This window comes from Pinus tabuliformis, chromosome X (assembly GCF_031772625.1).
Source record: "Pinus tabuliformis cultivar Carrire ecotype Pingquan chromosome X, CPIR1, whole genome shotgun sequence".
Classification (NCBI taxonomy): domain Eukaryota; kingdom Viridiplantae; phylum Streptophyta; class Pinopsida; order Pinales; family Pinaceae; genus Pinus; species Pinus tabuliformis.
Window position 1 is genome coordinate 1,730,078,642 of NC_142308.1, and position 72,089 is coordinate 1,730,150,730.

The 72,089-nt window shown below is 39.4% G+C and overlaps 1 protein-coding gene across 1 annotated transcript; it reads right to left on the reverse strand.

The window, feature by feature from the left end:
- Positions 1-12,312: 12,312 nt before the first annotated feature.
- On the reverse strand, positions 12,313-36,119 carry LOC149146695 (phospholipase A1-Igamma1, chloroplastic-like). The gene is made up of 5 exons (XM_089452838.1): positions 35,967-36,119; positions 31,171-31,243; positions 30,994-31,075; positions 13,024-13,076; positions 12,313-12,869 (listed from the first exon to the last, which is right to left on the reverse strand). The coding sequence occupies exons 1-5, from the start codon at positions 36,117-36,119 to the stop codon at positions 12,313-12,315; spliced, it is 918 nt and encodes a 305-aa protein (XP_089308964.1).
- Positions 36,120-72,089: the final 35,970 nt, after the last annotated feature.

The window sequence follows — 72,089 nt, forward strand, 5'->3', positions numbered from 1 at the left end:
ATCTTCTATTCCAATATGGAATAACAACCATCAGATTTATTTCAATTTTCACTATTTGATCCATTAGATCAGCAATTCATTGTTATGAAGTGTTTAGTATAACTTTCAATATGATATTATGGAAATTGATCGCAACTTTTTCATCGCTATTGGAACTATCAGATCGACTGGTTTGTCACAAAATGACCTCTATTTTACATTATAACGTAGGATTTTAGTTATATACACAGTTCATTGCTAAGATTGTAAAAGATGGATTATTGGAAACAGTGAGCCAAAGCAATAAGTCATCTTTGAAGAGATTTCTCACCTTTGGACTGTTGAAGACTGATATGTTTGCTGAGGGTTCTTGTGGAAGAGTATTGAAATTACTTACGGTTATATGAATCTTTTGGTAGATCTGACGAGAAGACAAGGGTTTCTAGTATTTTTGGTTTCTTTGTAAAGGGTGTCCAGTTTCTTCTCTTCAAGTTGTGATCCTAGGTCTGAAGCTTCACCAATAGCACTAATAGCTAAAGACCTTGACACATGACAGAAACCTTGTGTGACAAATCCTTAACGATTTGTTGATGTTGTAAGAGTAACACTGATTGCATGACATTGACTTATGCGTGACTGTAACAATGATAGCAATGAGAATCCTATTAATTGGTTGTATATTGCATATTCATCACCCTCATTTCTATCTAATTCTATCTTTGTAAGCGTGGCTATTTGCATACACAGTTCATTTCTAAGATTGTGAAAGATGGATTGTTGGAAAAAGTGAGTCAAAGCAATAAGTCATCTCTGAAGAGATTTCTCACCTTTGGATTGTTGAAGACTGATATGTTTGCTGAGGATTCTTGTGGAAGAGTATTGAAATTACTTACGATTATATGAATCTTTTGGTAGATCTGACGAGAAGACAAGGGTTTCTGGTATTTTTGGTTTCTTCATAGAGGGTGTCGTTGGGTTTCAATTTACAAGGTTATTTTCCCTGGAAAAATGCTAGTAGCACGGATCTGTAGTGGTTCTCCATATTACTCAATTATCACAATGATTTTCCTCTGAAATTCTCTTTGGTGAATATGAATTTTTAGTGTTAGATTTTGCTGGTGATAAATCTAACAACACTGATGGTTGCATGTGTTTGATTTGTAATTTCTGAAATCTAATCATCTTTGCCAAAATCTGAGGAACGAGGTTTTTTTCAAGGTCCTTCTACCACGAATCCTTCATCAGAGAATATATTGGTAAGTCTCAAAGATGTCGACTTGAACAACGTTTCATGAAGGACAACATAAGACCGATATTCCAATTCATTCATTTCATTATCCCCACTGATTCATCAGATGATAAAATGAGAAAATATGAACATCTTTTAACAAATATAACACATCAATTGGAAGACTATATCCAGGAATACTCCAGGAATACTGAAACCATGATCAAAGACACAAAAGAATGATCAAACAGAACACATGCCAACTTATAAGACAAAACACATCATAGACTCTTTAGCTCATGATGTTGAAGGCAGATGGAAATCAGTGCAGAAGGCCACCCCAAATGGTCATGATCGAAGCCAAGAAGCAGAAAAACTCATTCATAGATACAATGATAACGTGCACGCGAGGAGCTATGACAGTCCAATAATCTGACAGGTTCAAAGCATGGGAAAATCAACCCTAAGGAAGCCACAAATAACTTCACAATAAAATATAAAATATAAAATCCTGCATGTCGCCTTCTTCATTACCAAGAATTGACTAGCATACATCGATAATCAACAAATTACAAGGACTCACCATGCAATGTAAAGTAGTCCACAACTAAAGGATCAATGGAAACAAATTAGCTACCTGTATGCCTTTCATCAAGTTTCCTTCAACAGGCATCATTCCAGGCAGAGATGTTCAAGGCCAAGTAGCCGTCGCTGGTCCAAAATACCTGCTGAACAAATCCTTGTTTCAGCTCAGAAAATGATTGCCTATTACAAGAAAAAACAAAACAACATGATCAACATAACAGGGTAGAGAGATGTTCATACACAAGAGTAGATAAGGCTCCAGGCCACCCTGCTACAACCATGGATATGGGTGAAGGTCCAACAACTCCATTGGTGGAGCAATTGACAGCACATGAAGCTGAAACGACAAGAGATGGAACATCTGATGGAACCCGACAGTTAGAATTATGATGATGTATACTCGTATGAAAACGTGACCATGACAAATGGAAGAGGTTTTTTAGATGGAAAACAAGCAAGAAAACAAAATCCATAAATTGGATTTTTAGATTAATCTCTTGTCACTAAAAGCAAGTTCACTAACCAGGTTTCTCTTGTTTCTGCATTCTTGAATCAGTCTCGGTGATTACCTCCTGCTTCTGTGGCAATAATTTGCTTGAATCATTATCGTTTCCTCGTATACTGTCTACCTGAATTTCTTCCTTAATGTTTTCCACCTTTATATGTCTTTCAACAACACTTCCCTCTATGAGGTCTCCCTTACAAGAGCTCTTCTCCCCTTCTTTGTAATCTGAACTATCTTCCCTTTTCTCTTGATCTCTTACTTTATCTACTGATATAGATTTGCCTTCAAATGCACTGCTGACTCCCATCTGTTACAATCACAAAGAAGAATTTACATGAAATACTTCACCAATGACATGCATTCTTACCTAAGTGGCTGCAATAAAATTTTATACACTAATATAATTCATCCTTGTTATAGTCAATTTATTTCAAAAAACTACTACACAACATGGGATGCAGAAAGTGAAGCACTCTTACAGTTCCTTTTGCTAGCAATTCAGTAGTGGCTCTGTTTGCCGCAACAAAGGTACTGTGAATATCTGAAATGTTAGCTTCTTTCTCTGGAGGTACCTGAACAAAAACCATCATATAGTTATTTAGACCACCTCCCTATCTATCGGGAATATCAGAAATTAAAAGTTGATTGAATTGACAAAAAACATACCATCAGGTCTATCTCCATTTTCTCTAAAGAAGTAGTCTTAGCATCCACGATTGAAGGAGAGCTATCCAGACAGAAATCCAACAAAGCAGCTTAAGGAACTGGAGGAAAAAAAAAAATCCTAACTATAGGAAATTGCATGCATGTGCATCTGTGTTCTGAAAGACTTACATCACTGGAGATGCAAATTTCCCTATTGAATTTTGAGATGCTACTTTCCTATCTGTTTCTTTATGTTGAATTTTTTTCTTTTTAGGTGATTTTATTTTATATGTAATCTTTAATCTTTGATTGAAAGTAAATATTTTGAAATTTATCATTGATGTCTTATTTTCTTACAATCAAATACTTTCATTTTTTGGAAAGCAAATATTTTAGAATTTCTCATTGATGCTTTATTTTCTTACAATCAAATACTTTCATTTCCTTCTAAAGCTACTTTAGAATTCATCGTCATTGGATGCTCTATTGTAGTGGACTATCATCCCCATTCAACTTTCAACTACACTAATAATCTAAGAAAGTTTCATCTATCCTGCTTTTAATATCTGTAGCCAGGTAATGGAGGATCTATCAGATTTCTTGCTAATTATCATCACTCCATCCTCAATGGATATTTCACTCTGTCCTACAACATTTTAACCCTTAATATCCCTAATATCCATACCCAGGCAATGGAGGATCCATCAGATTTCGGGCTAATTATCATGACTCCATGCCTAATGGATATTTCACTCTGTCCTACAACATTTTAAATGGATCCATCAGATTTCTTGCTAATTATCATTACTCGATGCCCAATGGATATTTCACTTTGTCTTACAACATTTTAATTCTTATCGTACATAATATCTAGCCATTATACTAATTAAATAGCGAGTTATTGAGGTGACACAGGGTGACTGAGTTATGAGAGATAACTCTCTCTAAGCTGGAAAGGTCCACTTCCAATCTAAAAACTAATTCAATGTTACCTTGGGTTTTCCTTTACATAGCCCGGTAAAATTCCCATTGATAACATGTACTTTAAACCATTAATAATAAATTATACTAATTACCACAATTAAATGATGTACTTTAAACCATTAATGTAAATGTAAGTACAAATTCTATTAATTACCACCATTAAAATGACCTAATAACAGATAGTGGGAATATTGGGTGGAACCCACTTGTTATAATTCTATTAACTCCACCCATTTAAAAATTCAATCACCATTATTGATATTCATTGTTAGATTCACTGGAATGTAACTTATGGTTAAAAACTCTGCAAGTTACAACCTAATATGAATATTCACCATCAATCTCAACTCACTCTGACCCTTCAATATATCAAAAGTGTAAGTTGACTTTAAGTTCTATGTATGTTACGATATGGTATGAATATAGAACTTCAATCATGGGTCATGAGAGCTGTCAGATCCAGTGAAAGTGTAACTTGCTTTTAAACTTTACTTAATTTCTGATTTCTTATGGAATTTGGATATTTCTTCACCTTTCACCATTGGATTATTAGATCAAGAGCTTTGGGTTAATGTGCTCACATCTTCTATTCCAATATGGAATAACAACCATTAGATTTATTTCAATTTTCACTATTTGATCCATTAGATTAGCAATTCATTGTTATGAAGTGGTTAGTATAACTTTCGATATGATGTTATGGAAATTGATCGACACTTTTTCATCACTATTGGAACTATCAGATCGACTGGTTTGTCATAAAATGACCTCTATTTTACATTATAACATATGATTTTAGTTATATACACAGTTCATTTCTAAGATTGTAAAAGATGGATTATTGGAAACAGTGAGCCAAAGAAATAAGTCATCTCTGAAGAGATTTCTCACCTTTGAATAAGGCTCCAGGCCACCCTACTACAACCATGGATATGGGTGAAGGTCCAACAGCTCCATTGGTGGAGCAACTGACAGCACATGAAGCTGAAACCGCGAGAGATGGAACATCTGATGGAACCCGGCAGTTAGAAATATGATGATGTATATTAGTATGAAAACATGACCATGACTAATGGAAGAGGTTTTTTAGATGGAAAACAAGCAAGAAAACAAAATCCATAAATTGAATTTTCAGATTAATCTCTTGTCACTAAAAGATCAAGTTCACTAACCAGGTTTCTCTTGTTTCTGCATTCTTGAATCAGTCTTGGTGATTACCTCCTGCTTTTGTGGCAATAATTTGCTTGAATCATTATCGTTTCCTCGTATACTTTTTACGTGATTTTCTTCCTTAATGTTTTCCACCTTTATATGTCTTTCAACAACACTTCCCTCTATGAGGAGACCTTACAAGAGCTCTTCTCCCCTTCTTTGTACTCTGAACCATCTTCCCTTTTCTCCTGATCTCTTACTTTATCTACTGATATAGATTTGCCTTCAAATGCACTGTTGACTCCCATCTGTTACAATCACAAAGAAGAATTTACACGAAATACTTCATCAATGACATGCATTCTTACTTAAGTGTCTGCAATAAACTTTTATACACTAATATACTTCATCCTTGTTATAGGCAATTTATCCCATATTTCAAAAAACTACTACGCAACGTTGGATGCAGAAAGTGAAGCACTCTTAAAGTTCCTTCTGCTGGAAATTCAGTAGTGGCTCTGTCTGCCGCAACAATGGTACTGTCAATATCTGAAATGTTAGCTTCTTTCTCTGGAGGCACATGAACAAAAATCCATCATATAGTTATTTAGACCTCCTCCCTATCTATCGGGAAAATCAGAAATTAAAATTTGATTGAATTGAAAATAAAACATACCATCAGGTCTATCTCCATTTTCTCTAAAGAAGTAGTCTTAGCATCCACAATTGGAGGAGAGCTGTCTAGACAGAAATCCAACAAAGAAGCTTAAGGAACTGGAGGAAAAAAAATAAAATAAAATCCTAACTATAGGAAATTGCATGCATGTGCATCTATGACCAACTCACAGGCCCTCCGCATAGTAAAAATATGGCCTAACATTGACAAATGCTAGCTCCCATATATAGAAACAAAGCAAAACAACTAAAGAAATATCTAAAAACTTGCATAACAAAACCACCACACCATAATGCAAATCAACCAAAAGAAAGTAAGCCAAATTCACAAAATTAAGGAAGAAATATTAACAGCTGATAATAAGAGCACATCAACCACTTTAACTTGGGTACAATACCATGTTAGCAATGATTATCTAATCACACTAAATATCCATTAAAAGATTGAAAATATATTTATATAATGTTACATCATACGTAACCCATTAAGAAGTTGAAAAGATATTAGTGTAATAGATTAGTTAATACCTTTAACGTCATATTATTTTTATATTAATTTATTTATGAGTAAGGAAAATAAAAGTATAAAATTATTATTATAATCCTAATATATATATATATATATATATATATATATATATATATATATATATATATATATATATATATATATATATATTAGATTTATATTAATTATCAATATAAATATAATATTAGTTTTATGTTTTTTATTTTATTAGTTTTATTTTGATTAAGAAAAATATTAAATATAACAACATTTTTTCATACTAGGATGTTTATATGTGAGTTAAGTATATTTCTCAACCTCAAATATAAAATATTCACATATTTAACTCTTACACATCTCACATTTAAAAAATCTAATACCTACAAATCTACTCCATACTAAATTAAATAATTAAATTAAATTAAATGATATATATTAAAAAAATAACATTTAATTTTTTTTTTTGGGTTATAATCAAATATATATTATATATTAAATAAAATCACATTAAAAATCCACATTCACATAAATTTTAAATTTTAAAAATCCATATTCACATATAATATAATATTGGGATGTTCCATATTAATAATGTAATTATTAATTAAATTTATTTTAATTAAATTAAGAATAATATAATTAGTTTTAAATTAGATTAAAATATTCATATTTTTCATACCTTTAAATTTAATAAACCAAAGATATTTCAAAGAAAATAATCCTTTTATAGTCTATAAATTCAAAGTTAAGGTTCATTTAAGAAACATGTTTTTGATACAAACCACAAAATACAACCATTTTATTTATCTCATCGTCAACCAACCAAACATCCTTGGCACTTACATGTTCAGGGTAGCGGGCCTATATTCCTTGCAAATTCAATGCTATCACCTGAAATTTCTGCTAATCCATACTGGTGAGTGAACCCGATGTCCAGCAAGTTTCTTGAGGGAAAGGGCACACCATTAAGAAAATTGTCTTTGATATGAAATATGCGATTCAAATTCCCAAATAAGCGAATGAATTTTTGAGAATATCTATTACAAATGGAATAAACAAACTAAACAAAATATGAAGTAATTGATTACTTGAGTGGGAGGGAGAATTGTGGATAACGTTTAGCAAAGAAATCCTCCATTTCTTGCAGAGTGAGAGGTGGAGAAGAACATATATATCGACCTCTCCGAGAGGGATGCTCCATCAAGAATATGTGAGCATTACAAGCATCCTCAGTGTGGACTAATAAAATGGAACCCATGATATCAAGAAGCTCCGTTAACCATTCAAAATATTCAGCGTTGCCTGAGAGATGTGAACATTAATATAAGAACAGAAAAAATGGGCATTTTTCTGTTAATGGCAGATCTCAAAATTATGCTCTTACCCATTGGATACTGAGAATCAAAATTTTCAACATTGATACAGAGATGCGACTTTAATATAAGATTAGATGAAATGAACATTTTTATATTGATTTCAGATTTCATGTATCTTATTGATATGAAACAAAACTATGCTTATACCCATGAGATACAGAGAATCCATAATCAACCTAAACTCAAAGAAATAAAACAATCCATAAGAGAAACACCAAGCCATGAAAATTTACAAAAATAAGATCAAATATCTAATGAACGCATACCATACGTGTGACGAATGGCAACGCTTGCTCAATGCTGGCTGGAAGTGTGGGTGTAAGAAAAGGTCTTGCAACTATAGCTGGAGCTATCGTCACTACTTCAATACCATGATCCTCTGGGCCATATTGAAGAGTTGCTTGCTCTGCTAATGTTTTTACTACATAATACATCTTAAAATCAAGTGATTCGTTACTCCTTATTGTTTTGACAAGATAAAAATGTAAATTACATTTTTCTAAATATCAAGAGATTTGCATTTCAAAGTAATTTCAAAATAATGGTTGAGAAGCTCATTTTACAATCGAGTCAAAATAATGATTGTGTTGGGTAAGAGATTGTGTTAAGAAGCTCATTTTACAGTGGAATATGAAAATTATTTGGGATTTCATCACTTCTTAAAACCGGTCTACATTTATCTAATTCTAAATCTATTATGAGCATATAACTTTACAACTCATAAATTTGATCCTCTGCACCCTAACCCTAATAAATCCAGATTGATTAGATTTATCTAATTCTAAATCTATTATGAGCATGCAAATTTACAACTCATAAATTTGATCTTTTGGACCCTAAATCTAGATTGATTATATTTGAAGTTAAAATAAACTTACAGATCTTTTAATACAAATCTTTGAAGTGAGTAGTAACAGCGAACTTACCCAGAAAATAGGCTTTTCATGTCTCATGATATCGATTGGGGTCCAGCAAGATTCATCGAGGCGGTCCCTCAATTTTCCATCATCATTAAGTGGCGAGGCTGTAGTTATGGATGATGTGTAAATTACATGCCTCACAGACTTTGCCTGACTGCAAGTCCTTAAAATATCAAGAGTACCATTCACCTCAGCTTCGATAACATTCGTCTGTGTCTGAAGAAAAAGTACATTAAAAGGGAAAATTTATATCCAAAAAAGGGGTCAAAATCCAGTAATAAATTCGTTGTTTCCGGAAGTTTTGCATTCGGGTGGTTGTTAAAAAATACCTGTGCTTCAATGGCGAAATCCATTGTAGTTGCCAAATGAAAAACGTACTCACAACCCTCAATGGCAGCATGGAAGCTTCCCTCTTGGTGAAGGTCGGCTTTGAAGAGTTTGAGCCTCTCTTTTTCTCCCTGCAAGCACAAAATATGGCGAGTTTTGCTATCGTTGCCTGCATCATGTGAAAGACGGTTGACAGTTCGTATGGACCGTCGCGCCTGGCATTGCTCAATTCAAATCAATGGTTAATGATTACCCGATCGTCTAACAACCAAATCGAATGGCACATATTTTGACACGACAACAGTTTGGAGAGTTCATTTCAGAGGGAAACGCCTGTAAATATGTAAAGAAATAAATATGCTAGGCAATAAATATGTAAAGTAAAACTGAAAATAGAGCCGCGTGACGAGACACATCAAAAGGATGGATGGGAGGCTGAATTTTTATAAACAATTCATACTCCAATTTTTATTCTGTGTAAATATAGACACAGTGTGAAACAATTATCCACAATTATTTTCTCTAAATATCTGAATGGCAAAGGAAAAAAATATCACCTAGAAATTCCAAACTTATTATAGATTGATTAATGGAACATTCGAAATAAGAAACTACACCTTGTTATCAATATATCAAAATATGATTTCAAATCTCATGCATTTCTCACATTCATAGAATCAAAGGATCCATGAATTGTGTAAGAACAAATCTAAATGCCATAGTTTAACTAGCTGAGGAATTGTCTGGATTGTTATGGAAATTTAGGTTATATTTAGAAAATATGTGGTAAAGATTTTTGTAAATCCAAGTTATAGTTGTTAAATTTCAAAATTTTAAGTGTCCTAGATGTTTTTGATGGTGCTAAATCTATTTCTACTATCAAAAATTGTTAAGTTATGGTATGTTCTATGCTTATAACAGTTTACTTCTTTTTTTTATTATATTCCACCGATTAGCAATCACATGTACATAAAATAAAGTGCAGATAGAACATTAAACGATCGACAGAAAACAAGCCAAGACAAGAGACACAAGATGTGGCGGCTAGCCAGGGAAAAACCCCACAATGTGTGGGGAAACCCTTTGATCAAATCTTCTTTTATCTTCAATAATTCAGCAGAGAGAAATAGTACAATAAATCTGATTCATATCAGCAGTAGAAAACCCTAGATCATTAGCATCAGCATTAGCGGCTTCTTTATCAAACTAGGGCAGACCATATCTCACAAACCGACAGTCGGATTGACTTCATTCCACCACCAAAAGTTTCGGCTTCCAGAGGAGGTTCAGATGAACCTACAGCGCAGTTCAGATGAGGAGATCTTCTAGGCCACACGAGTCAATCTTTAGTTCTGCAGTTGCAGCTTCAGTTTCAGTAGTTTCCGGCTTCAAACTAGGGCAGTCGATATCTTGCAAAATGTTCGTCGGATTGACTTCATTCCACCACCAAAAGTTGCGGCTTTCAAAGGAGGTTCAGATGAACCTACAACGCAGTTCCAAAGAGAAGATATTCTAGGCCATGCAAGTCAATCTTTACCTCTGCAGTTGCAGCTTCAAATTCAACAACTTCCAGCTTCACATGTGTGAGAGAGAGAGACCCATTTCAGCGCAGTAGTGAAGAGACTCATATCTGCGCAGTAGAGAGAGAGAGAGAAGTGATGAGATGAGTGAGTCCAAATGAGGAAAAGTCCTCTTATATTTATACACAACGTTGGTGGGTGAATAGATGCGACTGTTGGGCTTCTGAGCCTACATGAGTTGTAGGTCGACTTGATAATAATTCCATAGTCAAAATAAATTCATATCTCCATGAATACTTATCGGAATTGGATGATCTTTATATCAATCCTACACCTCCTGATGAGAGGAATCTAATAAAAATATTATTAGCCATGAATAAGATGACCCATATGAAGTTTTGCCCTGGTTGCCAATTTTAACAAAAATAAAATTCAAACACTGCATCTACAAGATTTTTTGAAATTATTTTGCCCAGATTCTGACCACTTTTGGCCATCCAAACAATTCCTCCGTATCCAATTCAAATGGACAAAGGCACAACAAGGCTATTTAAACAAAAGGATCAACAATACTTGGAACAATGTAATAAAATCAGTTTTTCTTCAAAGAATTTAATAAAGTCAGTTTTTCTTCAAAGCAATTTACATGCTTTTTCTTTGATTGCGGATTATCAGGAGGACAATCTTATTTTCTCTATATTATAAACTTTGTGACTGGTTTTTATATGTTCAATAGAACTGATAAATTATATATCTTTCATACACACAACTATGAACCTTTATAAGAGTTTTTATACCATATTATTATTTTGACATATCTTAGCTGGTACTACGGCCATATATACAACATAAACATGTTTTTAAGGTGGTAGGGTACTAATAACTCGGCAAAAATGATTGCATCTGGGGTTTTTTATACTTGTTTCAGTGGCTCAACATCAAAGATATTTAGGTATTTGGGGATGTCATACGGGATGAAACGTATTAATCCATAAAATTTACCTTTCAGCACATCTCATTTGCACATATTTTCCTGAAACGAAAACCATATTACAGATATGCTTTACACACATTGCAAAACCATATTACAGATATGCTTTCCAAAAAAGGTGTGATTGAAACACGTGGAGTCATCTCCTAAGCTTCATATATACAAGACAGCAGGGTATACTCCGGCAGCTTTCATATTTTCTAAATTTTTCAAAATTTAGATTTTGAATATTCGAAAGTTAATATGCTGCGGCATTCATATTTTCTAAATTTTTCTTTGAATATTTGAGAGTTAATATGCTCTTTAGTAGCACTGTTCATGTTTGTAACAGCTATATTTTCTTTTGAAAGACCATATTGACAGACTGTAAATGATTGGAATTTGTTTCGCTTTTTAGTTCCAACATGCCTTGTTAGTCAGAGTCTCGAAAAATGTATTCCTAAAAACTAAGATGCTCTTTTTATATATAAAAAATAGCGAAAATGCATTACTTTCACACATTGATCTGTACACATTCACTATATTGGAACCTCGAAACCCAGAGACTCTTGCACTAGTATGTGGTTAGGAGATGGGATATCCTCAACTTCTCATTCAGGTTGCACCCATCTTCCATACGAGTTGTAGACGAGGCCCTTGTTCTCCAATTGATACCAGTTCCCCGCCACCATTAACTCCGGCCTCAGCATGTCGGAAGCCTTGTTCACCAACGCCACGTCTCGTTTAGCATCGCCTGATCGGAATGGGGCGCACCAGCTCTCGTACCCATCCAACAAATGAAGATATCCCTCCAGGTTGTGATAATCTGCAGGGTCGAGATTTGGTTTCAGAGAAGGCGAACGTCCATGATCCAACTTGATTTCCACTCCAACGTGAGCGTATGTCCAGGGGAAACGGACAAGCAACGGCTTCATCAGTCACTCGTATTTTTCCATCCCTTCGTTGAAGATGATCCCGGGCATCTTGGGAACCATGTCCTGTTCACTCGCCATGTGCAGAACCTTAACCCCCATAGCCTCCAATCTGTCTTTGAAAGCCCAGTTTCCCACTCTCGGAGCTCCGAAAGAGAACACAGTCACAGGGACGTTCCTGTCGGGATCGGTTTTCAGCGAATTGAGGCCCTTCGCTGCGACCTCGTAAGCGTTGAGTAGAGTGAGGGCACCGCCAAGGCTATGGCCGGTCATGGTGATACTCACGTCTTCTCCTTTCTGCGTATACACATCCACCAGGCGACCGAGCTCCTTCATTGCCTGCTCAGACGCGCTAAGCTTGTTGTATCCCGTGTTGTGGTCCTTTGAGGTATATATGCTCAGAAACCCTCGCTCCACCTTCATTGATGAATTCTCGTGCAGGCTGCCTACCTCTCCCAAGGGATGGAGAATATCTTGAAAATCCTCCATCCACTCGAGCTGCGTCACAGTCCCCCTCCACACCACCACGATGTCTCCCCTGCCCAAGCGGCTCACCTTCTCATCTGTGCTCACCACAACGTATCCAATCTAGTTGGAGTCCCTGCTCCATGTATTGTCGTCCATGGAAGATCGGCGGCCGAACCATTTAGGGAGGTGAATCTCCAACATGGCGTAGAGATACTTGGTGATGTTGTAACCCGTGTTGTCCAGCCCCACCTTGTGGAACATCTTGTTGAAAGACGGTTGACGGTTCGTATGGAGCGTCGCACCTGGCATTGCTCAATTCAAATCAACGGTTAATGATTACCCGATCGTCTAACAACCAAATCGAATGGCACATATTTTGACACGACAACAATTTGGAGAGTTCATTTCAGAGAGAAACACCTTACGGGGTAAATATTCTATAAAATTTAAATAATTATATTTCAATTAATATTTTTAATAATAATAATTAAATTAAAATTATAAAAACTTTTTAAAACCAAATATCTCTATTACATTACATTATTTATAAATATTGTGAAAATTTTATAAATATCGTCTTTTAAATTTTTTAGCTTTTTTTTTTTTATATTTAATTATAATATTATCTAAATTTTTAGATAAGGAATGAAAATCTTCGATTTCAAAGAGCTTTAACATGCTTAATTTCATGGAAAATAGATTCTCCTATAATTTGGCTGAAATATATTTATTATTTTCTAAATAAAATTTAAATTAAGATTCCTTGATTCATGTTTATGGTCCAGCATCTTAATCTAGAGGAGAATTACACAAAATTTAAACATTATAGAATAAAAAATTAGAAATTACACAAAATTTAAACATTATAGAATAAAAAATTAGAAAGAAGAAAAATAATTATAACTAAAATAAATTAAAATTAAATTAAAAATAAAAATAAAAAAAGAGTTTAAATAAAGAATTAGAGGAGATTTAAAATCAAATAAAAATAAATTAAATTAAATATTGCTTTAGTATAGAATTTTTGTATTTTAAAAATATTTTTAAAAACAGATTCTTTTATAAATGGAATTTATTTTAAAAAATTGAAGTTTTTATATTAAATTTTTTGGATTATAAATAAGAACATAAAAGGAAAAATGTCTAAAAAACATATTGAATTTTTTGAAATTAATATATAACATATATCATTTAATTTAGAACAAATTTAATAATCTAATTTAGGAAATGTATTATAGTAAATGACTTTTTTAATATTAGATAAGTCATTTAAATTAAGCAAACTATTTGATGTTAATGAACTAAATCAATATAAGAAAACCAAACTCACTTAAGAAAAAACCACTGAATTTTCTTGAAAACCATATAGAAAAGAGAAGACATGATAAAAAATATCAATTCACTAATTTATTACTAAGTTGTTCCATCCAACTTTAATAAATAATAATTAAACAAATAAGATATTAATATAATAACAAGGGAGAGGTGAACATATTATATAAACAATAATGTAATCATTTCAATTAAAGAGCCTAGGAAGGGGTTAATCATCCTGTATATAAATAAAACATGTGATGGGTGTGTGATTCTATTATTATATATTAAAAAACAAATAATGTTATCAGAAATCAAAGATTCACATTGAGGATGATACAATTTTGTACTTTAAAGCTCCTCGCCAAAATATAGGAGTAAGGCTGACTTCTTTTTAATGTTTTCATCAACTAAGGTACAACCATTTTCGACTTGATTACTTGTTAAGATTATGTTTGGGATCGAATTCTCCATCTCCAAAATAATAATTTTCTAATTTTTTTTTTACAAATAATAGTATAATATGGAGAAATTTCATAAAATAATTATTTTACTTTTTGAGTTTTTACACTTTACCACTAAAATCTCTTTTAACCCTTAAAATTCATGAAATAATTTAATTCTAATAAAAAGTAAACCAAACTATGCTTTCATAAATTAATACATTATAAATTAATTTAACCTTTACAAATTAATAATCACCCAACACCACATGCATAAGATTTGATTTTTCTGGTACCTACACATACTATGTTGTCTTTCATATATTCTCCATGTTCTATTCGAAAATTCCATTCCAATTCAATTAATTGATCAATTAAATTTAATTATTCAAATAAAAATTTCATAAACATAATGCAAAAGTTCTTTTAATACTTATTAAAATTAATCTTTCGTACTTGAAATAAACATTTCATTAAAATAGGGCTAAAGGCAGTATCGGCCGTATTACAAATATAAAATGACATTCTAATGTTTTAGTTTGAATCTGGTTTTCTTTGTGTAATGCTAAATATCTTTTGGTTTTTAAAGCATACATTGTTAAAAATAAAATCTATACTCGGCTTACATTTTTCAAAAAACAATATTGCACCGGTGAAAAAAAAAACCCTATACTAGAGTAAACATTACATATCTAGAAACCATTATCAATAAAATATGAATAAATTTGATTCACGTATGGATTAATTATAATAATTAAATTCTTATATTCTTATAAGAGAATATTTCTCTTCCAAAAGGAATGTACGGTACACCATTCTCGTGATCCTCTACGCTCAGGTACCCACGTGGAATGTATGAATGTATTATTTATGTCTGTTGAGATTTTCTGTTTTAAATAAAATAGACAAAAATCTTAGTGTGTGACAACAATAGAAATTTGTTGCTAGATTAGCTCCAGGTTGTTGGGAGAGAAGTAATGCATCTTTGATGTGAGAGGCAGTTAGATTCTCCTTGCTATAAAATAGGTATCCATACGGATAGTTTGGGGTGAGAGTTTGTGAGGATTTGATTAATTATGTAATCTCCTGTTTGATTAATAAAGATTGTCGATGCCTATGTTTGGTGGACGTAGCCCAGAATGGTTGGGTGAACCACGTTAAACCCTGTGTCTCTTTTATGATGTGATCTGCTGTTGTTTGTCTTTGGTTTAGCTGTATGCTCCAACAATTGGTATCAGAGCATGTTGGAGGTGCATATCAGGGTGATTGATGCCATGAGAAGCTGTATACCTGCGGGTGAATGCGTGAGGGTGCTGGCGGTGCCTGTACATTGCTGTGTAGAGGTTTTCATGTTATGTGACAGCGCAGGAGCGCACTGCTGTTGGTGCTTTGAGCATTAACCAAAACGTGCCTGGGATTACATTTTATTGTTTTTTCTTAAATTGCGCTGGCTGAATGTATATAAAAAACCACGTGATATATATATATATATAAATTTGTTGTGTATATGATTTTACCTGTTGTGCATCTTGGCTCCAACAAATGGTATTAACATTAATCATTTGATCGTTAAGTATTGAATCAGACTCACGTTATCACACAAGTGTCAAACATCTGATCCGAAATGATGTGATATCTATGGCATGGGCTTTATACATGGATGCCATGTATGAGAAGGATGCATGAAACGATGTTGTGACATAGAGGATAGAGCTGGCTCGGCGGGCCATTGATTGATCAGAGGGCCGAATGATTCCAGGTTCCAAGGAATAAATTTATGCCATGCGTTCATTTCAGTGGGTAGTGATCTAATAAATGGAACTTCGAATTTTGCTTGAAGTATATTGAAAATTTATTTTTTAGCCTGGTGTGGAAGCATTAAACAGTGGAGTAACTCGCTGCAATAGCGTGAATTAAACACCACGTGGAGCCTGCGTGGATATCTTAAGCATTGTTGCGTGGGATACATATATTTAAACACCGCGTTGTGGATAAATATATAAGCTGCGATTTATATGTATGTCATATATAACCCCGCGAGTGCAGAACAGCGTGTGCTGCGAATTGGCGTGGGATTTGTTAATAACAGTCACGCCAACCATTTGAAATGGCGCGGATCCTATCCAATTAAGTGCGCCAATGCGCTAATTTGCTACTCAGCGCCTATTTTCAAGGTATACTCGCGCCATTTTGTCAACACTTACAGCGTTTTTTAAAAGGCGCGGTTCTTGTGGTCATCAACAAGCGCCATTTGTTTTTTAAATTGAAATCTGAGATTTAAACAGCAAAGCAAAGGGGGTTGTTTTTTTTTTAAAGGCGAAGGTAAACTGAGGCATAGGCATTTATTGAGATTCAATTTTTTTTTAAAATTGAAATTGGAGATTCTTTGTTTTAGACGAGATGGCGAAAACTCAGAGTGCCCGATTTGAAATCGAGAAATTTAACGGCAAAAATAATTTCGAGATCTGGAAGGTAAAGATGCATGATCTCCTGGTACAACAGGGCGTGGCAAAGGCGTTGTTGGGCAGATCCAAACTGCCTTACCCCGTGACAGATGATGAGTGGAATGAATTGGATGGAAGAGCCTTGAGCGGAATTCGGTTGTGTTTGGCTGATGATGTTTTATTTAACATCGTGTCAGAGAAGACTGCAGCTGGTTTGTGGACGAAGTTGGAGAAGCTGTATATGACGAAATCCTTGACAAATCGGATTCTCCTGAAGCGGCAGCTATACAGTCTGCGAATGAAGGAAGGTACTTCCATTATTGACCATTTGAATGTTTTTAATACTTTAATGGTGCAATTAGAAAGCATAGAAGTAAAAATTGAAGCCGAGGATAAAGCCATAACTTTATTGTGCTTGTTGCCTGAGTCGTGGGATCATTTTGTCACGTCTATAAGTCTTCGTTCATCCGAAACCATTGAATTTGATGATGTCGTCAGAGCTTTGTTGTCCGAGGAGACCAGGAAGCGGTTGAATGCTGACACCTCTACATCAGAGGCAATGATGGGTAGAGGTCGTTCTAGAGAAAGATGCTCTGGTAAGCGCAGCGATTCGCGTTCAAAGTCCAAGGGGAAGAAGAGTAAAGTCAAGTGCTGGTTCTGCGGCAAATCAGGGCATTTGAAGAAGGATTGCTGGAAGCGACAACAAACTTCTAAAGAAGCTTCATCGACAGAAAAGAAGGAAGCGAACACGATTGATACAGGTTCAGCATCTGGTTCAGGTACGAGTGACGAAGTCTTGTCAGTTAATTTGTCAAATCATGATCAACATTGGTTGCTAGATTCCGGTGCATCAAACCACATGTGTATTCATAGAGACTAGTTTAAGACATATAGATCAGTGAATGATGGAGTCGTGTACATGGGTAATGATGTCACATCTACTATTGTGGGAATAGGGAGTATACAGATGCAAATGTTTGATGGGACAACCAAAATGTTAACTGATGTAAGACATGTACCAGATTTAAGAAAAAATCTAATTTCACTGGGGGCACTTGATACAAATGGATATAAAACTGTCATTCAAGGTGGAGTAATGAAACTTTACAAAGGTATTTTACTAGTAATGAAAGCTAAGAAAGTAGGAAATATGTTTCAGTTAGAAGGAAGAACAGGGTCAGTTCATATGTCTACCGTGTCTGAACATGACAGTAGTTCCATTCGCCTATGGCATCAGAGGTTGGGCCATATGAGCGAAAGAGGGTTAAAGATTTTGGCTGATCGCAAGTTACTTCCTAATCTAAGATCTGGAAAGTTAGATTTCTGTAAACATTGTCTGTTTGGCTAACAAAGTAAACAAAAGTTTAAGACAGGCAAACATACTAGTAAAGGAATACTTGATTATATCCATTCAGATGTTTGGGGTCCAGCACCTACAACCTCGTATGGTGGCTCGTCGTATTTTGTGTCATTTATTGATGACTTTTCTAGGAAAGTATGGGTCTACATGTTGAAAAGGAAGTCTGACGTGTTTTCAGTTTTCAAGCAGTTTAGAGCATTGGTAGAAAACAGCACTGGTAGAACAATAAAATGTTTAAGAACTGACAATGGTGGTGAGTTTACTTCCAAGGAGTTTGACAGCTATTGCAAGGATGCAGGGATCGAGAGACATAAGACCACGGTTTATACTCCTCAACAGAATGGAGTTGCTGAACGCATGAACAGGACTCTTCTAGAGAGAGCAAGGAGTATGCTGAGTAACGCCGGGTTGCAAAAGGAGTTGTGGACGGAAGTGGTGGCAACAACTTGTGATAAACCGATCTCCATCAACAACGATAGGCTGCAAGATTCCGCAAGAGGTATGGAAAGGACACCCTTGTGATTATTCTAAACTCAGAGTGTTGGTTGTGATGCATATGCTCTAGTGCCTAAACATCAGTGAACTAAATTAGATCCGAAATCGAAAAGGTATGTCTTTGTTGGGTATGGTGATGGAACAAAGGGATTTAGATTGTGGGATCCTACTACCCGCAAAATCATCATCAACAGAGATGTAAAGTTTGATGAATCCTCTCTTGTACAGTTAGATGTAGATAATAAATTGAAACAGGATGATGTATCTGATTTCCAGCACATTCAGTTTGACAACACTTCTAATGATAGTCATGATGACCATAGTTCAGATTCTAGTCATGAACAGGTCTCAGATGGCGATCCTGAAGAAGTTCCTACAGATGATAGACAACCAATTGTGGAAGCACCACAAACATCCTTAAGGAGGTCTACAAGGATCAAACGTCCTCCGAGAAGGTATGATGATTATGTTACTTAAGTTGCTTTGACCGCTAACGATGATGAACCTTTGTGTTATCAGGAAGTTGTAGAAGGTTCAAAAAGTGACAAATGGAAAGCAACCATGAAGGAAGAAATGATGGCCTTAAGTAAGAATGGCACATGGGATCTGGTTGAACTTCCGAAAGGCAGGAAAACTGTGGGATGTAAATGGGTTTTCAAGGTGAAACGGGGTGTGAATGATTCAGAGGACAGATACAAAGCAAGGCTGGTTGCAAAAGGATTTTCTCAGAAAGCTGGCATAGACTTTCATGAGATATTTTCACTAGTTGTTAAAATTGTTTCAATTAGAATTGTGTTAGCATTAGTTGCTTTGCTTGATTTAGAATTACAGCAACTAGATGTTAAGACTGCGTTTTTACATGGTGATTTAGATGAGGAAATTTATATGGAACAACCGGAATGGTTTGTTCAGCATCGCAATAAGAAATTTGTCTGAAGGCTCAAGAAGTCATTATATGGCCTGAAGCAGTCACCTCGGCAGTGGTATAAGAAGTTTGATTCTTTCGTGTTGAGTCAGAAATTTGTAAGAAGTGAATATGATCATTGTGTTTACTTTATGCAGTTAAGTAATGGCATGTTCATTATCTTAGTGTTGTATGTTGACGATATGCTTTTAGCAAGCAAAAGCATTGAAGAAATCAACAGGTTGAAGACTCAGATGGCAAGGACGTTTGATATGAAAGATCTAGGAGCAGCAAGACAGATTTGGGGCATGGAGATTTTCAGAGACAGGGGCAATGTTAAGCTGTGGCTATCAAAACAGAAGTATGTTCAGAAAATACTTTTGAGGTTTGGTATGAACAATGTGAAGCCTATGTCAATCCCTTTAGCTTCCCATTTCAAGCTTTCTTCGAGTTTATGTCCTAATTCAGATGAAGAAAAGGAATTTATGTCTCGAATTCCATATGCTAATGTAGTAGGATGTTTGATGTATGCGATGGTGTGTATGCGACCAGATATTTCACATGCAGTTGGGGTTGTCAGCAGGTATATGGCAAATCCGGGTAAAGAACACTAGTCAGCAGTGAAATGGGTGCTTCGGTATTTGAGAGGCACAAGTAGTTATTGTATTACTTACAATAAGAGTAGTGAATCTGTTTGCGGATATGTTGATTCTAATTTTGCAGGTGATTTGGATAAGAGAAGGTCAGCTTCAGGGTATGTCTTTACTCTTGCAGGTGGAGCTATTAGCTGGATGTCAAAGCTACAAAACATTGTTGCTTTATCCACTACTGAAGTAGAATACATTGCTACTTCACATGCTTGCAAAGAGGCGGTGTGGTTGAAAGGTTTGCTTGGTGAGTTTGGTAGGTTACAGGACAACATCAGGTTGCTTTGTGATAGTCAAAGTGCAATACATTTGGCTAAGAATCCGGCCTATCATAGTAAATCAAAGCATATTCCAATTAAGTACCATTTTGTAAGACAGGTTATCGCTGAAAGGGGAGTCTCTCTTGAAAAGGTGCATACAAAGGAAAACTGTGCAGACATGTTCACGAAACCAGTTTTGTTAGAGAAGCTACGTTGGTGTTTGGCTTCTCTTGGCTTGCAGAAAAGATAAAATAATAAACAAACAGGGCATCAAGCTAATTGTTGTCAAGGTGGAGATTGTTGAGATTTTCTGTTTTAAATAAAATAGGCAAAAATCCCAGTGTGTGACAACAAGAGAAATTTGTTGCTAAATTAGCTCCAGGTTGTTGGGAGAGAATTAATGCATCCTAAATTTGATGTGAGAGGTAGTTAGATTCTCCTTGCTATAAAATAGGTATCCATACGGATAGTTTGGGGTGAGAGTTTGTGAGGATTTCATTAATTATGTAATCTCCTGTTTGATTAATAAAGATTGTCGATGCCTATGTTTGGTGGACGTTGTTATAGACATTTTTGTGCCTTACAACATTGAGCATGAAATGTCCATAATCTAAGGTATCCAAAGTCCCTAAACATGTTGTTCCTACCCCTAGAGGAACAAGGCTAACAAACCACAACAATTCACAGAAGTTCTCCACCAGAAACTGCTAAAAAACAAGTCAATTCAGGATCAATTCAGTGGCTCCACTAGCTGTCTGCGCTGAAATGCAAAGTCAACACTGGCTACCTGCACTGCAACGCAGGTAGAAGCACTATCAGGGTGCGCTGAGCGGGAATTGACAAATGGCAAGTTCATTCCAAGAGGTGTCAAGACCTAGGAAGCTTCCAGAATCTTCCTCAATGACACTTGCCTCAGTGAATTCGACTAGTGATGAGTAAGAGGTTCCCAATCTCCAAGTGGAAGCAAGAACCTCCAAGTGGAATCAAGAACTGACAGAGGGAGAGGACACTAGTCAGATCTCAAGCTGACTCATCCTCTCTCCAAACATCTATATATGGATCTCTCCTCCATGAGATCTAGAGGCTGGAATTTTTTTATTGCAAAGAATTGTTGTTGGTTTGAGACTGGAATTATTGGGTGCTTAATGCTTTGAGGGAAGGTGAAGATAGGAATTTCATTCGCTGGGAAGGAGATGCTGGATTGGAGCCCTCTGGGTTGTATCTCTTCTTGAACCTTGTTATTCATCAATAAAGCTATCTTGGTTTCTCCTATATGCTGATGTGTCTTTGATGTATGATTGCATTAGTGTATTTAGTTTATTTCTAATCCTGAACTAGTTATGAATATGAATCTATGTCTTTGTGTAGTGTTCTCTTCTTGTGATATTGCAGAAACCTCTTGAAGCTGGGCGAGCGAGAAGGCAAGTAGCTGGGAACTCCCAAAGAGAAGAGGAACGAGATCGAGGAACAAACAGAAGATACCGGTTAGTCCATCCATCTCTCTTCATTCTTAATTCATAAAGGAAGAATACTAGAATACCTGTCTCTGTTTGTTGCTAAGGCACTGTCACACCTTAGGTGGATAGGATCGTCCTGCATAGGTATTTTTCCCCACAACAAATTGGCGACTCCGCTAGGGAGATCTGTTTAGTCATTTTATTTGTGTTTCCATCATTGTTTGTTTCATAGACTCAACAACAACAATCGAACTGCATCTGCTATTCTCAGATGAAAAGTAGACAACTACTGCTTTGATCCAATCACTGGATTTGTCTATGATCTGAACAATGGATTCACAAATGATTTGATGATCCTTTGTGATAGATCTTAGCCCTTCCTCAAAGCATCCCTTTGATTGTACCTTGCTTGTTTCTTTGATTTGGCCTGAAACTGTAGATTAAATAGCAAACTGTGACCCAGAACCCAGTGAGAAACTCTCGTTTCTCCTTCAGCGCAGACCATGTGAATAGGTTCTGCATTTCAACGCAGGTCCCGTGAAGGCTACCTGCGCTAAATGTCAAAACCCCTGTGTTGAGGGTGCGCTGATCCAGTTAGGCCTTGTGCAGCTGCGGTTCTCTGCTCTGTTTTGCCCTGTTTTGATCTCTGATTTTTGTAGCCTGTAACCAACATAGGTACCTGTCTGATAACTCCTTTTCTCTGCTTGAATTCCACCTCCTTTTGTACAAAAAGATTGTGAGTGTTTTTATGTGTTTGTGGCGTCATTTACAGTTTTCCTTTGCAAGAGTGAAATAGTCATCCTGTAGCCCTTGATTCAGATCTGTCGATTGTGATCTTAGGAGAGAGTTCATTGGCTGTTTATAGTTGATTATACATTTACTTTTGCTTTTGGTTTGAGTTTGTCTCTTTTAAGTGTCGAAACAAGTGTTCATTTCGAAAATCGTTAAGTGTTGTAATCTCTTCTACCCTTTCTGATTTCGAAAAAGTAAACTTGTTTGTATTTGTCATTTAAAAGCAAATTCAAAGTTGTGAAAAAAGCTTTCTTTTTAGGCATCAATATTAAGAGAGCGGAAAACAAACACCTACATTGTGCATTTGCATCTTGATAGTTTGCATGCTTGATTTAGGAAAAGTGCATTAGAGTGTGCTGATTGCTCTTTGAGAAAAGATGGTGTCTTTCTTTTCCCTTTGTAGCTAGGATTTTCATAGTTGAAAAGATATAAAGCTTGCTTATCATCTTTAGACTGCATTTAGGAATTGTATCATACATCTCGTGGTGAACCTCAAAAGGAAAAATTCTAAAAAGATCAACCTAAAATAAATTGAATGAACTTAACAACGCTTTGTAACATAACGCACAACATAGAGGTCTAGGCTAGAGACGTGTTCCGGCGTCGTAAAGCCTGGTGACTGTCGATCTCGTTGATGGTGGGTGATTCCTCCTAAGAGACAATAGCGCCAGTACGGATTGTGCTCCCACGTACCGTCGCATATATATTGGGAGACCCCTATAGGCATAAAACCTTTATCCTTAGGAAGCCGTGTCGGCCGCCCTACTGATCGCAATGCACTGAACACAGCATTCAGGAAGATCGACCGCCCGTACCTTAAAAAGTATTCTGCGGTTTTGCGAAAAGTTTGGCACACCCTCTACGTAGAACTCCAGAGCAGTTCCTTTTGAACTTTTTCAGACTCTATAACGGAAAAAGTCCATCCGAGCATTTGTCACTTCGGGCTCGTTAAAACATCGAAGGAGACTAGAGTCATCTTTAGCTTTTTCTCGACTCTTTAAAATTGAAAAAGCAAGTTGTGTCTAAGCGTCGTTAAAATTTATTTTAAACGGAATAATCATCACCATTCCCTCGTTGGTCTTTGAAGTTAGTCTTTTTTCATCGCAAGTTCTTGTAGAATCGCTAGAAAATCTTTTGGATAGACTAAATATGTCTGAACAACCGTCGACATCTAGGACTGTGTCATCCGACACAGCAGTAGCAGAACCTCCTGCTGCTACTCCAACGATGTTCAATGGTATACCATCTGTCCCGGCAAGTTATCAACAACAAGCCGGAGTCCCATCAGGGACTGCTTCGACAACATGGTTAGTTCCTATTTCTTCATCCGGATTATCATCTGGTATTTCTTACGTTGAAACTCAAAAAATTGATCCAATGTGTCTTCAAAGGCCAATCTACCCTTTAAGTACTAGATTTCCGCCATATGGAGGGCAGTATGCCTTTTCATTGTTCCCTCCCGGAGAACAACCATATGGGAGTTTACAACAAAGTTCAGGTCAAACTGGAATTACATCCAGCGGTTGGGTACCAATACTGCCTCAGCAACCAAGGGTTGTATATTCAATGCAACCAGTCCACCCTGTGTCAAATATTCCCACTATACCTGCTATGGTGAATGTGTCGCAAGTACAAGCGCTACCTGTTGTATGTCAACCCCAACAGCCTCAGGTTGCAATACAACAGCCTCTTGTCTCAACGACTCAATCACAACCTCAGGTTAGTGCCTCCTTATCTGGAGCGACTCAGGCTCAAACAAGTACTATGACTCCTCATCTTGGTCAATCATCCAGTATTGGACAACAGCAAATGGTCCAACAACCAGGGCTGGTTCAATCAGAACAACCGCCATTCCAGCAATCATATCAAGGACCTGAGCAACAAGTCTTTGTAAGTAATGGGCAACCATATTATAGTGGTTATGCCCATCAACCTTGTCAAAGTTGCCAGCATTATGCCAGTATACAAAGACCCACTGCTCAGGCAATTCCATCGTATCCTGGGTATGCTTCGCCTAACCTGAATCAACAGTTGCCCTTTGTAGCAACTCTAGAATTACCAGATCTAAACTGGCTGACGAATGATCCAATTGCTTATGCCCCTTGGTGGCCAGCGATTCCGCATAAACTTCCGTCAGATATTCCTAAATTTAATGGAAATCCAGGTGAAGATCCATCGAATCACGTGATGACATTTCATCTATGGTGTTCATCAAACACCCTAAACGATGATTCGATAAGTCTTCGCCTTTTTCAGAGGACGTTAACGGGTCCAGCGGCAAAATGGTATATTGAGTTGCCTAGAGCTTCGTTCGACAACTTCAGTACCTTAGCCACGACTTTCTTAACCCATTTTCAATTACCGATAAGGTATGAAACGGGAACGGAACTCCTAACCAACTTCAAAAAGACAACGACCACTCACATATCTGATCATATATATGAGTGGCGACGTCGTCGTAGGATGGTGAAAACGTACGTTCCCAATCAGCTATTAGCTGAATGGTTTATCAAATCCATACTTCCTACAATCACGGAAGATGTGGCAAAAGGGGGAGTCGTAACAGAAGAGCAAGTCATCGCTCGTGCTCAATATCTGGACTTGGTCTATACTCAGTCTGGCACGCTCTACGACAAAATACCTGACGCCCCTAGACCGGAATTCTCAATTCCTCCTCCTCCTAAATCAAACAATGACTCTCACGCCGGTGATGGCGTGATTGGCAAAACAGATACGAAATCGACAAAGGCTACATCTAAAAAGGCCTGTAAGATTTCTAGTCAAAATGCAAATGAGGAACTTCTTGCCCCGGAAGTAAATGTCATGTCGACCGACAAGGGCAAACAACTAAAGCAACCAGGGGGCAAGAAGAAAAAGAAAGGGAGGAAAAGGAAACCCCCTGCGAGGTGTCATATATACGATGAGGATCATTGGACGAGAGATTGTCCACATATAGCTGAAGTTAAGAAACTCTTTAAGAGTTCAAAAACCCCAGCGGTATTGATTGATCCGTTTCCAAGCCCGGGAACCAAACTGGTTGCTAATCAAAATGCTTCCCGATCCCAAGTGCTTATGTTGTCTGTCTCAAGGCAGCAAAATGATGCTTTGACAAGGAATAAAGATTACGGGAATCCACGGCTGTCGAATAACAAGGCTAATGAACAACCTAGTAGTTCGACGACAACTTTAACCAAAGTTGTGCCACCCATCATTCCTGAACCAATGATAAAGTCGCCAAAGGGAGTAGTACACAAATCGACATTTAATCCTCGTGCCAAAGTAGCACAGAATTATAATATAGTAGAGGACCTGGCCCAATCGTCGTCCGCTATGTCGACACTTGAGGTACCGCAAAATTGCCCCTCCCAAGAGCAAGTTTTATTATCAACAATAGGTGGGATTGGCCCAATGGATTCCAATCTTGTGGCCTTTGATCATAAAGAATATGACCCTCAGTTACCAGCTCAACTAGCTTTCCTTATTCAAGTGAAAGCCCTCAACAAAAATGTTCATCGAACATTTATTGATGAGGGGGCATCTACATGTCTTATGTCGATGAGTTGCTGGAAAAATTTAGGCTCACCACCCTTGTCGAAATCGTCAACGACGTTAAAAGCATTTGATGGACGATCATACACTCCATACGGGATTTTAAGTAACTTGCAAGTTGAACTGGGGGGCAAAACAGTAGAAGTTGATGTTGAAGTAATCGATGGAAACCTCGATTACAACATCCTACTGGGAAGGCCCTGGATATATGCCATGGCCGCAGTTGTGTCGACCTACTTCAGGAAGATTGCATTTCCCTTTCAAGGAGGAATTACAGTCATCGACCAACAAACTTTCCTCCCCGACAGCTCACAAGTTACGGGAAGCACTCCAACGATCCATGGAAGCAATCATTCGCTTCAAAACATTGGAGTAGGTCTCCTAAAAGACCCTGCCTTAATGGGTACTTTTTCCCTACCGCCTGCGAGTAATCTGGCGGAAGTAGCCACAGTGGAAAACTACAATATGAAATCTTCTATATCTAATGGATTCGGAGGATTCCTAAACATTTTGTCAGCATGGATCATCGCCCTAATAGAAATACTGTAAATACAATGGGCTCCGAGGACGGTTCTTATCTCGTGTCAACCTCGTTAAAAAATGAAACAAGGAGTCATGAGGATAGTTCTTTTACTGTGTCAACCTCATTAAAAAATGAAACAAATCCCCTTTCCGAGTCTCAAAGGTAAACCTTCATTCCAACCACCGAGTTGAATGCAATGAAGCTTGGGGGGCATGCACCTCGATTTGCGTTATTATGCTGGGGGCATGCAAACTTATCATCGAGCAGTTTTAGCACACAGTTCATGCTCGTTAAAAAATAAATGCAAGATTCGAGTAGTTTTAGCACACAGTTCATGCTCGTTAAAAAATAAACACAAGATCCGAGCAGTTTTAGCACATAGTTCATGCTCGTTAAAAAATAAACATAAGATTGAGCAGTGTTTTTCCGCGTTTAAGCTCGTTAAAAAATGAACTATCTTCCGGTAAATAACCACCGTGAATGTAACATTATCAGCCATTAAAGCCTTGGTCGTGTTTGCGCCGTCACCTCCACTTTTCCATTGGCTGATCGTTCACCTCCATATGATTGTTTACCCATTTTGAGGAACAGCTGCGAAGAGTGATTTCACTAGCCATCCTTATGACACTGCCGTGATTGGAAAATTCCAACCCGCACCAGGAATCAGCTGCTAACCCGTTTTATCACTCGTTCCTCAAAAGACGAGTCTTCTTTAAGCTCTTTTCATCTGACTCGTAAAATATGAAAAGATTTCCGAGTTTTGGCCTTCCAGCTCGTTAAAGTGACCGGAAGTGCTACCCCTCCTCTAGATTTTAATCTTTTTGGACCTGAGGGATTATTGCAAAAAAAGATCGAGCGCTGAAAACTCATCCCTTCTGTATTGTTTTATACTTTTTCAGACTTAAGGGATTAGATGACGAAAAAAGACTTTCGGAGTTGACTTTACGTACCTTTTCAGACTCTCTAAAAATGAAAAGGACCGAGTTATCTTTGTCGTTAGACTCGTTAAATGCATGAAATAGCGACAAACTTGTCTTTAGACGAGAACGAGTTTCATTATCGCTAGGCTCGTTAAAACATAGCGATGGGCTTGCCCGAAGGGCAAGTTATAGAACAAGCATATGTTATCCTCCTCAAGCTTGACAAAAATAAAGAGGTACTGGTCAGCAATGACTGGGGAAAAATTGGGAGAAACTCAAGAAAACTTTGATGGTAGCAAGTCGCTCTTGAACATGACACTTTTCCTCCGTACCACAATCGGGTTGGGTTGTTTCATTCACCGGTCACATCACCATGGTCTCGCCATACCATCCATATTTGGGGTAATGCTACCGATCCATCGCATAAGTGTCGCCATATGTTCAAGAGAAGTCGTTCAGAGAAGTCAACCGTGTCCCATCCACTACCGTACATTATCCTTCATCCTTTCATGGCTGCCACCCTGAATCATATGTCACAGATCGTTTTCACCTCCATCAAAATCATTAGCTCCGTTCCATGTCATTGATGTGGGATTCATTAAGGCCCTCCTTTGACGGATCGCTTCTTGTCGACATTAGCTCATTATCCAAGAAGTTGATCTAGGAACAACCCCTTCAGTACTTTGAAGCTTGCATGCCTCAATGGCAAGTTTCTCACTTCCGGCGACAGGTATACATCAATGACCTTCGACCGAAAGATTTTGCGTGGTGTTCGACGCCAAGTCCTTTATTCACACCACGTGAATTGTACTGCAGTACCTTGAGGGTCATTATCATTATCGGTGATTCCTCTCGCGCTTGTTAACGGTTTACCTCATTGACCGGTAATCAAGCGATGTCTTTCCATGTTCGACTTCAGAACATTTCTCACATGGATCGACTTGTACTTAGAGTGAAGATCGAACGAGTTTGAAGACCCCGGATCTAGTTTCATCCATCCGGGCTGCGATATATATTCAGAAAAGATAAAGACATTGACATGTACATCATTGCAGCAGATAATCATCCTACCCAAAGGATGATAATTTCATCAAAATTATCAGTCTACCATCAGACGATTGTCTGTTCTATGTACAGAAAAATGAATTTATAAAGCTGATAATGGGAATGCCCACCTCAGCTAGATCATGAAAGCAGTATGAAAAATAATGTATTGTATTGTATCTTATTACAGGTCTCCTCCCAGCATTGGATGAACTTCGGATCCTCCTGATAAAGCATTTCACCCGATAAACGGCCTCATACTTTAGGGGGCAACTGTTATAGACATTTTTGTGCCTTACAGCATTGAGCATGAAATGTCCATAATCTAAGGGATCCAAAGTCCCTAAACATGTTGTTCCTACCCCTAAACGAACAAGGCTAACAAACCACAGCAATTCACAGAAGTTCTCCACCAGAAACTGCTCAAAAACAAGTCAATTCAGGATCAATTCAGTGGCTCCACTAGCTGTCTGCGCTGAAATGCAAAGTCAACACTGGCTACCTGCACTGCAACGCAGGTAGAAGCACTACCAGGGTGCGCTGAGCGGGAATTGACAAATGGCAAGTTCATTCCAAGAGGTGTCAAGACCCAGGAAGCTTCCAGAATCTTCCTCAATGACACTTGCCTCAGTGAATTCGACTAGTGATGAGTAAGAGGTTCCCAATCTCCAAGTGGAAGCAAGAACCTCCCAGTGGATTCAAGAACTGACAGAGGGAGAGGACACTAGTCAGATCTCAAGCTGACTCATCCTCTCTCCAAACATCTATATATGGATCTCTCCTCCATGAGATCTAGAGGCTGGAATTTTGTTATTGCAAAGAATTGCTGTTGGTTTGAGACTGGAATTATTGGGTGCTTAATGCTTTGAGGGAAGGTGAAGATAGGAATTTCATTTGCTGGGAAGGAGATGCTGGATTGGAGCCCTCTGGGTTGTATCTCTTCCTGAACCTTGTTATTCATCAATAAAGCTATCTTGGTTTCTCCTATATGCTGATGTGTCTTTGATGTATGATTGCATTAGTGTATTTAGTTTATTTCTAATCCTGAACTAGTTATGAATATGAATCTATGTCTCTATGTAGTGTTCTCTTCTTGTGATCTTGCAGAAACCTCTTGAAGTTGGGCGAGCGAGAAGGCAAGTAGCTGGGAACTCCCAAAGAGAAGAGGAACCGGATCGAGGGACAAACGGAAGACACCGGTTAGTCCATCCATCTCTCTTCATTCTTAATTCATAAAGGAAGAATACTAGAATAGTTGTCTCTGTTTGTTGCTAAGGCACTGTCACACCTTAGGTGGATAGGATCGTCCTGCATAGGCATTTTTCCCCACAACAGGCGTAGCCCAGAATGGTTGGGTGAACCACGTTAAACCCTGTGTCTCTTTTATGATGTGATCTGCTATTTTTTGTCTTTGGTTTAGCTGTATGCTCCAACAATGTCAAAATCTTCGTGGTGTATAAAATAGTTTTCTAAAAAACCGACAAAATCATTTTTCTATTCGTTTATTTAGCAGTATTCTCCACGAAGAGAAAAGGTCAATTGGTGAGGAGGGGGGCACATGGCCTTCCAAATTGTTCATGTACTTTGTGTATTTACTTGATTTTAGGTGATTAATGGGTGAGGAAGGGGCACATGGCCTTCAAAATTGTGCATGCACTTGATGTGTATTTACTTGATTTTAAGTAAATATGTAGTTAACATAGGGTTAATGAGATATTTGTAATCGGACAAATAAGATCTCTGTAATCATCAGATAAATAAAGTGTATGTGCACTGAGGTCACTGTAGTTAAGAAAATTCTCACGTCTAAAAATGAGAACATATTACGGGAGGTCGTCAGGGGCAAGAGGCCAAATGAAGATCAACTTGCAAAATCTAGTCATACATAAACCCATACATAAGCTTAAATGGCAAGATACACAATATTCACAAAACCCTACCATAAGCTTTTTCGAACCCTACCTTCCATAAACCATGTCGAATAGTGCAACAAGAACTAAAATCCCCAACAACAAGTTCAAACTGTTGAAAAATGCAGAGTTTGGCTAGTAGGATTTAAAATCCTACCATAGAGTCACAAAAGCCACCACCATGGCTAAACATTGCCCAAACCTTGTCATGCAGCTTCTGCGATAGCCAGAAAGATTACCTGCAACACAAACACATAAAAATTACCATTTTGGCACAAATCCAAGAGAAATTACAACAAAATCCCAACAAAACTCCACGAAGCTTTCCACTTACCAGAATGGACCTCAAACCCTGCATGTCCGCCATCAAACTTGAACCGAGATAATGGATCAAAACTAAGCAACACCTGGAAACCCTTACTTGAAATCTTAAACAATCAATAATTAACTGATATCCCTTTTAATAATTTTAATAACTCCTCTCTCATTAAAAAATTAATAAAATATAAAAATCAAAACAACAATGAAACATTAACTCACAACCTCCTTAAAAGAAAAAAGAAAAAAAGAAAAAAATAAATTATAGGTAATTAATTAAATAAATTAATAAATTAATTAAACTAATTAACTAATTAATTAAACAATTTAATTAATTAATTAAACAAATTAATTATTTAACTAAACATATTAATAATTAATAAACTAATTAATTAATTAAAAATATATATATAAAATAATAATAATAATAAATAAATAAATAAATCTGGATATTAACAAACTAAATGGATAATGGCCGACCTAATTTCTTAGATCACTTCTTTCATAACATATATATAACGTAAAATATAGCTCATGGATACATCATTAATATCTTCAGAATATCTATTGACGCATCCCCTGATGATGGACTCACTTAGTAGTCCAAAACGTCGGGTTCACAAAACTCTATAACTGGTCATTCCTCCTCTATCAATAAATCGAATCTCCCACGGGCTCCTTCACAAACAAAATGCCGCACAATCGAAACAACAACAACCGTATTGGTAAGCCCCCCACGAACCAGAACGAACAACCTCAAGCACATTGGTTAACCTCCCTCGAACCAGGTAAAGAAACCACAGCCGCAACCCTAAGTGACCCATGAACTTATCCAAACAACAATGCCTGATGAGCAATGCAAATATGATAGTATAGGTGAACCAGTACTTGAGCCTAGAGGAGCCATAGTTGGGGGAGATTGGTATAGGTTTTAAGCATGTACAAAAATTATCTGCAAACAAATTCTTAAAATAAAAAATATATAATGGTAAGAACATAAAACAAATATACAGAGATTTTCCCCTAGATCCCAAAACGGAGACTACCAATTTGATATTTTGTTCGCTTATTGGGGCCTGACCCAGGTTCAGAGTTGATTTAGCCAAACAAATCTAGGTACTACTGGCCCTTTCGGCAACAGTCCGCGGAGCACGGATTGAGGTCTCATCCGAAGTAGTATGAGAGGGTGCTAGGACCAAGTTTCCGCATCCTGGAGATGTATGATGAGTTCAAGTGGTCCGCAGTTCAACCCTATGTGCATGTCGCTACACGCACTTTCCCGTACCTTGCAACCTGAGATGCTGCCTTTGTGCAGCCCTACTCGGGGCCGAATGCTGTTATTACCCAAGTCCTTACTAGTATTCCAATTTTAGTTGAGTATTTTAGCTTATTTGTGTGCTTTAAGTTAAACTTAACAACATAAATCATTCATATAGGTGCGCGCAGTAAATATACAGTGTATTTGCAATTTATATCAAACATGCATTAACCCAAGAACAAATACACAGATTGATATCAAACTTCTCTTTATTAATCCCTTCTTTGGTTACAGACTCGACTCCGCCCTGCTCACCTAGTTGCAGAGCCTTCTCCTACTCTACTACCCAAAGACACACTTCACTTAGTCACTTAGACTCTTGCTCTTCTAATCTTTATTACTTCCCTATATTTTACACTTAGAGCCTCGCTCTATTTATGCCAAATCATGATCCGCAGACCATGGGTAGGCCGACATTACATTACAAAACTAGGGCGCAGAACCCTGTGACTCTATCATACTCTTCGCACCCCGCTTCCGCAATTCATAGAACTTTACAACAAAATTCGGTCAAAACTTGGGCTTTGAGCCCCAAAACATGCCTTAGGAGGATTTCATGCCCAACAGGCACCCAACACAAACATCGTGACTCGCCCTCGAGTCACTTTGTAGGGGCAATGATCTTGGCACGGAGTCCCTCCAACTTTTCTCGAACTGCGCAGAGGTCAGCAACACACTGAGCTGCTACTTGTTGGATCTAATGTATACGTTGTTCCGAGACCTCTATGTCTGGGGTGCTTCTCTGAATCAATGTGTGCATCCCCTGTATGTTTGCGAGCTTGCCTTCGATGTCTGCCATAATGGTGAAGGCCTCGTCGATCCAAGGCTGGATGCGTGCTTTGAGAACTGCCTCCTTATGTCACGTCGCAACCACCTGATCCTTCAGTGCTTTAGCCTACTACATCCTCACAAGCTACCGAGTGAAGACCACTGTGTGTGCAGTTCATTGGACACTGTCATATTGTTGTTGGAGTTCTTGCGCCTCTGTCTCTAAGCACTGGATGTTGGGGTCCTCCTGTAAAGTTGTGAGGACCTCAACTGATTCTTCCAACATGTTGGTGCAGTCTCGCACTGCACCTCCGATTTCCTCCAATCTCGCTGTGATAGCACTAGCGCGATGTTCTCTGACTTCTTGGGGAGTGGATGGCTGCGCCTATAATCATAGCTCGGCAATCTGAAGATTCAGCTCCAACTCAACCTTTGTCGATTCTTCCTTGGCCTTGTGGGCTCTGGCTACTAAACTATGAATCCACACCTCTACTGGTAGATCTGCTGGGACGGCCAGCTCCGGGACGTTGCGGCAAGCATCACCTATCACCTGCACCAACTGTTGATTTTGTGACACCAATTCATCACACTGCAAGCTGAGTTGTTTCATGTTTATCTTCTACTCACTTAGGACTTGGAGCGCGCGACTCTCCCTAACGCGCAGCTCTACTGTTATCCCATCCTGTAATAGATATAATGTCTCACTTGGAAGGGCAGTGACATTAACCCTGAGACCTTTCATCGTGCTAACTGATGGCTTGTCTTCCTCATTCGATGCCATTGGAGCCCCCTCTGACAACACGATTGTGTTCGTCATCTGCGTGTGCAACATCTGCTCTGTTGTCATGGATCCGACGACAAGGTTGGTTGAAAGGGTAGTAACCTAAGGGGGGTGCTCCTGTAAGTCCTACAACTGTGCTCTGAGGGCCCCCAACACAGTCTAGTGCTCCTGCATGAAATCCTGAAGAGCTTCATTGGTGACATCGCACACTGTCTCACCAATGTCATGTAGATCACCCTCGGTTAGGGTGATCGGGTCAATGGACAACTTCGAGGCCTTGACCTTCTTCCACGGCCCTACTCTCTCCGCTGGGTGTTGTCTCTTTAGCTTGGTGGACACGATCCATGGGTCCACGCCTCCTTCTTCTATTTCTGCCTCCTCTGCCTCCTGCCCCTGCGAGGCCGTTGCTTGGCCCTCTCCCACCTTTACGGTTGCTTCCTACGCTATTGCTACTACTTCTGTGGCCTTGTTTTGCTCAACATCTTTCTATGCCGCTTCCCGTGCTGCCCGCACCTCGACTGCTGCTGTTTCCTTTCGCCTTTTCTCAGCCAACTATGTGATGCGCAACTTGGCATCATCTTTCTTCTTCTGTGATGCTGACCGCTCGAGTTCTACAATGTCGGGGGTGCGCTATTCTAAAGGCCATGCCTCCAAAACAGTAAAAATGGTGTCGTTAGTGGCTAGAAAAGGTTGCTTCATCCACTACTTCATCGGATCCTTGCGCACCCTAATAAAGATGTTGTGCATGTCTGGCTTGAATTCTGCGAAACTCTGCAGACTGTTGTAAACCGTAGGTGACAATAGTGGCTTACGGTTGATCCACATTTAGATGGTCATCTCCATGAGCAACCAGAAGATATTTGTGTCGCGTATCCTTGTCGCATCCTTCGTGGCCCAGAATGAAGCGTACTTCGCAGCCTCTGGTAAATATCTGTCAATTTTGGGGAATTGACTATCCTCCGGAAATTCCCCTGCTACGAGCACTATGGACATCAATAGCCATGCATACTGGAAGGTTTTACCCTTCTCTTGGGCTTCGTGACAATTCTCTAAGAATTATGTGCAGAGGAATTCAAACCAGTTAAACTAGACTGCCTCCGCGCACTGCTCGACCAGTGCGACCACCAACGCAGGTACCTTGTCTGTGTGGCACTTCCACATAGCTTTCTTGCCAAAATTTGGGTTTCCATGTGTACCACTTTGTCCTTGATGCTAGAGATGGCGTAACCCCTCTTCTTCTTTTCCAGCTTGTACTTTGTCTTCATGGCCTCCACGACGGCCAAATCACTTCCCTTTCCTTCTGATATGGTCGTGGGGTCCTTTCCTTTGTACGGAAGCCAGGAAACATGATGAATCAGGTCTTCCATGATCGGGATGGGCTCTACCAGCCATAAATACCCATCATGTACCAGGCAGAGAAGTTTCCTGATGATGAAAATGGTTTCTGGGGGGTGGTGGAAATGTGACACCCAAAGTAGGTTCAGAAACCCAGCCTTTTCGACACCGTGCAACCATTTCCACAGCTCTAATGTTGTTACCACCCCCGCAGTGTGCTGCTTCATGAGGTTTCCAATCTCCAGGTGGGGGAATTTCTCACAGTCAGTGAGGTCCCAATATTCAAATTTCATGGTCAGCACGCGGCCCAGGTGCATGCCTTCAAATGTAATGCCATCTGGGAGGAGCGGGGTTGGAGCGAACTCTTGGTCTCGTCCAAGTCCTTGGGGACTTTGGCCTTCCCTTTCCGTGGAGGGACATAGGCGGGTAGTTTTGTCGCAGAGTGCCTAGGCTGAGTATCCACCTCCATGCCTTCATCTTCTTCCTTCGCGATGATAAGGGCCTACAAATCTTCCTCATTTCTTTCTATCGTGACAATGTTCCCCTTCTCTTCCATCGACAATTTGCTATGTAGCGGGCTCCGCGGGGACACGCGTACGGGAGCCATTACTTGTTTATCCTTCTTGCGTCTTGGCGTATGTGGTGATTTCAGGATCTCTTCCAGAATCTCGACACCTTCTGGAACATCCTCCACAGTTAGGGCCTGCACGGCCTCGCCAACGGTTACCTCTTCTATTCCCAGGCCATCCTTAGTTACTGTCATTGTAGCTGTGTGGGAATCTGTCACTAACGAATTCAGGAGCTCAATCAACGCTCGACTCTCAATACTCAGGGCTCTGCTGAATCGCTTAATTCGCAAATGACCAAGTGTTGTTTGTTGGGAAGCCCTTTGTGTTTTATAGTGATTTTTGAATTTGAATTCGATCGTTCCCCCCAAGTCTGGTTCATTAAGCTTTCTTGGCGGCATATTTTTCCAAATCTTTCCCATAAATCACATCTTAAATTTCTGCCACCCACTCCATTTATGATCTGAAAATGGGGCACAAAAGGCTTCTTATCAAGCTTACAAGAACCTCTCCCACTTTGAAAGCTTAAATATTCCCAAGATCTAGTGATTAACCAATTGCGGAATTAATAATGCTTGAAATAGGTGTATGCTTGTGTTTTTTTTTAACTAATCATGTGCCTTAAATTCATTTTCTTAAACTGATATAAAATACATATAATAGTAAATAGAGTAGCAAGTAAGAAAACACATAAGACAACAACATAATTAGGATTTCACCCAAAACTCTTGGGCTACGTCTCTGTGAGCTCTAGTCAACTCAACTAAGCTCTCTGGGATTATGGCTGAAATCTTTTACAAGCTCAACGCTCAACTCCATAGATTTACAAACATGACTCTATGGGTTTAGAATGCCATCTTATCCTGCTAGCTATCCTCACTCTATAGACAGATCTATGCTTCTCTAGACTTGACTCCTTCAATTAGTGCTCTGAGCCATCTTGCTCTAGCTTGCACCAACTCCCTCAGAATTCTCTTAATTGTCTTTGGAATGCTTTCTTCTGTCTTCAACCCACTTTGGACACTAGCAACAACTTGATCATTTCAACCCTTCACTATTCTGCAGCTTCACTACGTCATCACGACTCTTAGACATTTGCTTTGAGCTCTATGGCTCTGAGGCTCTGCTTCCATACACTAGTGGTTATGCCTCTCTCAAGCACTCAGGCTCTGCGGCTCTAATGTTCTCACTCTCTACTCTGGCTCTGGCTCTGGCTCTGGATCTCATGAGCTTCTCTCGGCCTCTGCGTACATCAAGGGATCGCTCGACCTCCAAGTGCCCCTTAGCAACCTTCCAGCGACCTTCAACAACAACTCGCTGCTATCAATTGAGCTCTTTGTCAAGCGTCCTCTGTTAATCATGCTCTCTATGTTTTTGTGAGGAATCCTCTGACTTTGTGACTCCCCCAATTGTTCCTCTATCTCTCATCATGACGAATCATTCCCTTGTGGCCCTTCAGCTCTTCGATTGACCCTTTGGCTCATTGGCTCTATGGCTCTGCGTCTAGCCCTCTGGTGCTCTGGCTCTACTTCTGGCCCTCTGGCACTATGGCTTTGTGATTCTGTGTCTGGCCATCTGTCTATGTGGCTCTGTGGCTCTCTACATGTAACATATTCCCGCCTCATTGTTACAAATTTCCACTTACAGCGTGGTAAGGAGAATGGGACAATTACAAAGGAAATACACAAGGAGCCTCTTTCCACGACAAAATCTGTGAAAAAACCATATTTCCAATGCACAAAGAATATACATGGAATTACACTATCGGATGCAAAATTTGGACTTCAAAATATATGAATTTATGCTCATAATCCCTATCAGGTCTACCATCCATCGCATATTACAATTTCATAGGCGGGAGGTCTAAAAACCTCAATATACGGGAATACACAAAAATCCTGAATTCCCAGATTTAAAAATTTATGAAATCGGGTCTATAAACCCATCGGGTCTGGCACTTATCATCATATCACTATTGCAATCGCATTGGCCCTGGCATCGGGGATCGCTGATTAAATCTGGACAATTGATCTGCTCCTTAATCGGACGGTCGATATTGCATCGCATGTCGCTATCGCAACGACCCTTTGTATCGGGGATCATCGATCTCCCGACCGCCAATTGAATCTGGATCGTTGATCTGCGCACCCAATCCAACGGTCAATATCGCATCTTAACGGTGCGCACCGGCATATCACATTCGCTAAGGCCTAGGGGTTCTTCCCTTATACCATGGCATAAGCTGACACCAATCTGCCGACGTCGATATCGCAATCACTCCATCGCATATCGCCCAGTGGCACGTCGCTATGCCTGGGGTCCCGATATCAGGCGAAGGCCTACCTCCAATGCCATAAGTCGGAGGTCGCAGTTGGGGGTTCCTTCCACCCTTGCCTTAAGTCCTCCACTTAACCCTTTTGATGCGGTTTTCCTTTATAAGGCCTTTAGCCCATTTTTAGAAGAAATGCCTCCTTTTTCAAAGGACAAAGGCAACCTTCTTTCTGTGATAAATTCTTCATCCGAAGTCCATTTTAGCCCATTCAAATTGCAGTAGATTTAGAATGAAAATATCTACGCAATGGGATTATTTCTAGGACTACCCCTTGACTTTGATTTTCCTCTGTGAAGAACATTTTAGACTTAGAAGTCTATCCAAGATCCATTTTGGATCACGCCTTCCCAATAAAGAACTTTTGGTCTTCAGAAGACTGATATACTGATATGGACAATAAATGAGAGTACCTCACCCTCTTCTTTCAGCCTCCATAAACTTGCCTCTGCATAGTACCTCTGAACCAAAGTCTCTGACCACTTTCCTTCCTGGATGTGCTGGTCCCCCTGGGAAGAACTGTATTCCTCATTGCCTTCCTATAGAACTCCTACTGAGAAGGTTAAAAAAGGTAGTTTGAACTTCTCTACCTTGATCATTGATCCAAGGTGGCTCAAACAAATGTGAAGTTACATCCTCTTCACAAAATTTTTATTTGTACCTGTTTGACAAGTTGTCAGCAACAACTGTTAACAACAATAGAAATACAAACAACAACTAGATGGCCTAAACTCTTGCTTCAACAAAAGTAATAGATTTCAAATCTTGTGAATTACCTCCATGTCTTACATCTTCATAAAATGATGGACTAGATAACAAGCCCACAAAACATGCCTTTAAAACAAATGACCCTTCAAGTCAAGCATGTAGAAAAAGACCATTAGGACTCTTTTTCAAAAGATGAAACACTTCATCATCATCTCCATCTTTGAGACCAAATCAGCTTTTCTCAAGTCAATATTACATGCATGCCAAAGCAACCAACCCTTCAAGTTAATTACACATACATGTTTAAATACAAGGAAATCATCAGCATCCCTATGTTCATGCATATCATGCTCATGCATGCATTTCATCTTTCAACTTTCACTTAAGCACACTGTATTGTTGAAGCTGAAACGAATATAATGTTGCAGCAATAAAGTGAGTCTCCTACTCAACTTTTCCATTCACCTTCTTGGTAAAATCCTGCAACTTGCATTCCATTAACAAAGAAATGAAAATAGATGCATCAAATCAAAAGACATGCAATCTTTAATTGGATAAGAACTCTAACCATTTCTTAACAATCGATTTCAAAGGTACTACCTTTGTCTGCACTGTAGAAATTTTGAATAATATGACACTTATTCACAGAGATTATCTCGATTATACACTATTGCGGAATACATGCATAATACATAACCTCCTCTACGTTGATCATCAATTTTGCGGAATTAAAAACAATGAAACATCAATTGCATGCACACATTAACACAGTATGTAACCCGGGGAAAGCATACAGCTGAAAACCCCACACTATCTGTATATTATATTGATTGAGAACATGTAACAATACATAGTACAATACTCCTCACAAGTACTCAGTACTATCTCCACCTGTTACACACAAACTAGCTAAGATCTGAATCAATCACAAGTTCAAATCTCCTCCGTTGCTTGCCTGCCTCCATTGCGCAATCCTGCATGAGAATGAATGAGAATGGCTGATCCAAACTCGTATTTCCCTTGGCTTAACCACACAATCCTCATTGGCAATATTCAATCCATTGATTGTGCAAATCTCATGCACAACTATAGTCACAACTGATAGTTGTCTCGCCCTTTCACTTACCTCTAACACCTGTCTCCACTGAACTGTCCATGCATTGACTTAACTGATGTATTATTTAGTTGCTTTATGAGTTAATAATTAGTTAATTAATTAATAATTAATTCACATCACTCATCACTAGTGTATTCTGTAGTTAGACTAAATACAACTAGTTCAACTAAGTCAAACTGAACACAACTCCATCAACTCCTCAATCAACTCCACCAAACTCAATCACTTGAGTTCTAACTGAAGTCCATCATGCAATAACTCAATTGACTCATAAGAAAAGAGTATTTCCTTCTGACGGTTGCATGTGCCACATCCATGGCTCGAACTGAAGTGCTCCAAGAGGATAAGATAATGTTTATAGTCCAAATATTATTAAGAGCTAATAATATTCGACTGTTCTATTTTTAGCCTAGCAGTCTAAAAATAGACTTCGCCCATATTTCTAAAAATAGAAGTCTATATATTTTTACCAACATGACCAATCATCCATAAATAGAATCCTGCAACTCATAGACCATGATCCATATGCCTAAAAATAGACTTTGCGCCAAAAATAGCTTGCGGGCCCACTTAGTGAAGGCGAATCCTTTCCACTAAGCTCCACCATCTTGTTGCATTTTCAACACTCCCTATCAACAAGATATAGATTATCTGCAACCCCTATCCTGCAACTCTGGAATGTTCTGCATGAAACACATTTGCCCGGTCCACTTGCTCCAACAACACTTGGAACAAAAACACTCCCAACTGACCACTCTATTGGGCTAGGAACATACTATGATGCTGAAGCTCTACCTGCTACTGACAAGTGCTCCCTCTCTGACATCTGCACTACTGCAACATCTCCATGCATCTTGCACCATTACACACTTCTCTGTGCCACCTAACACTATGCAAAACACTTGTGCCTCTCGCATTACTGCAGCCTGCTAGCCATACGCTATCCTGGGATTCCCTACACTGTCGCTCTCTCTGCCGCTCCATCCACATCTGTCTCTACCCAATCAGTTAGTTCCTGCTACTCCACATCGGGGCTACCGTAGCAAGGTCTCATCCAAGAGGTTGGGTACCTCAAGGATCCTGCCCCTCCTCCTTGGGACGATCAATCCACATCACCCCACCTCCTACCTGGAGGTATGGCTGCATGTGATCCCTCAGCCCACCTGGCTCGAAATTTCCCCCTACTGGAGGTCTCTGCATGAGTAGATGTCTCTACTCAATCTTCTCTCAGCTTCCCTTGTTGTGGCTGCTCCACAACCTCTTGAAGCTGCTGCACCAATCGTGGCTCCTCCACAATTGTCTGAGACTTCTTCTGGCTCTGCATGTTGAGAGGTAATATACGCTCCCTCTCAACCACCAAGTATCCATCAGTTGCCTCGCTACTCAAGGCTTTGCATGCATCTTGAACCTCAAGAGCATACAGGTTCTTGACCTGTGAACCAATCTGCTTCACTTGTCTAGTGGTGATGTGTCTAAGGAAAACCTTTCCCTTATTGAAGACTACATCACAGCCTCTGTCTTTTAGCATCGCGATCGACACCAAGTTTCTCTTTAGTCCTGGTACATACTTGACATCGGTCAAGGTAAGACAAGCTCCATGCTCCCTCTGAAAAATAACAGTGCCTACACCTAAGACACTATACTTCTCATCATTACCCATCGCTATGAGTATCTGGAGATCTTTCTCCTCCAAAGTACTAAAAAAACTCTTGTCACCGGTCATGTGGAAAGAATCTCCACTGTCAAGAAACCAACCACTTCCCATCATGGATGAAACCATGCATGCGAAGAGTGTGAAATCCAACTCAAACTGTGAAGCAAGTGCCTCACCTTCAAATCCTTCCCCGGATCCCTTCTTAGATTTCCTCCGTGGACAATTTGAAGCATAATGGCCCACTTCATGACAACGAAAGCATCGCACTTTTGATTTTTCAACCTTCTTCCCATCATTGGAAGAACTAGATTCGGAAAGAGAACCCTTCTCCCTCCCCTTCTTTGCTTTGGCAGCCAAAGCGCAATTTTCTTCATCAGATGCCTTTGATGAAGATCCGTCCCTGGTATTCCGCCTGATCTACTCTTGCACAAGATTCGACCAAAGTCTCTCCCATCCTGGCAATTTCTCCTGACCATTGACAGAGTCCTGATAGGAATGCCAACTCTTCGGAAGACCAAGGAGAGCCAAGCTCACCAAGTCCTCATCATCGACAGTCACCCCCACACTTCCCAGCTCATCTCGGCATTGGGTGAACTTCGTGAGATACCTGGGCATACTGTCTCCATTCTCACACTTAATGTTTCTGAGTTTGTCCTTGAGCACCAACTTCCTCTAGTCGCTCTTCCTTTGGAATATATCTGTTGACGCTTTCCACATCAAGTATGGAGAAGCCTTTCCATGTAGGCTGGATGCAATGTGATCCTTCACGCCCTCCAACAGAATCCTTCGACACTTTGCTGTCTTCTTTTGCCAAGCCTCAACTTGAGTAGTATCAGTAGGCTTTGGGACCTCAACCTCTATGAACTCCTTTAGCCCATTGTCATCTAGTACCGCCTCCATCCTGTCTTTCCATGCAATATAATTCGAGCTGCCCTCAAGAGCATACTCCAATCGCAATCCATTGAAAGACATTTCAACTTTGACACCATGAAAACACTACTACAAATTCGAATTCCACCAACTCAAAACTCAACCACTTCTGATCTAAAATTTGTGAGAACAAAGTATTTCTCGTACAGAGATTGACTATATGGGTTTTTACTGGATATCTCACTTTCCAAAAGAAGGATGAATCCAGAGGCTTCCTGGCCCGATTACAGACTCTGCCTGAAGAAATAAAATGTAAACACTTTCTGAATAATAGATCTGATGATCAACTTGCTCTGGTACCATGTAGAAATTTTGAATAGTATGACACTTATTCACAGAGATTATCCCGATTATACACTATTGCGGAATACATGCATAATACATAACCTCCTCTACGTTGATCATCAATTTTGCGGAATAAAAAAAAATGAAACATCAATCGCATGCACACATTAACACAATATGTAACCCAGGGAAAGCATACAGCTGAAAACCCCACACTATCTGTATATTATATTGATTGAGAACATGTAACAATACATAGTACAATACTCCTCACAAGTACTCAGTACTATCTCCACTTGTTACACACAAACTAGCTCATATCTGAATCAATCACAGGTTCAAATCTCCTCCGCTGCTTGCCTGCCTCCACTGCGAAATCCTGCATGAGAATGAATGAGAATGGCTGATCCAAACTAGTATTTCCCTTGGCTGAACCACACAATCCTCATTGGCAATACTCAATCCATTGATTGTGCAAATCGCATGCACAACTATAGTCACAACTGACAACTATCTTTCCATTTCACTCACCTCTAACACCTGTCTCCACTGAACTGTCCATGCACTGAGTTAACTGATGTATTATTTAGTTTCTTTATGAGTTAATAATTAGTGAATTAATTAATAATTAATTCACATCACTCATCACTAGTGTATTCTGCAGTTAGACTAAATACAACTAGTTCAACTAAGTCAAACTCAACACAACTCCATCAACTCCTCAATCAACTCGACCAAACTCAATCGCTTGAGTTTTAACTAAAGTCCATCATGCAATAGCTCAACTGACTCATAAGAAAAGCGTATTTCCTTCTAACAGTTGCATGTGCCACATCCGTAGCTCGAACTGAGGTGCTCCAAGAGGATAAGATAATGTTTATAGTCCAAATATTATTAAGAGCTAATAATATTCGACTGTTCTATTTTTAGCCTGGCAGTCTAAAAATAGACTCCGCCCATATGTCTAAAAATAGAAGTCCATCTATTTTTACCAACATGACCAATCATCCACAAATAGCATCCTGCACCTCATAGACCATGATCCATATGTCTAAAAATAGACATAGTCTAAAAATAGACTTTGCGCCGAAAACAGCCCGCGGGCCCACTTAGTGAAGGGGACTCCTTTCCACTAAGCTCCATCATCTTGTTGCATTTTCAACATGCACATCAGTATCAATATCTGAATCATCCTGAAACACATCAATCATGGAAACTTCCTTTCTGTTTCTTCCATTTTCTCTTTCCACCTTCTTCAAGTTTCGTGGAAGCATTACTGGATTCAGGGTCCAACATTTTGCAGCAAGATGTTCTTGCTTATGGCAGTAAGTGCAACATATATGCATCCTCTTGAAAACATGATTTTCCTTGTCCAATGGACCTTTGGCTTCTTGCTTCGTTTCCTTCAACAGTTTCCTATATGTGGCCATTGTCTTCCAACATCTAGAAACATTATGGTTATCTAAACCACAAGAGGAACATGCAATTCTTTTCCCATACTTATGTGGAAATTTATCATGCTGCACATAATCAAAAGGAAAATGTTTAGAACCAGATTTATACCTTTCTCTTTCACCTTTATTGCCTTCATGAGGAGGTGAATCAAATGAAGAAGTGGCTCCCTTTGGAACACCATCAATCTCTTCAAGGCTGTTAGAGTTTCCACAACTCTCTGGTTCAATTGTGTGCTTTTGAACACCTGCATCCTGCAAATGATGTTTCAAGCTATTTCATTCCTCCTGAATACAATATTCACACTCTTGAGGTAGAAGACCTGCAATGCAACTCCTTCTTGGAGCTATTTCAATGACCTTCATGGCAGCTTTGGAACTTTCTCCATAGGACTGTCCATAGCCAAGACCCAAATACTTAGGCCTTTCCTCAACTATTATTGGCTCAACAATACCTTGTGCATGTTTTCCCAAGCCCCTTCCTTCATAGCCCATCTTGGATATTAGCTTGGAACCTATGCCTCTGTTATGTTTTTAAAAAAGGACCAATACAAGCATTCTTAGAATAATTTGAAGACAAACAAGAATGGTTTACCTCTTCTTCAAGCTGATACTTGACTAAGGCTTCTTTGGCAACAAAGAGCTGTGAATTCAACTCATGCATCCTTTTAAGGTTCATATTTGCAATGTGAAGTTGCTTCTCCATTTCCTGCATTTCGTCAGAAAGCATTTTCTTCTCTTCCTCCATGGAATTCAACTGCTCTCTAAGTATGCTGCTCTTCCTTCCACCCTCATACATTTCCCTCACCATATCCATTATGGTGAACAAGTCTTGCTTCTTGCCTTCATCAAAGATTCTTGTGAAGAAAACATAATTTGAGGATTCACTTATAGAAGTTGTTATTATGCCAATGAACAAAAGAACTTCAAACAAGATTAATAAAAAGCTTATTCAGCAACCTTTTGCAACAAACCTCTTGTGCTTCAAGGATTTCCTTGAGGTCCTTTGGGATAAGAAGAATGCCTTTAGCCTTTCTTCCTTTTTGTCCTCTTCTAGACTGAGCTATCATTAGCTTTCCCTTCACCTCTGCGAACTCAAACAATAGTCAGTTTGCAAACAAGCATACGATCAATCTATAACTGTTTAAACACCTTTCAGACAAGCAATCTTTGCTCTGTCAATCAAGCATTCTTATCTAATACCGCTTGCTCCGGTATAACCAGCTTTGATATCACCTTCCTGAAGGTGGGGTTAATCAATCTCAGGCTCCGATACCACCTGATTTGAAAATGGGGCACGAAAGGCTTCTTGTCAAGCTTACAAGAACCTCTCCCACTTCCAAAGCTTAAATATTCCCAAGATCTAGTGATTAACCAATTGCGGAATTAATAATGCTTGAAATAGGTTTATGCTTGTATTTTTTTTAATTGATCCCGTGCCTTAAATTTATTTGCTTAAACTGATCTAAAATACATATAACAGTAAATAAAGAAGCAACTAAGCAAACATATAAGACAACAATATAATTAGGAGTTCACCCAAAACTCTTGGGTTACATCTTCGTGAGATCTAGTCAACTCAACTAGGCTCTCTGGGATTACGGCTGAAATATTTTACAAGCTCCACGCTCAACTCCATAGATTTACAAATATGACTCTATGGGTTTAGAATGCCATCTTATCCCGCTGGTTGTCCTCACTCTACAGACAGATCTAGGCTTCTCTAGACTTGACTCCTTCAATCAGCGCTTTGAGTGATCTTGCTCTAGCTTGCACTTACTCGCTCAGAATTCTCTTAACTGTCTTTGGAATGCCTTCTTCTGTCTTCAGCCCAATCTAGACACTAGCAATAGCTTGATCATTTCGACCCTTTGCTATTTTGCAGCTTCACTATGGAATCACCGCTCTTAGAAGTCTCCTTTGAGCTCTGTGGCTCTAAGGCTTTGCCTCTATACACTGATGGCTATGCCTTTGTCAAGCACTCTGGCTCTACGAATCTGGTGCTCTCGCTCTCAGCTCTAGCTCTGGCTCTCACGAGCTTCTCTCTGCCTCTGTGTGCATCAAGGAATCGCTTGACCTCCAAGCGCCCCTTAGAAACCTTCCAGCGACCTTCAACAACAATGCGGTGCTGTCAATTGAGCTCTCTATCAAGCGACCTTTGTCAATAGTGCTCTCTATGTTTTTGTGAGGAATCCTTCGACTTTGCGGCTCCTCCAACCATTCCTTTGTCTCTCATCATGATGAATCATTCCCTTACGGCCCTTTAGCTCTTCGACTGGCCCTCTGGCTCACCGGCTCTGTGGCTCTTCATCTGTCCCTCTAGCTCTGTCGCTCTGTGGCTCTCTGCGTGTAATGCATTCCTGCATCATTGTTACAAACACCCACTTACAGCGTGGCAAGGAGAATGGGACAGTTACAAAGGAAATACACAGGCGGCCTCTTTCCAGGACAAAATCCACGAAAAAACTATATTTTCAATACACAGAGAATATACACAGAAATACACTATCGGGCACAAAATTGGGACTTCAAAATCTATGAAGTCGCACTTATAATCCCTATTGGGTCCACCATCCATTGCATATCGCAATCGTATAGGCAGGAGGTCTAAAAACCTCAATATATGGGAATGCACAGAAATCCCGAATTTTTCAAAAGTTATGAAATCGGGTCAATAAACCCATCGAGTCCGACCCTTATCAGCATAGCGCTATCACAATCGCATTGGACTTGGTATTGGGGATCGCCGATCACTGATCGCTGATTAAATCTAGACTGTTGATCTGTTCCTTGATCAGACGGTCGATATCACAATGCATAACGCTATCACAATGGCCCTTTGTATTGGGGATCACCGATCTCCTGACTGCCAATTGAATCTGGACCGTTGATCTGCGCACCCGATCACATTTCCTAAAGCCCAGGGGTTCTTCCCTTATACCATGGTATATGTCGACTCCGATTTGTCGACGCCAATATCGCAACCGCTCCATCGCATATCGCATGTCGCCTAGTCGCATGTCACTATGCCTGGGATGCCGATATTGGGTGAAGCCCTACCTCCGATGCGATAAGTCGAAGGTCGCAGTCAGGGGTTCCTTCCACCCTTGCCTTAAGTCCTCTGCTTAACCCTTCCGATGTGATTTTCCTTTATAAGGCCTTTAGCCCATTTTTTGAATAAATGCCTCCTTTTTCAAAGGACAAAGGCAACCTTCTTTCTGCAATAACTACTTCACCCGAAGTCCATTTTAGCCCATTCAAATTACAGTAGATTTAGAATGAAAATATCTACACAATGGGACTATTTCCAAGAGAAGCACTTGACTTTCATTTTCCTCTATGAGGAACATTTTAGACTTAAAAGTCTATCCAAGATACATTTTGGATCAATTTGGCCTCAAGTTGAGCATCCCATTGTGAATAGTGACTTCAATGGTCACTTTCTGGTCAACCCACATGGTGGCGCAGCCCCCGTGCACAGTCGCGAACCCTATGACTCTCTTATTTTGTGCCCATCTCCAACATCGTGCAACTCTCAGGCAGGATAGTTTATAGTCCCATGCTCCCTTCCAACTGCCTATAGTGCTAAGACTGTCCTTCCCTTAGCTAGTCAAGTGGCCGCACCACCCATATCGAGCTGCACCCTGTCCTCCATCATGGTTCTTGGAGAATCCCCACCTTCTATTGTTGTGTTCGGCATCACACACTTCACTATTTGGAATGCGCTACCCTAGTCACTACGCTTTCCAATATGCGGTCCAAGCCAAGGCATCAGACTAACCAATTCACGACGATAGTTCTCAAACTTGTCAACATGATTGTACGCACCATGCCTTACCATCCTAGTTTTTTCAGCAAAAATCTCTTCCTTTATCTCGTCCTCCAGCTTCTTGACCTTCGTGTCCATCAAATCACTTTTATTCCTTAACCGTACCCTTTCTTTTTCAAGTTCACGGAGTCTAAGGTTTCCCTGTTGGATTTCTTTCTCAAGTCCCATGTGTTATGTTTCTTGCGGCTGTGTGATTCCTTCTTTTTGGGCTTCGCGAACCGTCGTATCTATGGGTGCTACTACATGCAGACTAGGATTTGCATGCTCCATAGGGATTACAACATCTACTTCATACGTCAGCATTGGAAGTGCCCGCACGATTAGGGTTTTGCACATGATCCTATAAGCCCATAGAACTGCTAGTACGCGCAGGTCCCAGTCATTGCATCTCACATGGTGGACTACATTCAGTACTTCGCATACTTTTTCAAAGGCTTCCATGCAGATAATCTTCGGCACGCTAGGTATTATCATACTTCATCGTTCACTCCCCCATCTTGCCCTCTCCTGCGTGTTCGTCTTGTTTCCTATCACTAGGACGATGTGCGTTCATTCAGGTTGCATACCATACGCCTATACCCATCTAGAGAGGTGGGCACGCAGGCTGTTTCATCCATCATACCCGAATTTCATCCACATCTGAGGCTTTCCAAACTACATGAGCATCGTCCTTCTGCATTCGTGCCAGTCCTCAAAACTCCTTTGATGCGTACCCCACCATCTTGTGGGCAGTGCCCATCTCAGAGCGTCAAAATGCTATTGTTCTCGTACTTCTCTTTCAAATTTGTTCAGGAAATCATCCACCGTTGTCAACCTATCCTAAATAGCCATATCTCTTACCCCTTTTACCGTGCAGCGCAGTGACTTTATCATCATGTTGCAGTTGAGCGTGGTTACCTTGTGTAATCGGTTCTGCCATCATTCTATTTCCTCGTCTAAGTCTGAGGTGCAGGAGCTTTCGCACTCCCATGAAATCCTGCCATCCACTGTTGGATTCACCCAATCCTGCTCCTACGTGGTTATCTTGTAGATATATTCTAGATTGTTGTCACTATTGTAGTCGCGCTCCAACTATGTGTAGCGCGATCCTTCCACAGGGTCTAAAGGTACCACTACGCGGAGTGACTTTTTCTCAAAACTCATCTTGCACTTCCTTAGATTTATTACTCCATTCATGTCAATGGCCCAATACATTCCCAATAGCATGGGATAGGGATTGTGTCATAAAAAATCTTTATCACTTCGAAATTGGCAAGTGCGCTCGCACCTTCGATATCTACCGTTATTCCCTGCAATCTTCCCATTGGTAGGATATTTTGCTGGTTTGCCATTCGCAATTGAATAGGAGACCATTGCAACACGGGCCTACCCATGCGCTCCCATGTCTACTTCGGTAGGAAGTTCGCGTCCGATCCTAGATCCAAAATCACTTGATCCATTTCATATTCCCCAATCTGCGCGGTTAATCTCATATCTCTTTCAGTACGTGTTGTGTGCTCCCTGAGCTTCTAGACTATGCGCAGTTCTCCTGGTGTAATCCTAGCGCATCTTGTGATGAGTTCTTGCAGTTCCTTCATGGCTTTGTTATCACGCAATTTAGCTTCATGCATGTCTCCAGAAAGGTAGTGAACATTGATGGGTCCATCTCCAGTTCCAGTTTGTCTTTACTACTTGAAGTGGAGGCCTCTATGAAGCTCTTCTTAACTTCCATGAATGTCTCCATAACGCACTCCAAATAAAATTTTGGTTCCTTTGTTGGAGCCTTGCGAACCTAGGCACTCTCTTCGGGTTGCTTGTCTTTGCCATCTCCTGTCGTGATACCACTTCAAAGCACGATGTTTACGTTCGAGTCTTCCTCGCACGAATCAAACCTTATCATTTGTAGGTTTTGAGTCGGGGGAGGTTGGAGTGTTCCTTTATCACTCAACTTCGATATCAGTGTGGGTCAGTCCTCCATCTCATGATAAAATTGGGTAAAATATAAGCATGATGCTCTCGTAATATTTGTACAATCGTGGGCATAATGCCCTGGTCCTATGAAATTGTAACAAATCAGCTATCCACGACCCCTTCCTAGCCCCATTCCAACTCGATATCATTCGAGCCCCTGAAATCCAGTGCACGTTGTCCCTACATTTTGATCGAGGGCTTACGTTTCGGTCTGAACTTTGTAGGTAGGAGTCTGATCCATCATTAGTTCATAACTTCTACAGGTACACTCATCACAGACTACTAACCTGCAGAAATTATAGAACAACTATTGAGACGTCTACGTATATTTATGTAATAGAATGGTAGTTATCTGTAGCATGCTTCCCTCCTATTTGACAAATTGCACACCATAATGCAGGCGTCATGCTCGGTCTTGCTTGTGCCTCTGGTCTCAATGGCATTGGCCCTCCTCCCTCCAGGTAGTTCACGAAGACTGGACAATGGTCCTTGTCATGTCCCTAGCCTTTTCACTTTATGCACCATACTTCCTCGTGCACTTCCGGGTGAGCTGTCCTTTCTTGTTTCAAGCTCTGCATTTCGAAGCATAAGTTTTTCAGTTGCGCGTGGATCTATTGGACTTCCAGGATAGGATCCTGTATTGGGGTCTCATGCTATGTCATTGCAATCTCCAAGGCCTCAGCCTGAGTGGATAGCTTCTACTGTGACAGCGGGGTCCTTAGGTGCAGCGTTAGCGATGCTACAAACCATGCATGGTGTTGCCCATTGTAAAGGTCATGTTGGCTTCACAAATCATACCCTTCAGTCTCTGATCCAGCTCCCAGGGGGTCTCACATGGAAGCATCGCGATTTCCTTAAATCCGATAATCGACTGTGTCTCTAATTTTGGCTTGCTAAATGTTGGGTTGTGTTATATTCTTTCCATGACTAGCCCACGTAGTTAACTGGGGGGTTAGGAAGGGGGCATAGCCCCCCCTTGTTGTGCTGATTGCGTAGCGGGGGTAGTCAAAGGGGGTTTGAGGGGTGCAGGTAACCCCACTCTATAGGGTCCGGGGCAGCACCCCAGAAGATTTTGGCTTTGGACCCTATGTTAGGTTGGGAAGACCCACCTATGGTTTTGTGCATGATTTTCACACATGTTTTTGGATGCGATGGTTTTCGGTCCATGGTTTTGGACTCGATGGTTTTCGGTCCACGGTATTGGATGCTTTGGAATGTATAAATATGTATTGGAACATTGAAAGGAACATAATGAAAAATCAAGTTGGTAGTCCCAGTTTTGGGATGCAGGGAAAATCTCTATGTATATGTGTTTTATGTGTTATGCTCTCGCATTGTTTATTTTCTATGTTTTAGGATTCGTATGCAGGTAATTTTTGTACGGGGTTAACACCTACATTTGGTATCAGAGCAGATTTGGCTTCAAGGGGACACCTTTATTACTGAGGTGTTTCGCTTGGGCCTATGGTAGACCCTGTTCAGTGGGAGATCTGCGAGATCAATTCTGGTGGTGAAAGAAGATGGCGAGTAGTGGAAAGATAAAGATCGAGAAATTTAATGGTCAGAGTTTTGAGTTGTGGAAACTCAAGATGGAGGATTTGTTGGTGGATAAAGATCAGTGGATCATGGTAGATCCAGGTACTAAACTAGCGAGAGTGTCCGATGAAGAATGGAAGAAGTTGGATCGGAAGGCAAAGAGCATAATACGATTGTGTGTCTCAGATTCAATATTGTTGAATGTATCAGGGGAAGCTACGGCGAAGGCTTTATGGGATGAGTTAAGGATTTTATACCAATCTAAGTCTTTGGTGAATAAACTGTTTCTGCAGAAAAAGCTGTATAACCTGAGGATGAAAGATGGAGACTCAATGACAGGGCATCTGAATGCATTTAATACTGTGGTAAGTCAGTTAGCATCTGTTGATATTAAAATTTCAGATGAAGATAAGTGGATCAATTTGTTGTGTTCTCTATCAGATTTGTGGGATAGTTTGGTTATTGCAATAGGTAGTAATGCAACTGCCTTGTAGTTTGATGAAATAGTCTCATCCTTGTTGATGGAGGAGATGAGATGGAAAAATATGGAGAGCTAGAATGGTGATGCCTTGTCTGTATGAGGACGGTCCCAGAACAGAAACAAAAATAAGTCATCGAGTGGGAGATCTAAATCTAGAGGGAGATCTAAATCTCCAGGAAAACCTATAAAGGTGGTGTGCTGGAAATGCAGAAAGGAAGGGCACTACAAAAGGGACTGTAAATCTAAAGCTCCTGATAAAGGAAAGGGATCTGATGATGCTCCTTCTACAAAGGCAAAAACGACCTCAGATGAAGGTGTGGATGTGTACTTAGCTTCTTCAAGTACACATGTAGATCATGAGGCATGGTTGAATGACTCAGGTGCATCCTTTCACTTCACTCCCCATAGAGAGTGGTTCTGTGAATATGAGAAATACGATGGTGGTGATGTCTTCTTAGGGGATTATAGGAAGGCTAGAATTGTTGGTCGCAGAAAAGTAAAGTTGAAGTTGCAAGGTCGAAGGGTTAGAACACTTCCGGGTGTTCTGCATATTCTTGCATTGGCTAGAAATCTGATTTCTGTAAGTAAGCTGGATGATGCAGGTGTAAAAATAGTGTTCAAGAAGGATACCTACAAGATGGTTTGGTGAGCACTGGTATTGATGCGGGGAGTTCGGATTGGAACTCTGTACAAGCTACATGGTAGCATTGTTGTTGATGGATGCAACAACTCTGTGGTTCTTGAAAGTGGAGCAGAAAATTTAGTGGTCTCTGGAGAGAAGACCATGCTATGGCATCAAAGGCTTGGACATATTAGAGAGAAGGGCCTTTTAATACTTCATGGTAAAGGTATGTTAGAAGGTATGAGTAATAGCTCTCTGGATTTTGATTTTTGTGAAAATTGTATATATGGGAAGCAGAATCGGGGAGTTTCCCCTTTGGTGGTAAAAGGGTGAAACAGATATTAGAACGTGTGCACAGTGATGTGTTTGGACCTGTGAAGGTTCCATCACTGGGTAAGTCTGTGTACTATGTACCATTTATAGGTTACTTCTCAAGGAATACATAGATATATTTCCTTAAAAAGAAATCTGAAGTCTTTGATAGGTTAAAGAATTTAAGGCTCTAGTGGAAAACCAGATAGAGAAAAATATAAAGGTGCTGAGGACAAATTACGGTGGAGAGTTTTGCAGTAAGGAATTTGAATAATTCTGTAAGAACTGTGGTATAGCACGACATAAGACTACTCCATATACACCTTAGCAAAATGGAGTTGCAAAAAGAATGAACAAGATGTTGATGGAAAGGGAAAGAAGCATGCTTAGTGGTGCCAGGTTAGGACAAGAATTCTGGGCAGAAGTGGTGGAGATTGCATGTTACCTAGTCAAAAGATCACCTTCATCATTGTTGGAGGATAAGACTCCACAAGAGGTATGGACTAGTATGAAACCCTCTCTTTCACATCTGAGGGTATTTGGATGTGAAGAATATGTACATCTTCCAAAGGAGATATGAACCAAGTTAGATAGTAAATCTGAAAAGTGCATCTTTATGGGTATGAGGATGGTTTCAAGGGTTATAAGCTTTGGAACCCAGTAACAAGGAAAGTTGTGTAAAATTGAGATGTGGTGTTCAGAGAGGTGAAAGATGTTATTAAACAAGAAGTCCAACCAAAGGAACCTGAGAAGATAGATTTTGAGCTAAAGGAGGAAGAATCATACTCTAGAACAGAGGAGGAATTAGAAGATGAAGAGCCACAAACTCCAGGTGTGAGAAGATCAGTTCAGGAAAGAAGGTAGCCAGAAAGGTATAGTCCATCTGCTTTCTGTTCAAATTTTGCTTTATCTATTACTGATGATGATCCTAGAAATGTGAAGGAAGCAATAGATTCATAGGATGGAAAACTCTAGAAAGAGGCCATGGTTGATGAAATGCCATCTTTGCACAAAAATGAGGCTTGGGATCTGGTGGAGTTGTCGGTTGGAAGGAAACCCATTGGCAAAAAATGGGTGTTCAAGAAGAAACAGATGCAGAAGGAAAGGTGGAGAAATACAAAGCTTGGTTGGTAGTAAAAGGTTATTCCCAGGTGCTGATATTTGATTTTGGTGATATTTTTTCTCCTATTGCCAAGGTAACTTCTATTAGATTACTTTTATCTGTTGTTGCTTCTTTTGATTTTGAGGTAGAACAGATGGATGTCAAGACAACATTTCTTCACGGGAATCTAGAAGAGGAAATCTACATAAAGCGACCTGAAGGATTTGTGGTGAAGGGTAAGAAAGAACTAGTATGCAAGTTAAATAAGTCTCTGTATGGGTTAAAACAGTCACCAAGGATGTGGTATCAGAAATTTGATACATTTATACGGGGACTTGGCTTCACCAGAAACAAAGCAGATCACTGTGTGTATTTTAATTTAATTGGTGACCGTGTTATTTATTTGGTCTTGTATGTGGATGATATGTTGCTAGTTGGAAATGACAAAGAAGTTATCCAGGATTTGAAGACATAATTGTCCTCCAAGTTTGACATGAATGAGCTTGGTGTTGCAAACTATATTTTAGGCACGGAAATTAAAAGAGATCGGGCAAAGAGGAAGCTCTGGTTAAACTAGAGGAAGTATGTCGAGATAATATTGCAGAGATTTAATATGTAGGATAGTAAACTAGTGAAGGTTCCTATTCCTGTAGGTGTAAAGTTATCTACTAAACAATGTCTCAAGACACAAGAAGAGGAAGAGGACATGTCCTGTGTTCCGTATGCAAGTGCAGTTGGTAGCTTGATGTATGCAATGGTCTGTACTAGACCAGACATTGCACATTGAGTGGGAGTATTGAATAGGTTTATGTCAAAACAAGGAAAGGAGCATTGGACATCAATGAAGCGGGTTTTCAGGTATTTGCGTGGCACTAGTGAATATGGTTTGTGCTACCAAGGAAGACCAGGATTGGACAGAGTGTTGGATATTCATGGCTTTGTTGATGCAGACTAGGCTAGAGATCTGGATCAGAGATGATCTACAAGTGGGTATGTGTTTAACCTATTTGGAGCTGCAGTCAGTTGGATGAGTAAGAAACAATCTCTAGTGGCACTATCAACTACAGAGGCAGAATACATGGCAGCCACTGATGCAAGAAAGGAAGCAGTTTGTTTGTAGAGATTGTGTTCAAGTATGGGGTTAGTACAGGAAGCTATAAGGATAGACTGTGACAGCCAAAGTGTAATTTTCTTGGCAAAGAACCCTTCATATCATTCAAAGACAAAGCACATCAATATTCAGTATCACTTTGTGAGGGATATGATAGAAGACAAAAAGGTGTTTCTGGTAAAGGTGGACACTTTGAAGAATACTACAGATGCATTGACAAAATATGTGAGCTCTGAGGAGTTCTCTTGTTGTAGAGAAACAATGGGCGTTGCAGGGCTGGATAAATGACTAAGCTCTCTTGTGGCCCCTGTGGGAAGAAAACAACAAGTGGGAGAATGTTGGGTTGTGTTATATTCTTTCCACGACTAGCCCACTTAGTTAACTGGGGGGTTAGGAGGGGGCAGAGCCCCCCCTTGTTGCATTGATTGCGTAGCGGGGGGAGGGGTCACAAGGGGTTTGAGGGGCGCAGGTAAGCCCACTCTATGGGGTCCAAGGCAGCACCCCGGAAAATTTTGGTTTTGGACCCTATGTTAAGTTGGACGGACCCACCTATGGTTTTGTGCATGATTTTCGCATATGTTTTTGGATGCGATGGTTTTCGGTCCATGGTTTTGGACACGATGGTTTTCAGTCCATGGTTTTGGACGCAATGGTTTTCGGTCCATGGTATTAGATGCTTCGGCATGTATAAATATGTATTGTAGCATTAAAAGGAACATAATGAAAAATCAAGCTGGTAGTCCCAGTTTTGGGATCCAGGGGAAATATCTGTGTAAATGTGTTTTATGTGTTATGCTCTCGCATTGTTTATTTTTTGTGATTTAGAATTTGTATGCAGGTAATTTCTGTACGGGGTTAAAACCTACACTAAATTTGTTGTTTAGCGCAGCTTGGATATCTGCGACCCCTGCATTTGGATTGTCATTGGAATGCTTAATGTACCATGTTAGTGCGCGATCCTACAAAATGCTGACCATTGTTTCTTTATTTATATTGTCATCGGTGATTCCCTGCACTTCCCATACATCTTTTACGACAAACCAAAACTTGTTTGGATCTTCGTTCCCTACTCCTTTGAACACCGACAACTTTATCGCACTCGCCATATTAAACTATGGTGGTGGTAGAGGTGGTGTGCATGACGATGGGGGCGAAGATGCTAAAACTGGTGGCGGTGTAGGCAGGGGTGGTATGTGTGAAATTCGCTACCTTATCAGATTGATCGCACTTCATGCTGAAACTTTCGCGAGCTCTTCCTCGCTCTCCCGCGGAGGTGAAATCAAGAGGCTAGTTTCTATCTCTACACTACGTTTTTTTTTGTAGATCCTCCCACTTCGCGTAGGCCCCAAACATCAATTTATTCGAATCACCTACTTTTCACACAGTAGCATCTTAATCCAAGTGTTCAAAGATTTAACATACTTACCTCGCGGTCGTTTGAGCAAGTGTCATTCCGCCTCGCTGTAGCTGGCTAAAGTATCTACCGCAAACTCGGTGATAAACCCTCTTATAATCCGATTGAGCCAATGATCCACAGCATGCGTGATCTTATCTTCCGATGCTTCTAGTTTGCGCACCAACTCTAGAGTCCATACAATATTTTTTTCAAGCCTACACCTTCCCTGACTGTTTGCTAGCTTCGTGATCCACTCCTACAACTTAGAGGAGAAGGATGCAAAGAAAATTTCATGGATTTCCGTATATAAGTATCACTCTAACCACTCTTCCTTCGATACTCTCGGATTCCTATTTTCCTGCACCGGGAACTCATGAATCTTTCTATCCAACTGTTGATGCCCTGAAAATCGTTGTATCAACATTGGGGGATAACCACCCGGTCCGGACCTTAATACAACTCCTTTTCCATTTGGAATGGTGGCTCCGACTTGGGATAATGGGACGAGTTTCCCAACAATGAATAAACGGGATGAATGAATGATTGATTGACTAATCTAATGATAGGCGAATAACTTAATCTATCGGCGAAATAAAAGAACTACTACTAATCCCGGGAACTATTGTATAATGAAGTGTAGCGCTTAATGATCTATGTTTATAAACAGGCATGTAGATGATTCTATTTAATAAACATGGACTTTTATTCATTCAAGGATTACTTTGCTTAAATCGTTAAACAAAGGGATTAGCGCAATATTGCTACACTTATATATCATCGATACATATATGATCAAAGGAAAAGCATCCCATAAACATCCAATAGTGGAGGGAATAAAGAAATGTTGTTAAAACACATACATATATTCGATAATAGCAAAGGCAATCAAATAACAATTCATATCAAAAGAATGAATTCATACATAGATAATAGTACCATATGAGCTGCTAATCACTCCCAATATCAATCGCTATTTGAGATTCTTCTTCCAACACAGAAATACTTTCAAACAAAGACAGTAGTGCACATTTGCATAAAAGCTTCCTTGTCAAAATTAGAATAACTGGTCCAGTTTTATAAAAGAATATGGCTGAAGTACAGTAGTGCAACTTCAGTCTTTAAGTCAAGTACAAAACTTTACGACCCTTTCCAAAACAATGAAAGGGTCTATAAATACTTAATTAAGCTAACTATCTATGAAACTGAAATCCTACTTAATTGGTATCAATTGATTTTGATCATATTCTTCTCAACGCCCTAGTAGTTGGCGGCATGAATCATCAAGTAGGTTGTCTGCCTTTAAACCTGAGCTGACTTATCGCAAGCATCGGCTCCGCTTCGGGCGGTATGTTGAGGCGAGAGTTAAGCTGGGCGGCATAGGTGGCATCTTGAATATCGGGGATAATATACCCGATTGCATCTGTAAGGCATTTGAGGGTGGCTCTTTGACTATGTGGTTTTACCAAGAAGAACCAATAGGTGTCCCATGTTAAACTGTTAATTCCAACAATTAATCTCCCCTTTTCCTCTAGATCTGGATAACATGACTGCTCCAATGTTTTCATCGCTGTCAATTTTCCTGGAGTGAATTGGGAAATCATGCTTGACAAGTAGAGAGTATTATTAACCAATTCAACCAAATTGCTTGTAGTTGATTTGCACCGTGAATTGCCCTCTCTGCTCTCATTAACTGGGATTGCCATTCTGTAAACAATATATCTTTATGTGACTCTAAAATTCTTGGTAAATTCGCCGCTTGTCCCTGATCAGTATCTTGCCAGTCAAGAAATGTAGCTATTGTTTCTTCAACTTGATCCAATTCCGCTCTAGCCTTTTCTGTTTTCTCACTTATTGATGTCGTCAATTCGCATAGTGGTTCTGCCTGGGCGATTTGTTGACATAGAAGCTTGATTTGGGCTATTAATGCCGTATTTATCTGTAGTGCCTCTATTCTGAATTCAGTTATTTGTGGAACGCCCTTTGTCTTCTCAAGCTGTGCTGATAGTTGAGCAATCTGCTCATCTTTTGTTTTCAGCATTTGTTCATTTGCTGCCCTCAGTTGTGCCAAGGCCTCTGACAACTCTTTCTACTTCTGGATTGCGTTGTGATCAATCCTTTGTTTCTCTGCCTGCAATTGTTGAGTTAATTGATTATTTACTTGCTTTTGTGTCAAAAATTGTTGTTCTGCCTGCTCTGCTTTCTGCTGTGCTTCTGTTAGTTGTGCCAGCAATAAAAAGATTTCCTGGTCTTTTGTTTTCAATAAAAGACTCACCTCTGATGCTTTGTCTATTGTTGCTGCCGAATAGGCTCCAGCATATTGTGATAGTTTTGTCAGGTCATCAGAGGGGTCAAATTCCTCCTTCCAAACCACATTGCCTGTGACCGTCTGTTCTGGGAAAAGGGAAGGTTGATCAGTCCTTCTTCTCTTCCTCTGTCGTTTTACTACAGCTTTATGCCTTGGGCTATAGAAGACATCCAAGGGAGGAATCTCTTTTACCTGCAAAATGATTTGATCGGAGGGGTCCTTTGGTATTATTTCTACTTCCTTTGAACTGGGTAGGCCGCTGGTTCCACTTGGAACCTGTTGTGAAGTGGTTTCCTGTGTGTCTGCTGCTTTCGAAGTTTCGGTGTCCTTTGAACATTCCAGACTGTTGATAATAGAATCAAATTGCTGCCATTCCTGGAGCAGTTTTGGATCAATATGAGTATCCACATTTACTTCTATGTTGCTCTGTTTCTGCTCTCTAGTCTGGGTCTCCTCCCGCACTTTCTCCTGCTCTTTAGTCTGAGTTTCCTCCTGTGGTTTCTCTTGTTCTTTTGTTGTAACCGGAGGTTCCTTTGACTGTTGTCGTTCAGGCTCGCTTGATGTTGTTGTTGGGGTTGTTGCTAACAGATCTAGAGGCAGAGTTTGCAACCTCTGTTCTCTAAGTCTGTTGAATTCAACCAACCCTTCATCCTGATATTTCATTCTGGCTAGTGCCTTAACCTGCAATATTGACTCAGCTGAGGAGAACAGGTCATCGAACATATATTCTTTATGATCACACTTTGCCAATTTGGCCTGTTCAAGTGCATTATAGGCGACTTTGTTGGGATCAAATTGCCTATTAGGGAGAGTTGCTAGAGCTAATGATTTTATCTTTGTAGCTTCTTTCTCTGCATGTTTGAAATCATGCAACGTGTAGACACCGCATCTCAAAGGAAAAGAGGGCCAGCCCTACTTCTTATTTTTCTTGAGAGTTTGTGTAACTCCCTCGGTAATGATCTGATAGGCTATTTCCCTCGCCAACAGTTTATCAGGTATGTACAAGGGAAGGACATGAGGTTCGGCTTGGCTACCGAAAACTCTTATATAAGTAAACTTCTCCTCCCCAAACCATCTTCCTATTGATGTTAAATCAATCCCTGCTTGGTAGGAAATCTTGGGAGCAGGTTTATCAAAAATAGAGTAATGAATGGGTAACATAAAGCCATTGCAGACTTGGTATAAATGGTGCTTATAAGAAGATTTCCACAATTTCTGATGGTATATGTGAATAGGCATGGGGTCTTGTGATGTCCACCTCCAGCCGAGCACGGGAAATTCAGAATTAAAACACAGGGTATCTAGAATATAGGCACTATAGTAGAACGGGGGAATTAACCTTTCAGTAATACGGGTCTTGTTTCTAAAATCAAGAACAGTTGTTGCTAGTTTATCTGACAGTATAGTTGCCCAATCCATTATTTCACTGTTACATGCCGCTTCCATCAAGGGAACCATTTCTATAGTGAAATTAGAGGAATCGTGCAACCCCCACAATCTACACATCATTATCCCAGCATAACAATAAGGAGAACATAGGGAATCAACGGAGTACTTACCAGAAGATTCATGCTTGTGTTTTGCCGGATTTTGTCTCCAATCCTGGATGGGTTCGGATTCAATTTCGTTCTCTTTTCGGAATTTCTCCAAAAATTCCTTGTTGTACTTCTTCTCTGGCTCAGGCAAATGATACATTTGCCTTAAATCATTAGCCTTGAATGAACTGAAGATTCTCCCATCTCTGGTGCAGAAAGTTCTGTCTATGATTGGGATTTCCTCAATTGCCCACCTCACTACATCCGTATATGGGAGAATTTGTTCCCGAGCTGCTATCCGATGAAGAAAGGAGTCGGCTAAGTCCTTTAAAGTACCATCAGATTTGCGAGTCGCATCTGCAGTGGCTTGTACTGTTGTCACTTCAGGTTCTTCGGCCTCAATCAAATTATAGGTACTTTGCCAAGTAATTTTGTCGAGACCAGAACATGTAGTATCATATATTAATCCTTTCTTTTTATTTGTTGGATCAGTGACGGCTTGTCCTGTGGCTGGCACAGCGGAAGCGACTGTGGTTTTCTTAGACTTCTTCCCCATTCTACTTGAGTTTTCTGCTTTGGAATAATTCTGCACAAGAGTGAAAATAAGCATAACACAGAGAATTGGTAGTGAAAATCAAATATGAACGAGATATATTGATCAATGCGTGATGAGGGATTAACTTTAAAGTGGTCGTGGATACAATCTATGAGAAGATTTTAGGACTTACTATTACATTAAATGGCCATTTAAAACCTGCCAATGCTTTAAATTCCCATCATATCATTAATCGGCCGAATGATTTGTTTAAGCGTACCTTGGATGTTTTGGCGGTTGAGCGTAGGTAAATCACTATTCGACAGATAAGGTCTTTAATGTAATATCCCTCTGTTTTAATGGCTTTTTGGAAGTTTGTGCTTTTGGCTTTATCGCAATCGGGCGTCGGTGAAAACTTAAATCCTTATATTGACACTTTTAGAAATCCCCGATCGTCGTAGCGATATCGCATCGCATCGGGAGTATGGGCACTTTACGAACGCATGGATAGTATATCGCCGATTGCCGATAGCGATATCGCATCGCATCGGAGCGAAAGGAACTTTATCGCATCGGGGAAAACCAATGGGCCTTTAAAGTATGCCTCCTATGTCATTGCGATATGCGATCTTGCGATCGCTTTATCGCAGTGATAAAAGATTGATTATTTATATTATAAGGCCAAAATTGGTTTGTCCAAAATGTTTTTTTATAATGTTTTCATTTTGTTTTCGGACCTTTATTGAATAATACAATGTTGATAACAATCAAAACTAAAAAGGGACCCATTTCATATGATAGTTTTTTTTGTGAATAAAAATGATATGAAATGGGGGGTTGTTGTGGAGCACAACAATTGGCGATTCGCTGGAAGAAACAATTATCTCTGAAAAGTATGGAAATACTTAAACTTTTTCAAAATAGAGTTCTCATTAAAGGGGAAAATTCTAATATAACTAGGTATATATGCATTCTAAATAAAATGAATCTATCTTTCTTAATTTCCTCTCTTGTTTAAGATTAGATACATTCTAAGTTTTAAATTGGCCTTTATTGGTTTATAATGATAAAACAGAGAACCTTTCCAAATCAACTTTTAGAATTGACTCCTTTGTCATAGGTAGAGCCTCTGCTGCCAGCAAACGTTCATAGTTTCGACAGGGATACCTTTAAACCATATTATTGTCCATTGTCCCATCCATTTAAGAGTGTGATTAACCGAATGAATTCAAAACATGTTTTCATATTTTGTATTTCCTTTCTTTTTGTTATTGCTAAGATAAAAAGCCATTGTCCTAGTTTGGTGACCAGCTATTGACAATGCCATTCACTGGTCGTAATCTAATCGAACAAGCTGGCTCGTGATGAGACCCCTTGTCTTATAATTCGAAGCCATTACCCTGTTTTGGTATGCAGTATTGGTAATGTCGGTTAAACTATTTCCCTATGAACATGGTAAGCAGGCTTGTAATAAGACCTCTTATCTTTAATATCAGATATTTTAGAATTACACTCTGAGTAACCATAAACTTTGGTGAATGGGATGGAAAATTTTCTCCTTAAGAGTAAATGGATGACAAGGTAAGAGTTAAAGATGCTGAAGTTGGATTAGTTTCTGTTTTGACATTGATAACCTTTTTGTGGCCAATCTGAAAACATAAAATTATTTACAATACTTCTAAACTTTGAGAAGGGTTCACAAAAATTGAGGTGTGGTTTTGGAATGCAATTATACCTAGTTTCCTAGAAATTATCCCTCTTGTGTAAGACTTCTATTATTTTAAAAGTAAATATCATCACTACTTTTGTTGAGCAACTTTTAAGTACAGCAAAGGTCAATGGAAGATACCTTACAACTTTATTTTCTAATGGTCCTACAAACTACAAAACTCTATTAAACTAAAAATGAGAAGGGGTTACCTCCTCAATTAAAGAATTTCTTTAAGATAAGGCCATTAACAGGGAGAGAATCTCTCAAACCTGATAAGTCTTGTAATATGAAGGTCGAATGTCCTATCTTTTCACAGATCTGAAATGGCCCAAGCCACATCTTCTGGAACTTGGTGTGTTTTCCCTTGTCCTCATGGGCTTTGTCCCATTTCAGAACTAAATCACCGACTTGAAATTGTTTTGAACCGGATGAGATTGAATCAAAGGATGACTTGATGATTTGCTGATGTTTTGCATGAATAACCTTGGCTTTTTCCCTTTCCTCTTCTAATTTTAGAATTTGGTCATGTCTAAGTTGAATAGAAGAAGAAGGGCTTTCCTCAATAAACTGAACTAGGGCTAAGGAAGGAAGGACAAGATTTGTTGGTAACACTGCTTCTTTTCCATACACAAGATTGAACGGAGAAGATCCTATGGAAGCCTTCTGTGTTATCCTATCAGCCCATAGTGCGAATATTAAGGATTTGTGCCATGTTTTATGGTTCTGTTCGATAGTTCGCTTAATAATTATAATCAGATTTTTATTTGTAGACTCTGCTAAACCATTACCCTGAGGATAGTAATTAGCAGAATATTTTAATTTAAATCCTCTTTTAATAGCAAAATCAAACATAGCATTGCCTGAGAAGTAAGATGCATTATCAAAAACAAGAGCATTTGGGACACCAAACCTGGTAATGATGAATTGATCTATGAATTCAATGATTGCCTCAGAATTTGTTGTCTTCAAAGGAATTGCTTCAACCCACTTAGTAAAGTAATCAGTAGCAGTAAGGATATACTTATGCTGTTTGGAAGAATGTGGAGTAATTTCCCCAATGATGTCCAATCCCCATTGCTCAAATGGTTGTTCAATGTTGACCGGTTGCAAAGGAAAAGCTGATTTTCTTTGTCTTCCACTAGAAGTTTGACAATTTCGGCATTTCCTTACATATTCATGAGCATCTCTAAACAGAGTGGGCCAATAATATCCAACATGAATGATTTTATGGGCTGTTATGTCAGCTCCAAAATGTCCTCCTGCTGGTCCATCATGTAATTCCTGCAAAACCTTTTGTGCTTCAGGTTTTTCTAGGCATCTTAATAAGATTGAATCATAATTTTGCCTAAAAAGCACATCATCAATAATTGTGAAATTTTTTGCTTTCAATCTAATGGCCCTTTTGTTTTTGTAAGACAGGTTAGGAGGTGCATATCCATTTTTCAAATAAAAGATTAAGTCAACATATTGTGACTCAGAATCAGTAATACTTATCTGGTTGATTTCTTCGGTTTGATCTGTATCACCTGATTCTGGAATGTTGGATGCTCCTGCCAATAACCTGCAAAAACCTTGGCCTCTAACAATCTTTGCTGGTTTAATTTCTAAGTCATATTCTTGAAGTGTTGTAACCCAATTTGCCCTTTTTTCACCTAGTTCCCTTTGGATCAATAGTTGCCTTACTGCAGGAAAAGCAACTATAACTTTTGTGTGGGTTTTTAAAAGGAAGGGTCTGTAATGTTTGACAACTTTATATACAGCAAAGGCTTGTTTTTCTACTTCGGAGTAATTCAATTAAGCACCTTGAAGATTTGAACTATAGAATGAAATGGGTGCTTCCGAATTGTGATCATTAAGCTGTGTGAGTACTGCTGCATAAGACAAGTTGGATGCGATAGTATACAATGTAAAATGATTAGAAAAATTAGGAGTATTTAAGGCTGGGGCATTGATTATTGATTGTTTGATTAAATCAAATGCTTCCTTTTCTGTTGATCCCCACTTAAAGACTGAATTTTTCTTAATCATAGTTTGAAGTGGCAAAATGATTTGAGAAAAATCTGGAACAAATCTTTTGACAAAATTGATTTGGCCTCAAAATGACTGCATGGATTTTTATTATGAGGGAAAGGGATTTCAAAGATTTCGTTGATCCTGTCAGGATCAATATAAATGCCATCTTTAGACACAATAAAGCCTAAGAGCTTTCCTTGGTCAAGAGCGAAGAAAGATTTTTTAGGGTTAAGAGAAATACCATATCTTTTGCAACGTTGAAAGATTTGATTTAAATCATGCAAATGATTGGACTTCTCCTTAGAAAATACAGTAATATCGTCTAGGTAGACGGCTACTGTTCTATTAATCAACCCTTTAAAAGTTATATCCATCGCTCTTTGGAACGTCGCTCCTGCATTAATAAGTTCGAAAGGCATTTTCTGATACGCATATGTTCCCCATTTTGTTCTGAATGTGGTTTTGAGCTGGTCATCAGGATGAACCAAAACTTGGTTATATCCTGAGAAACCGTCTAGAAAGGACATTAATTCAGAGCCTGCTACTGATTGAAGTATCTGTTCCATAGTAGGTAATGGGAAATTATCTTTTAAGCTTGCCTTGTTCAAATTTCTGAAATCGATACAAATCCTAATGTCGCCATTTTTATTTCTGACTGGCACCATATTGGAGACCCAGTTTGAGTGTCGAATGGGAAAAATAATCTTAGCTTTCAAGAGTTTGTTAAGTTCAGATTTTATTTGACTCTCTAAGTTCGGATGTATTTTCCTCAACTTCTGCTGAATTGGTTTCTGATCGGGAAGCATTGGAATGGTATGTTGGATGATAGATGTATCATATGTCTTTAAATCATCATATTTCCAAGCAAAAACCTGTTTATTTTTCCTTAACAGTCTAATGAATGCCTCCTTTTCTTCCAAGGAAAGTCCTAATCCTAAATTAGTGTTTTGAGGAGTTTGCTCAGTGCCAAGGTTTATCAATTCAAACCTTAGGGTAGAACTTTGGAGCTTTGCATTAGTCACAGGTTTAAACCTGTCTTTAATATCATAAAGATCCTCAAGCTTCACCACAGGCTTAGGGATTGAATTTTCCTCAGGTTTACCTCTCATTTGAAGGTCATGCTTGTTTTCCTCGATGATTTGATCATCATAGGACTTTTCGGAAGTTAAGAACTGTAAACTGTCTTCATCATGGTTGAATACTCTCCAATTAGTGACATTGTGAGGAATTGATGGCCTAAAAAGCAATTCTACTGAAAATCTATCTGGGCTGTAGTCTTCAGAAGGTAGGAGCTTGGAAGCAACATTGGCTAGCAGGTCAGCTGCCGAATTTTGAGACCTGGGAATAGAAGAAATATTGAATGCCAAAAAGTGGGAGGTGAGTTCCTGTATCAGCGATTGATAATGTTTGATATGGGTGGAAAGACAATGAATTGTATTCCTTACCTGTTTGATAATAATTTCAGAATCTCCAAACACTTTCAGATATTGGACCTTAAGGCCAATAGCTTTATATAGTCCTTGGACTAAGGCTTCATACTCTACTGTGTTATTTGTGCATTCAAATTCTAACCTACAGGACAACATTGTTTTTTCCCCTTGTGGGCTAATCAAAATACATCCTGCTCCTGAGCCCTCACTAGATTTGGACCCATCGAAATATAACGACCAAAATAAAGAAGCATTAACAATTTTATTTACAGTTTTCTCATTACCATTGAAACATCTTGACCTATCTGTTTGTGAAAAATTTTCAATCTGAGATTTAAAATGGTTTACTGAGAAAGGGGATGGCTGGGCAGCGAAGTTGCCAAAGAATGACTCTGATCAATAATTCCCCAAAATGTTGTTGTTAAATGCTATTGGTTGGTTTTCTTGTTCAAACTTAGTAACTGTATGGGTCATATGTTTTTCCCAATCGATCCTTATTTGATTTGGCTTACCCTTATAAGGAAGCCACATATGTGACCAATCAGTAGAAATATACCCATGTAGTTTCTCAGACCAATCCCTACTCAAGATTAAACCATAAAATTCAGGTATATTGGCTATTAGGATATCAATCCTTTGTACTATTCTGGGATCAGCAGATAACCTGATAGTTATGGAATTAATCTCTCCCAAAACCTTTACTTTAGTCCTGTCCAACTGTACAATATGAATAGCAGACTTCTGGGGTTCAATGTTCAGTTTGGAACAAACTCAAGCTGGCATTATGTTAGAAGATGCCCCTGAGTCAATCAAGCAGTTGTGCAGGTTTCTATTGTAGATCTCATAGGTTAGAAGGAAAGGTGGAGTATGAGAGTTTGATCTATCTCCTATTAGGACTGCATCAGTAGCTTCGACCATACCAGAAGGTGTTTGACCTGTATCGTTTGCAGCTTTAGCACTGGGAAGAGGTGAAGTGAGAACATAATTTAATTCTTTGAGAAGCAATTTCTGCTGATGTTTTAATTTGCTAAGCTCAAACATGGTAATGTTTGCCTTAGTTTTCTTCATATCATCAACAATATTGTAATCCATTGAATCGGATACTACCAAAGTTTTAGATGTTGAAGGAGTATTTGAGGTTGAAGGTTGGTTTTGAGGAACTGCTGCAGGTGGCTTCTTTGTAGATAGTTTTTCCTTTGTTGTAACAACACCTGCACTTCTTTTCTTTGAAGTTGCCTGAACAGGTTCGGAGGTACTTTTACTCCTAGTAGTGACAGGAAACGCTTCTTCTTCATTATCTGTATCGGAGTTAGGCAGTATGAAATCCCACATTCCATGACATTCAACAACTTCCTCTTCTTCGTCAGTAGGTGTAGCTGTTTCTTCTTCTCCTTCTTCAAGATCTGAATCTGCATTTGATATAACATTTGGTGGTTTTGATTCAATTTTCTTATAATTTCTAAAGGGTCTTTTGGCCGAGGTTTCAGCTACTTGTTTTTTGATTTCAACCATTTCGTTTGACAAAGTCTTGAGGACTTTTTGCAGACCCTCCGTGTCATATGGATCTTTTGGCGTTTTCTTCTTTAAATCATCTTTAAAAGAAACTTTTTTTGCTTTTCTGTCTTCCAGAGCAGCTTTCTTTTCTAGAGCATTAATGCATTTCTCGACAGCAAGTGCTTCTTTCATGTTTTCAGCTAAAGTAGGTTTCCCAGCCCTGTCTACAAAAATAGCTATATTGGCAGGTAGGGCAGTTATATACCATTCACTTCGGATTTGCTCACTTGGTTTGGAGGCCGTTGGGATTTTCTTCAAGAGTTTATTGAATCGGGTGTTAAATTCCTTAATTGTTCCCTATGCTCTATCCTAAGATTGGAGAGATCGTTTATTAGTGTAGCCAAAGACCTATCATCTCCATACTTAGTAAGAAACTGTTCTTGGCAAGTGTTCCAACTGGTAATGGAACCAGAAGGTAAAGAAAAATACCAGGATCCTGCTGATCCTTGCAAAGTATAAGGGAAAAGTCTAACAACAACATCTTGCTCTGTTACTCCCTTCAAGTTGACTGCCAACATGAAGTTATTAATATGTTCCTCAGCTTGCGTTCCATCATCTGGGTTAAACTTGGGTAGCCATTTTTCAGGAGCATCAGGTAATGCATGTAATGGTGCAGGCATGTTGACTGCACTAGGCCTGGCCCATGGATCTGCCATTATAACAGCAGTAGTAGATGATACTACTGTTGAAATTCCAAATGTCTGGGAAGGAAATGATATTGCGGAGTGAGCAGGTTGGGATGTTAAAGTTCCTAATCCTTGATGAACAACAATATGTAATGGGGGAGTGGATGGTTGACTTCGCACAGGGGAAGATGAGATGGAGGATGTGGATGAAAGCTCTTCACTGTCAGATCCCTAAGTATATTTCTTCGCCTTTTTCCTTTTGGGTAAAGGGAAATCAATGGGTTCAATACTGAGCTTTTCGCTCTGAAGACTGGTGAGAGGGTGAGGTAAATTGAACTGCGAAGTCGCACTACTTTGTGATACCTCAGATTTCTGTGGTGAAATCGAGAGGCTCTGAAGTTTGTGGATAAGAGACTGGACTTCAGGGGATTCAAGACTTAATTGTTCTGGAGTATGATGGGTTTGAGCAGTGGTAGTTGATTCCTCTTCTTCTTGTTTGGATACTGGAGAACCAACATGCAATTGGGAAGTACGAGGTGATACGGAGGGAGAATTACTCTTAGAATGGCCTGCAGATTTGGGTTTGCTTGCCATTCACAGTTGGGGCCCTCCTTCTAGCACCAAAAATGTTGATGCCCCGAAAATCATTGTATCAACATTGGGGGATAACCACCCGATCCAGACCTTAATACAGCTCCTTTTCCATTTGGAATGGTGGCTCTGACTGGGGATAATGGGACCAGTTTCCCAGCAATGAATAAACGGGATGAATGAATGATTGACTGACTAATCTAATGATAGGCGAATAACTTAATCTATCAGCGAAATAAAAGAACTACTACTAATCCCAGGAACTATTGTATAATGAAGTGTAGTGCTTACTGATCTATGTTTATAAACAGGCATGTAGATGATTCTATTTAATAAACATGGACTTTTATTCATTCAAGGATTACTTTGCTTAAATCGTTAAACAAAGGGATTAGCACAATATTGCTACACTTATATATCATCGATACATATATGATCAAAGGAAAAGCATCCCATAAACATCCAATAGTGGAGGGAATAAAGAAATGCTGTTAAAACTCATACATATATTCGATAATAGCAAAGGCAATCAAATAACAATTCATATGAAAAGAATGAATTCAGACATAGATAATAGTACCATATGAGCTGCTAATCACTCCCAATATCAATCGCTATTTGAGATTCTTCTTCCAACGCAGAAATACTTTCAAACAAAGACAGTAGTGCACATTTGCATAAAAGCTTCCTTGTCAAAATTAGAATAACTGGTCCAGTTTTATAAAAGAATATGGCTGAAGTACAGTAGTGCAACTTCAGTCTTTAAGTCAAGTACAAAACTTTACGACCCTTTCCAAAACAATGAAAGGGTCTATAAATACTTAATTAAGCTAACTATCTATGAAACTGAAATCCTTCTTAATTGGTATCAATTGATTTTGATCATATTCTTCTCAGCGACTTGGCAGTCGGCGACATGAATCATCAAGTAGGCGGATTGCCTTTAAACCTGAGCTGACTTATCGCAAGCATCGGCTCCACTTCGGGCGGTCTGTTGAGGCGAGAGTTAAGCTGGGCGGCATAGGTGGCATCCTAAATATCGGGGATAATATACCCGATTGCATCTGTAAGGCATTTGAGGGCGGCTCTTTAACTATGTGGTTTTACCAAGAAGAACCAATAGGTGTCTCATGTTAAACTGTTAATTCCAGCAATTAATCTCCCCTTTTCCTCTAGATCTGGATAACATGACTGCTCCAATGTTTTCATCGCTGTCAATTTTCCTGGAGTGCATTGGGAAATCATGTTTGACAAGTAGAGAGTATTATTAACCAATTCAACCAAATTGCTTGTAGTTGATTTGCACCTTGAAATTGCCCTCTCTGCTTTCATTAACTGGGACTGCCATTCTGTAAACAATATATCTTTATGTGACTCTAAAATTCTTGGTAAATTCGCCGCTTGTCCCTGATCAGTATCTTGCCAGTCAAGAAATGCAGCTATCGTTTCTTCAGCTTGGTCCAATTCCGCTCTAGCCTTTTCTGTTTTCTCACTTATTGATGCCGTCAATTCGCATAGTGGTTCCGCCTGGGCGATTTGTTGACATAGAAGCTTGATTTGGACTATTAATGTCGTATTTATCTGTAGTGCCTCTATTCTGAATTCAGTTATTTGTGGAACACCCTTTGTCTTCTCAAGCTGTGCTGATAGTTGAGCAATCTGCTCATCTTTTGTTTTCACCATTTGTTCATTTGCTGCCCTCAGTTGTGCCAAGGCCTCTGACAGCTCCTTCTGCTTCTGGATTGCGCTGTGATCAATCCTTTGTTTCTCTGCCTGTAATTGTTGAGTTAATAGATTATTTACTTGCTGTTGTGTCAACAATTGCTGTTCTGCCTGCTCTGCTTTCTGTTGTGCTTCTGTTAGCTGTGCCTGCAATAAAAAGATTTCCTGGTCTTTTGTTTTCAGTAAAAGACTCATCTCTGATGCTTTGTCTATTGTTGTTGCCGAATAGGCTCCATCATATTGTGATAGTTTTGTCAGGTCATCAGAGGGGTCAAATTCCTCCTTCCAAACCACATTTCCCGTGACCTTCTATTCTAGGAAAAGGGAAGGTTGATCAGTCCTCCTTCTCTTCCTCTGTCGTTTTACTATAGCTTTATGGCTTGGGCGATAGAAGACATCCAAGGGAGGAATCTCTTCTACCTGCAAAATGATTTGATCGGAGGGGTCCTTTGGTATTATTTCTACTTCCTTTGAACTGGGTAGGCCGCTGGTTCCACTTGGACCCTGTTGTGAAGTGGTTTCCTGTGTGTCTGCTGCTTTTGAAGTTTCGGTGTCCTTTGAACATTCCAGACTGTTGATAATAGAATCAAATTGCTGCCATTCCTGGAGCAGTTTTGGATCAATATTAGTATCCACATTTACTTCCATGTTGCTCTATTTCTGCTCTTTAGTCTGAGTCTCCTCCCGCACTTTCTCCTGCTCTTTAGTCTGAGTTTCCTCCTGTGGTTTCTCTTGTTCTTTTGTTTTAACTGGAGGTTCCTTTGACTGTTTCCATTCAGGCTCGCTTGATGTTGTTGTTGGGGTTGTTGCTAACAGATCTAGAGGCAGAGTTTGCAACCTCTGTTCTCTAAGTCTGTTGAATTCAACCAACCCTTCATCCTGATATTTCATTCTGGCTAGTGCCTTAACCTACAATATTGACTCAGCTGAGGAGAACAGGTCATCGAACATATCTTCTTTATGATCAAACTTTGCCAATTTGGCCTGTTCAAGTGCATTATAGGCGACTTTGTTGGGATCAAATTGCCTATTAGGGAGACTTGCTAGAGTTAATGATTTTATCTTTGTAGCTTCTTTCTCTGCATGTTTGAAATCATGCAACGTGTATACACCGCATCTCAAAGGAAAAGAGGGCCAGACCTGCTTCTTATTTTTCTTGAGAGTCTGTGTAACTCCCTCGACAATGATCTGATAGGCTATTTCCCTCGCCAGCAGTTTATCAGTATGTACAAGGGAAGGACATGAGGTTCGGCTTGGCTACCGAAAACTCTTATATAAGTAAACTTCTCCTCCCCGGACCATCTTCCTATTGATGTTAAATCAATCCCTGCT

Excerpts from the sequence above, each read along its gene's own strand:
- LOC149146695 (XM_089452838.1), bottom strand. The coding sequence starts at position 36,119 with ATGACAGTAACTAAGGATGGCCTGGGAATAGAAGAGGTAACCGTTGGC. Across the intron at positions 13,077-30,993 it reads GTGGCTTTTGTGACTCTATG|GTGCGACGCTCCATACGAAC; the intron begins GTAGGATTTTAA and ends GAGCAATGCCAG. Across the intron at positions 12,870-13,023 it reads TCAACAAGATGTTCCACAAG|ATGAGAAGGTGAGCCGCTTG; the intron begins GTGGGGCTGGAC and ends TGGTGAGCACAG.